At 39.4% G+C, this 63,196-nt stretch overlaps 4 protein-coding genes and 1 long non-coding RNA gene across 5 annotated transcripts; 1 reads left to right on the top strand and 4 right to left on the bottom strand.

The window, feature by feature from the left end:
• Nucleotides 1–9,632: 9,632 nt before the first annotated feature.
• LOC110864427 lies at nucleotides 9,633–17,552 on the top strand. The gene is made up of 4 exons (XM_035974327.1): nucleotides 9,633–9,840; nucleotides 10,321–10,422; nucleotides 16,751–16,870; nucleotides 17,201–17,552. Exons 1-4 carry the CDS (start codon nucleotides 9,697–9,699, stop codon nucleotides 17,402–17,404), a joined length of 570 nt encoding a protein of 189 aa, XP_035830220.1. The 5' UTR covers nucleotides 9,633–9,696; the 3' UTR covers nucleotides 17,405–17,552.
• A 9,717-nt stretch (nucleotides 17,553–27,269) lies between these two features.
• Nucleotides 27,270–32,154, bottom strand: LOC110945166 (probable WRKY transcription factor 24). The gene is made up of 2 exons (XM_022186771.2): nucleotides 31,633–32,154; nucleotides 27,270–27,672 (listed from the first exon to the last, which is right to left on the bottom strand). The coding sequence occupies exons 1-2, from the start codon at nucleotides 32,091–32,093 to the stop codon at nucleotides 27,495–27,497; spliced, it is 639 nt and encodes a 212-aa protein (XP_022042463.1). The 5' UTR covers nucleotides 32,094–32,154; the 3' UTR covers nucleotides 27,270–27,494.
• Nucleotides 32,155–36,023: 3,869 nt separating this feature from the next.
• On the bottom strand, nucleotides 36,024–37,166 carry LOC110944298 (mitochondrial carnitine/acylcarnitine carrier-like protein). Its single transcript, XM_035974732.1, has 2 exons — nucleotides 36,775–37,166; nucleotides 36,024–36,036 (listed from the first exon to the last, which is right to left on the bottom strand). Exons 1-2 carry the CDS (start codon nucleotides 37,164–37,166, stop codon nucleotides 36,024–36,026), a joined length of 405 nt encoding a protein of 134 aa, XP_035830625.1.
• A 574-nt stretch (nucleotides 37,167–37,740) lies between these two features.
• On the bottom strand, nucleotides 37,741–39,006 carry LOC118479668 (mitochondrial carnitine/acylcarnitine carrier-like protein). Its single transcript, XM_035974326.1, has 3 exons — nucleotides 38,903–39,006; nucleotides 38,431–38,822; nucleotides 37,741–37,962 (listed from the first exon to the last, which is right to left on the bottom strand). Exons 2-3 carry the CDS (start codon nucleotides 38,820–38,822, stop codon nucleotides 37,899–37,901), a joined length of 456 nt encoding a protein of 151 aa, XP_035830219.1. The 5' UTR covers nucleotides 38,903–39,006; the 3' UTR covers nucleotides 37,741–37,898.
• Nucleotides 39,007–52,622: 13,616 nt separating this feature from the next.
• LOC110945165 lies at nucleotides 52,623–53,949 on the bottom strand. The gene is made up of 3 exons (XR_002595074.2): nucleotides 53,828–53,949; nucleotides 53,214–53,270; nucleotides 52,623–52,914 (listed from the first exon to the last, which is right to left on the bottom strand). It is a non-coding gene; the product is annotated as an uncharacterized LOC110945165 (long non-coding RNA).
• Between the last annotated feature and the right edge of the window lie 9,247 nt (nucleotides 53,950–63,196).

Below are 63,196 nucleotides of genomic sequence, written 5' to 3'. Positions count from 1 at the left end.
CTAAGCCAACAAGGTATTGTGGGTGTCGTCCGATGGAATATGACATTTCATTAACAAATATTCGAACTCTCGTGAGTACTCTTTAGCCTACCTCTATCTTTGTTTCAAATAATGCAATAGAGAAAAACTTGCCTATCTATAGCACGAGAGAAGAAATTTCTTCTTCATTTTCTCCTCCATCTGTAGCCATGAACTGATATTTTCATTCCCCGTTCGTTCTCGTTGTAAACAAGTGTTAGCCCACCAGATTGAGGCATATTTTCTAAGCTTGAGATCAACGATCTTGACCTTATATTGTCTTCAGTTGTCTCCAAATTCATCAGGATCCAATTTCCCATCATACTCAGATATATCTACATTGATATAATTTGGATACTATCTGGTTCTTTTCTTTCCACCACCAATTCCTAGACGTCCAGGGGGTTCATCATCACCATCACTTCACCAATTCTGAGAAATAATCAACTCTTGTAGTTGTTCTTACAGTGTTTTCATTTGTTGGGCCATATCCCTCTTGTCATTTTTGAGAGCGTCAACAATCAATTTCTTCAATTCAACAGAGGTTTTAGTTTCCATAGCTCTGATACAAGATGTTATGAATCTGGTTCAGATATGTGGGGAAAGTAACAACCAGGATGAAATTAGGGTAGATCTAATAGCTCACATGATCTTGGTTTTAAATACGCGCATAATATGTAATGCGATGCTGAAAACGCATCAAGTGTGGCGATGCATAATGTGTGGAGATTTGATGCGGCCAAATCGCATTATGCGCATTGGCGAAGCCACGCCCCCCCCCCCCCTAATTTTCGTGAAACCGTGGGGGGGGGGAGGCGGCAACGTATATACCTATACGAAAGTACTATTCATAACACTACGCATCGAAAAGTTCGGGGGGTCAGGCGCCCCCCGAACATACCTTATCCTGCGCCCCTGATTATGCGAGCCATGGTATGATGCGCTCTGTTGCATGCAATATGAGCTGGTCGGATTTTTTTGTTGCAGTTAAGGCCATTGCTTCTTTTAAACATCAGGAGTGTTAAGTTGGAGTTTCATGATGATGTATCATTGAAGATATGAAAGGAAAAATAGAGAAAGAAACATATATATGTCTATGAGTGAATAACAAAGTATATAGAAATATCAAATATTTAGGTGAACAAAAGAATAAAAAGATAATAAAATATGTGCTCTATTACTCTCTGGCGGCTGAAATATAGTTTGTCGCAGTGGGTCAAAACTTTACCTTTTCTGTGGCAGTCAAATCGTACAGTCAATAAAAGCACTTTTCTGTTGTTTTTTGTTTTTTCCATCTCATCTAGTCATCCTTTTGCTGATTTTTTTTAAAAGTATTTTTTGTTTCTTTAATTGTTATAAATCTTTTTTTTTGAACGGCCAACAAAAGATATATTATATTACTCAAAGGTTAACAATAGTTAACCCAAAATTACATCCACCAATGTTTCACACCCTCATACAAATTAATTCAAAACTACACCAATCCTCCCAAGTAAGCGACAACGCCTTTGCCCGATGTTTCACCCATACAAAACTCAACACTTTAATCTCTTCCACAATACTCTTCACTGTCGCCCTTTTATTATTGAACACCGCGTCATTACGCATACGCCATATACACCATATTGCCGTCTGAACTACCGAATACACAACCTTTTGCCAACGTCTAGAACCTCGGCAGTACTTGTGGCATTCCAGCACATCTCTCGCACAAAAGAAGAAAGGAGTGGTAATTCTGCACCACCTGAATAATTCTTCCCAAATCTGCTGGATACACCTGCAAGCCGCAAATAGATGATCTCCGGACTCCACAACCTCTTCACAAAATACACAATCCGAGCTGTGAATTTGGAAATTCCTTCTCAAGAGCGCCTCCTTTGTCGGTAGTCGGTTAATGAACAGCCTCCAAGTCAAAAAATTAACTTTTATCGGACACCAATTATTCCAACAATGCAGCAAGCTGATGTCTTCATTTAGGATGGGCCGTAACAGTTTTTTTAGCCCACGAACCGAGAAGCCATCGGAATCCTCCAAAGCCCAACTCCATTTATCTTTTTCGCCTGAGATGCTTACCTTGTCTAGCATTCTTGATAATTCAGCCATCTCCTTTGCTTCCTGCTGTCGATATGGAGCCCGAACCCAGCTAAAAGCCACGAACCTGACCCCCGTTTGTACCTTAACTCGATCCGCCACTAGAGCTCCTTTGTTACTTTCTAGCTGAAATAAGGCTGGGAACATACCACACAACGGGATATCTGTGACCCAGCAATCTATCCAAAACATTGTCCCCAACCCATTCCCCACGGCTGCCCGAAAACAAGAGCCTAGATCAACTCCATAAGCCGAGAACTCCTTAGCAATTCCAGCAATCTGCTTCCATGGACCTGGCAAAGACAGCTTGACCGGTAACGGAGACCACGACCTATTGTGATGATGAATGCTCCATACTACGTTCTTCCAAATACTATTATTTTCCACCTTAAACCGCCACCACCATTTCGCCAATAACGCGTGGTTCGCTTCTTTTAAAGATCCAAGACCAGCCCCCCCTATTTCTTTAGGTGCCATAATATCATTCCAAGCAACCCAAGATGCCCTTTGGTGCTCCGGTGTGTTCCCCCACAGAAAATCTCTTCTTAAACGCTCCAATTTTTTTATCACTAAAACGGGCGCTCTAAATAATGAGAAATAGTAAGTTGGCAGTGCATTTAGAACCGACTTTACAAGCGTTAACCGACCTCCATACGAGAGTGTAGTTGCTTTCCAAATCGACAATCTACTTTTGAATGTTTCAATCACCGGCCTCCAATTCCTAACCAAGTTCATATTTGCTCCAACTTGTAAGCCCAAATACTTAAACGGGAAGGCCCCCATTCTGCATCTAAGAATATTCGCCATATTCGACACCTCCTCTGCACCGACTCCGACCCCGAAAAGGTTACTTTTACCCAGGTTGACCTTTAAGCCGGAGGCCAAATAGAAGCACCTCATAATCCTGTTAATATTCCTTATATTATCTGCTGACCATTCTCCCAGGAAGACCGCATCGTCCGCATATAAGAGATGTGATAATTCTGGCCCCTGTGGATTACACCGAATGCCCTTTATGCAACCTAAAGAGATTGCTTTTTTAATAATCCCTGACAACGCCTCCATTGCCATTACGAACAAAAACGGAGACAAGGGGTCCCCTTGTCTAAGTCCCCTATGGCATACAAACTCCTGAGTTGGGGAACCGTTTACTAAAACCGATGCTTTGGCAGTAGTCACCGTCACCATAACCCAGTCCACCCATTTCCTTGGAAAACCCATCTGATACATAATCGATCTCAGGAAGTCCCAATTTAAGGTGTCATATGCTTTCTCGATGTCAACTTTAAAAATCAAACCCTTCTTTTTCGATCTTTTCAGCCAAGACACTACCTCATTTAGAATGATAGGGCCATCTAAAATACTTCGGTTTGAAAGAAATGCCGTCTGCTCTTCAGAAATAAGCTTATGGATTACAGACTTTAATCTCAAAACCAACACTTTCGAAATTACCTTATTAATACAGCCGATAAGGCTAATAGGCCTGAAATCTGCCAAGCCGCTAGGATCGTTGCACTTAGGAATCAAGGCTAAGAATGAAGAAGTGCACCCATTGTTGATGGACGCATTAAGGTAGAACTCATTGAAGAGATTAACAAAATCTCGTTCAAAGCTGTCCCAGCACCTTTTAATGAAAGCGAAATTAATCCCGTCAGGTCCCGGTGCCCTATCCCCATGACACTCCCATACCGCGTTTTTAATTTCACTTGCCGTGAACGGGACCACCAAACTAACAGCTTCCAGATCAGAAAGTTGTACCAGATTAGGACATATTAACTGTGGCCTGTCCGTCCGTGGCTCCGAAAACCGTTCTCCAAAAAAGGCTGCCACATAATCTTTGATAATAAACGGGTTATCAACCCATTCACCCTGTATACGTAGCCCGCTGATCCTATTATTGGACGTATTCGCGTTTATAATCCCATGAAAATAAGACGAGTTTTCATCACCTTCGACCGCCCACCTAACCCTTGACTTCTGTTTTAAATCCATATTTTTCAATCTATCGGCCTCTACCACGTAGCTTTTACATACCGCTCTAGTTTCCATTTCCTCTTCCGTTAGATCTCGCACTTCGGCCACTAAGTCCAAAGCTTCCAACTTATTCACCTTTTCAGCGTATTGGCCCCGATGTTGCTCCTTTAGATTAACCACCCATTCCTTAGCCTTTTTCTTGATCCATTTCAATTTTACACCCAGTCCCAAGTCGGCAGGTCCTGTAAACCGAAACAACGCACACTGCTGATGCACAAACTCCACAAATCCCGGCAACTCCAGCCAAGAATTGAAAATTCTCGTTGGAATTGGGCCGAAGTCGAAAGGAATAGTAGAAAGGACAACCGGGCAGTGATCCGAGGCAACATTGTTCAAAGCAACCACAGAGGCATCCGGCCACAAATCCCTAAACTCCAAGGAAACCAGAAAACGATCCAATTTACTCATCTTCTGACCATTGTCCGATCTGTACGTGAACTGCCTACCCCCCATGTTGTATTCAAAAAGAACCGCAGACTCAATAAAATGATTGAAAGACTCCGCATTTGCAGCCACGAACTCGGAGTTTTTTCTCTCCGCAGGAGTCCTAACATCATTAAAATCACCCATACAAACCCACATCCCCTGCAACAGATTTTTCCAGCCCCTCAACTCCTCCCACAGACCCCTACGCGCAACCGGATCATTTTGTGCGTGTACATTTGCTATGTTCAGCAATTCACCTGATGCTTTAATTACTCCGGTTACAATTAGGAAATGTCGGTGTTTAACTACACTAACCTTGTCAAAATAAGCAGGATTCCATAGAGATGCAAGCCCCCCTGAAGTTCCTACCGCTTCCACAACCTCTGATTCAAACTTGGACCTGCCCCAAAAGTTACATAGTGCAAATCTGACCCCCGGGCCAATTTTTGTTTCTTGAAGTGCCATAAAGTGGATACCGTGTGTTGTTTTGAGACCCCGAACCCATTCCGATTTCCTGGTGTCCCTACCGCCCCTCAAATTTAATGTCAAATAATTCATTGAGCCAAATTCTGACCGCCTTCACCCTTAATCAACTCACTGACCTGGTAGACAAACCCATCAAGTTGAAAACCCACTTTTTTCCCAACTTCTATTGTAGCCCGAACCTCTGCCGGATTAAAATCACCGCCTTCTGCCTCCGCCTGAATGCTCTCGGCTCCCGTTCCATTTTCCCCAGGTACCGGCTCACTGTTCATTCCTGGATGTGTCGGCCTAATAACTGGCTCCCGACCGCCGCCACCTGCCATCATCTCCTCTGTAACTCCGCCTGCTTCAAAATTATCATTCTGATTAACAGTGGCTAAAGGAGGTTTGGGATCCACCGACATAACCCTGGACCTTTTAATTAATTCACGTAATGGATTACAATTAGATCCAGGCCCACCCTCCTGTTCATCAGGCCCAGTAGACTCCTCACATGTTGGGCTTCGGCACCTTCTGGGCCGTTTCTTAGTCCTAGCCACCGATTCAACCCCAGTGGACCCCATTGAGAAACTTCCTATACTTTTGTTCAGATCAAAAGTCGGCTGGACTTTCCCACACGCATTTTCCAACTGTTTTGGGGACCCAGACATATTAATTGCACTTTTTGTCTTTAGCGGCTGACCAGTTTCCCCATGCAACTCTTCACACTCCACTGGTTCCCCATGCACCCTATCACCTTCCGCCTCCGACTCCCCACCTTCCTTACCCATCGTCCCGGACTCCGGCAGATCAATTTCCGGTGCCGGAATATTATCATCCCCGCCAACTTCCGAGTTCATAATTTCACCCTCCTCTATCTCATCGTCTACGCCAACAACCGATCCTGCTACCTCCACCGGGGATGCCTTATCAACAGATGAGAGATCTTCAATAACACAATCCAAGGTTTTGTTGTCCACTTCCACAACCCAAACCTTGAACTGTTGATCCCCCCATACCACTTCTACTTCCTCGTCAATCCGCTTAGCCACTGTCGTCAGGACCCATGAGAACCCAGTTGCATTATCGACCTGGTGCCATGAAAACTCGGAGCTTGACACAAGGTTACCAAAAAGTTCCCCAACACGATCGAAGAACTTCGAATCACGTAGCTGAAGCGGCATTCCAACCATTTTAAGACAAGCTACCCTCTCAAAGTCGACTTGTTGTCCTTCCCAGAGAACCGCCGATGTCAGGGCTTCTTCCCATATTTCCTTTTTCATTGATACGAACTCTACTGCCGACTTCTTATCTTTGAAAACTATCATAACTTTAAGTCCTCCAATATATCCAACTGAACAGTTGGCAAATCCACTAGCCTTTAACATATAGTTGATACTTCCAAACGCCTTCACATTCCTGACCTCTCCAATGACAGACCTCATAATACAATGGTCTGGGTACAGAGCAGCTCTGTCTTCCACCACTAGCGTTTTTTTAGAGCATGACGCATCCACCCTAGTCCCCGTCACTACCTCCGAGAACAACCCCTTATTCAGCACCGGCTTCGGGATGTATACCCTGGCCGGTTGTACATTATTCACCTTGTGCTGATGCTCAAACGGCCTATAACCACTATAACCACTTGGTTGACCATTATACTTTTGATGTTTTCCAAAACGGGCAACAGACACAGCTAGTTTTGCATCATAAATCTTAATAGTATTCATCCCTTTCAATACTTTTTCCATTTCTCTAACTCCTTCAATCCGAACAAAACCAAAAAAATTACCTCGAGCGTCCCGTTTCTTCGCCACATATGCATCTTTGACAACTCCGTGAGGCATAAAAGCCGTCCACAACAGTGATTGGGTAACTCCTTCTGGTAGATTAGTTACGAAGAACGTTGTGACCGGCCTACCATTTCTAAAGTCATTGAACATGTTGTACGTAGCATCGCCTTTCCACCTACCAGCCATTCCGCAACCCAGACACAACTACTACGAAGTGTTAACGGGATTCGAATCAGTCTAGCTGAACTATACTCAGATAGCCGCGACCGATATCAGACCCGCTAAGCCAACAAGGAGAAGGTCCGGACAGGGGGCACCACCAAAAAACGACAAGACAAAATGGAACACACCGATCCCGGAGGCGAGTGGAATAAACAGAACGAAAGGTTAGAATGAAAGGTCCGCCGGATTGCAGCGACCTCGCACGCTAACCCTAGCGGCTGCCTTCGTCGAGCCTGCCGGCGATAGGTTCAGGGAATTGTTATAAATCTTAATTGGTTATACTTTAAGTTTGTTTGGTATGTTTTTATGTTTAGGGGATACGGAGTGGCATGCGGCAATCAACGGCAAACGTGTTTGCCGAGCGGCAAACACCGCCGCCGGCAAACTTGGGACGCGGCAAAGGAGCAAAATCGGTGATGGATTACCGATTCGAGAAGAGGGAGAAGGAGAGAGAGGGAGGGTATTGTGGGTGGGGTCCATTCCTATCTCAACCAATCACACCTTTTTCCTTTTTTTAAAAAAAAAATAGTTTACCACTTCACCAAGTGTTTAAACCATTGCCAACATTTTTCACCAAAGTTTAAACACTTTTGCCTAATTGACATGGCGCGCTCTCATTGGTCGGTTTTTTGGTTTGCCACTTTAAAGTGTTTAACCACTCCTTATACCCTTAATATGTTTTTATGTTTATGTATACTTTATAAATTATAAATGTCTTTTACGTTTAAGTATCAAGAATATATTTTTTTATATATAATTAATTTTTTAATAACAAACGGATGGCATATGTGATGCCGCGCATCATGCATCTGAATGTTTTTTAACAGATATGTATCTTGTTTCAACCCTAACACTGTATTCTAGAGTTTACTAATGGAAAGAAAGGAAAAGAAACAAAAAGAAAGTAGACATATTTTGTGTTTCAGAGTTTCATTTAAGGAAGAAAAAGAAAGGAAAATAAAACATGTCGTGTTCCCGAGTTTCATTTAAGGAAGGAAATGAAAGGAAAACTAGCCTAAATTTCTTTAGTTTTTCTTTCCTTTCGATTTTGGAGGAAATTGTGAGAAAGACATCTTTTTTTTTTCTTTCTCACTTTTACTTTTTTTTTTCTCTCATTAAGTTAACTAACTCAGGAATAGAGTAAAGTTGAATGACATTCTTTTAACAAACATTGTACTAAATCGAAATGGTTTTTAAATAATTGTAAAAAAGTTAAAGCCAACGAAACTTGACCCACACAAGTATGAACACATTTCTAAAGCTTTCTTTTTACTTTTTTTTTTTAACCTTAAAAAAGCTAGCTAACTCCTTTTTCCTTTCCATGTCATATCTATTAATAAAAAAACCAGACACATCATTGATAAGTGACAACCTGCAAAAGATTCCATTTTTTCATCAGATTGGAACACAAATTGAAAGTTGAGTAGCTTATCAGGTATATGATTAGCAAATTTGGTTACCATTCTATGATTTTTCTCAGTTATAAACTAGGGTTATTGAATTTTAATAATCCCGACTTTTATCAATGGACTATGGGTTGAGATGAATCCTAACTAAGAAAATGTTTAACGATAATCCTAACTAGGGATGGGTTTTTTTTCCCAAATACCCGTACTCGTACCCGTACCGTACCTGTACCCGTACTGATTTTAGTTATTTGGTACATGTATCGGTACCCAGTTTTATTGATTTTGGTATTCGGTACTTTCGGTATTGGTACGGGTACGGGTAAAAACGGGTACTGGTACCGAATTCTATGTATACCTTTAAAAGTTTTTTTGTATTATGTTTTATTTCATATTATGGTATTTATAGTGTACTCGTATTGATTTTACCTATATGGTACCCGTATCGTATTGGTACTCGTACCAATTTTACCTATTTGGTACTCGTACTATATTGTGCTCAAAAAGTAAATAAAAACAAAATGGTACCAAGCGGGTACTGTACCGAAAATACCCGTACCAGTACCCGTACCGTACCTATATATTTGGTACGGTATTTGGTACCTAGTTTTGTTCAAATTCGGTACTGGTATTTTCGGTACTAGTACGGGTATAGGTACGAGTACTGTACCAATCCCATCCCTAATCCTAACTTTGAACATAATTTTCTCTAATGATCCCATACTAACCGAATGTTAACCGAATTAGTTTTTTGATGACGTGATATTCTTATATGGCAAAACTTTCATTTTTGATGACATGATATGTTTATGTGTCAAAAACTTATTTTTTTATAACGTTACATGTTTATGTGAACCAGCTGGGGTAGCCCAGTTGGCCACCGACATCCACCTCTTACCAAGAGGTACCGGGTTCGAACCTTGGGGCGAACAAAGTACTCTCAAAGGGTCGGCTCGGCAAGGGTATTTACTGCCAGGCTCAGGCTTGTCGGGTGGCGGCCTGGGAGGGGTTATCTCCTCCGCGGTCAGGGGTACTGTGCATTATCCTTTTTTTTTTACATGTTTATGTGGCAAAAACTTTAAATTATTTATGACATGACATGATTATCAAATATTTTATATGTTAATATGTATAGTTAAGGGGGTTTGATGTATTTTGCATGGGTTTAAATATGCAATTTTCTCGTTTTCTCCAAACTTTCTCTTTTACCCTAACATAAATCTCACGCGTGTTGTTGAGTTGAAATGGGAATGGTGCCTCATCTTTTGAAGCGATTAGGGTTCCATATGAAATCCACCAACCAAATCAAATATTTGCTATCGAATCATCATCAGAGGCCACCATATTCTTCTTCTTCTTCTTCCAAGATTCGTACATCAGCAGCGGTTGTAAGTTTGCTATTTTTTAATTCCTATTTTATAAGTATAACTTCTTATACACATCTATTTGATCGTCCATGAGTGTGTTAGGGTTTGGTATTTGGTTTCTGATGCATACCCAGTACCGAATGTGTGACCCAGATCCCAACCCAAATCAAAGTCCAAAACTCGACCCTGGAACTAGAGGTGCACAAAATAACCGGTTAACGGTTATTAATCGAAACCGTAACCGGTTAATAACCGATTTAGGAATAACCAGTTAATGGTTATTTTTAACCGTAGGTTAGTAACCGGTTGTAAGTATTTAGTATAGAAACCGGTTATTAACCGGTTTTTTTAACCGATAGACCGGTTAACTGAAAAAAAAAACAAAATATTCAAAAAGAAAAGCAAAATAACCGGTTAATTAGAAGGGTTTTTGTTTTTATGTTAATAATAATTCACTAAACTAAAGTACTAAACTATTTGTTTCAATGAAATATGTTGCAGGACAATCAATCACCAAAGCAACGTGAATATGACAGTTTCTTTGAGGAACTGCGTGCTAAGCAACGTGCAATGGAAGATGCTGCAAACGAAAGACGAGACAGGGTAACTTTTTTATGAGTTGTGACTGGGATTTTTTTTTAAACTAAACCAAACCGGTTGGCAATGGTTTGGTCTTCAAAACTGTTCTGTTTAGACGGGTTGGCACTTTAGTGGTTTGATCCAGGTGGCAAATCGGCATAACACTCCGTTTTTTCAACTTAGCTGCAGCCGACTACTTTGACCCGGTTCGAGTCTGTTTTAACCATAGTTATTAAAGGCGCTAGGCGCACTCAAGGCGCACAGGCCTGGCCTGGGGCCCAGGCGCAAGGCAAAAATAAAAGTGAGGGCCTGAGAAAAAAAGAGCGCACAATGAAAAAAACTTAAATATATTTTATGTATTAGAAAATTTATACTATTCTTTAAATACAATAAACAAAAGCTATTATATAACATTTAATATCATCTATTTAGTACAAAAAGGTGTAAAATATTAGTGTAGAAAAGTAGTTTTCCTTAGATAAAAGTAGAAATCTGGCTCTTGTCAGACTTTAGATAATCCTCCGGAATCTAGGAATCTCGCCAAAATCTGCGCCTAAACCATCACCTAGAGAATTAAAGCGCAATTGCCTTGACTTAAAGCGCAATTGCCTCGCCTAGCTTGGAAATTGGGCCTAGGTGCAAAAGGCGATGGCTTTTAACAACTATGTTTTTAGCGCTAGTACTATCTAGATAACAAGTGTCAAAATGGGCCCAGTCCGGATTGCCATATTGTTTGAATTCCAAAGCATGACTGTTACAACTGTTTTTATTTGTAACAGTATATGCGTGAATTACATGCCCATGTGGAGGCATCATTTGCGAAGCGGATTTCTGACATCGATAAACTGACAACACAAGTGGAAGCGATAGAGCGTGACTTCAACAGGGGATGCGCAATAGTCCTGGTGTCGACAGCGGTAGGGACCATCGCAACTTGTTACTATGTGTGGTCATCACTTACTCAGAAGGAACCCTGATGTTGATAGAGCGACCTTTGGCTTTTGAAGTTTGAACACTTCTCTTTGATCTTCAAAACATGTTAAGAATCTTGCTCTTGTAGTTCCAAGAGTTGTTTTATATTTATGAATACATGTTTCTGAATATATGTCAGACGAGAACGTTTAGTTTCTTCAGACCTCTTTCTAGTTCATCGTATATCTGTGTTTGTTTCCGGTAACGATGGGTTAAATTGGTTGTGGGTTTAAAAGTCATCCTGGTTAGCTACATTTAAAGGAAGCTAGCTTAACTGCTATGAGTTTGAAATTTGCACCAAAGTGTTTGTGGATGAGCCCTAAAACACATAGCAACTAAATTCTCCATGCAGTGACGGACCCAGAAATTATTTGTTGGGGGTGTGGATGAGGTGTTCAACCATATTTTCAAGGGGTGCGGTCGGGTTTTTTGCCTAAAATCTACACTAATTTTTTTTTTTCAAGGGGTGCGGCCGCACACCCTGGCCAAAGGCTAGGTCCGCCCATGTCTCCATGTTATCAATTCATGTTCCAATTCAACTTCTAACAACCCATTGCTCTGTGACCAATCTCAGGTTGCTTGCTGCTCTACCCCCACATACCCACCCTGTGGACCAGGTGCCGCAAATTCGGTGTTGGTTGTTGTAGTACGAAGGCTTAATTATCTAGCGATGCTCCAACCAAGATGAATCAACAAATGAATAAACCTGATTTGTTATAATCAACAACCCTATTAACGATCCTATTAAAAAAATCTATTTAGGCCGGTTTCAGTACCACCTAAAGATCTCAACATGTTCCTACCTTTCCGCGTGTTCATGAAAATCTCGTAGGTGGTTACTAAAGATCTCACCTATATGATGACCCATGTTTGGAAGTGGATTGAAAATAGGGAAATTTACATCACTAGGTAGTGATTGAGATGAGTGGGAAGACGGAGAAGATGATGACGTGGAATTGGAAAGAAAAGAAGCGCCAAAATAACTTAATGATGAAACCTAGCTTGTGCTATAGTAGCATGCCGTGTATGAGAATCTTCGAAACGCTTTGGGCCCGTAGCGAGTGAAAAAAAGCGGGACCCTATAATATAAACTCAATAATCATAAAAACCATAATCAAGCAATAATTATTATAACAATAAACAGGAAAACAAAAACGAGCCCATCACAAACCTTTTATTGATTTTGGTTTAAATTTGTAATGGGTTTTGCTTGTTGCCCTTTTTTTATCTAGTTGTCATGACAATTTGAGTAGTTAGGCATTATTATATATGGGTTAAAAATCTAATTTGGGTTTTATTGTTTAAACACTTAGGCCCTATATTCTATGGATTTAAATATACAAAAGATTTAAATTTACATGTTTAAATTTATATGTATTCATAATCATAATCAAGAAAATTTAACATGTGTAAGTTTTTCATTTACATATGCGTAAGTTTGTTGTATTTACATGTGTAAAAAACTTATCAATAGTGATTTTGAAAGAAGAGATGAATTATTTAAAGAGTAAATTCTTTTTTTAATGTTGTATTTTAATTATAATGAGGTTCGCATTAAAAAATGATTTTGATTGGTTTTCTTCTTATTCTCACGGTTCTCGCAATATTTAGTGTTCTTAACATAACCCTCCCCTATATATATAATGACACGTTTCTTTTAATTCATGTCGTTTGTGACAGTTGAATCTAAGACCTCCCCTTCCAAACCTATATGTTTAAAATCTTTTGTCTTTAACAATCGACCACCACCTCCTTGATCATGTATTTATACATAAACATTTATTTTGTTCTTTTTTCTAAACAATCCAATCCACCTTATAGTTACATCCAAGTCCATTGGGCATCTGTCCATTGATAACTATCACCTTGTGTACTACCATGTTTATTCTCGACACATACTCTCATCGAATCAAATCAAGAAAACTTTCAATACAAGCATGCATCGAACTTTGGAATTCCCTTCTAAGGCTGCGTTCTAAGACTGAGTGGTGTGGTATAAAACCCTTAGAGGCTTTATAAAGCCATGTAAACGCCATCTCACAGAGGGGCTTTATATTTAACATGTTTGCAATGGTATAAAACCCCCTAATTATTACCCATTTTTTTTGTTTTTCTTTTAAAATTAAAACTAATAATATTTCATTAAATAAAAAAATTACATTACTAAAAATAAAAAAAAGCTGACAAAATGCTAAAAGGAACATAAAATCTAAAGTCTGTATTTGTTACGGATTTTTTGCCAACTAGGGGTGCAAACGAGCCGAGCTACTCGAGCTCGGCTCGAAAAAAAGCTCAAACGAGCCGAGCTTAAACGAGCTCGAGCCCGAGCCTAAAAAACAAGTTCGTTTAGTAAACGAGCCCGAGCCTGAGCTTCGCTTATCGAGCTCGAGCCGGCTCACGAGCCTAAACGAGCTTTCTGGTTATATATTTTTTATTAATATATTAAACATATATTTATATAATAATAATTACCATTTATATAATATAAAAATAACTTAATTATATTGTATAATAATTATAATTAATATAAATTAACTAATAAATATTAAACGAGTCGAGCTCGAGCTTGAAAAATTACCTTCGAGCCGAGCTCGAGCTTTAGAAATAAAGCTCGGATCGAGCTTTCATATGTTAAACGAGCTCGAGCCTGGTCGAGATCGGGCTCGCCTCGGCTCGTTTGCACCCCTATTGTCGACGCATTTGCGCTATAATCAACGCGTCTCCTTAAAGGTGATCGATCGATTTAGACAAAATTCTATGTCTTTCTCCATTTGCCTCGATTCTTGTAGCTCGACAATTTTTTTCGGCGTTTCTTTCTTGCATTGTCACGAAACGCCTATGATCGAGGTCTCGTATGTCTTGTAGGTGTCGTTCATCTCTTCGAATCTTGCTTCATTTCGAAACCCGCCGAAGACGACTCCGCCCTTCCCCTTTTTCCCATTTCTTCTATCAGGCGGTCGGACCAACTCCACTTCCTCATCCTTGTCGTCCACATTAATGTTTAAGTCGATGTTTCGAGCATTGGAAATAGGTGTTTCCGGATCAACAGAGGAGGATGTTTTGGACGGTTTTGCTTTACGTGTACTACTAGACGTCATGCTCGGTACGTTAGCCCATTTATATCTTAAAAAATATGGTACAAAAAAAAATATAATACAAACTATTTAGAAAAATACATACTATTTAAAAAAGGTAAATAACGCTTGCCAACTTAAGGATCCTTCGAGATGTCGAGCCACGCCCGTGCTAACGTGTACTCCTCATCTTTCGACCAAGCTTGGTAGGTTCTTTTCGTGCGTGGAGCGGTAGCCACTTTTTTATGGGACCGTCTACCACGTTGAGACACCTCGGCTACGGGCTCCGATTGTGTCTCTGGCACCGTTTCGATGTCGGGATCGGTTTCCTCTTGAGCCCCATGCAAACCGCCCATGAATGTAAAGTCGTGTGGACCGTGAAAGAATTGTGGATGCATGTGTTAATATTTGCGTGTACACCATTATCCTCGGGTCCATATGTTGGAAATTGTAGGACGATTGCGGTTGGGTGGTGTTTGGGCGATATGAAGTTTGGTTCAATCAAAAGTTTTAAGCTCCTAACTAGGGATGGCAATGAAACCCGAACCCGATGGGTAAACCCGAAACCCGACACATTTGGGACAGGTTTGGGGTCGGTTAATCGGGTTTGGGACGGGTTTGGAAATAGTTTTTATTTTTTTCGCGGGTTTGGGGCGGGTTTGGGATTTAGTGATATACCCGTTTACCCGACCCAATTACCCGATAAAATGTACCCGTTTACCCAATTGTATACCCGATATAATTTCTTTTATATTATTAATATGTGTATATATGATACATCCATTTTTTTCACACATATAGGTATTTTATTCCGTATACATTGTAGTTATTTGATATATATTTTTTTAATAACAATACAAAATGTAACCGGTTAGTAGTTACTCGATAGATACCCAATGAGTTTTGAGATGAGTATACCCAACGAGTAATCTTTTTAAATTAACGGGTTTACCCGAAACCCGCGGGTATACCCGATACCCGATGGGTATTTACCCGCTAGAAACCCGACAGGTTTTGGGACGGGTTTGGGACAAGCTTATCTAATCGGGTTTGGGTTTGGGATTACATAAACCCGTCCCAAACCCGACCCATTGCCATCCCTACTCCTAACCTAAAAGCGTCAAGCTCATCCAACCAAACAAGGTTTTTTATTGAGTATGAGTTTTTTCATAAAAGCTTAAAACTAGAAACTCATAAAACCCAGTAAAAACTTCATATTATGTTTAGTTAAGGGGGTTTGATCATTGATGTATTTTGCATGGGTTTAAATATGCAATTTTCTCGTCTTCTCCAAACTTTCTCTTTTACCCTAACATAAATCTCGCTGAAGCAGAGCGTGTTGTTGAGTTGAAATGGGGATGGGGCCTCATCTTGTGAAGCGATTAGGGTTTCATATGAAATCCACCACCCAAATCAAATATTTGCTATCGAATCATCATCAGAGGCCATATTCTTCTTCCAAGATTTTTACATCATCAGGGGTTGTAAGTTTGCTATTTTTTAATTCTTATTTTGTAACTATAGACATCGAATTCATTTATTTATAGGTTTTTTTTAACTTCTTATACACATCTATTTGATCGTCCATGAGTGTGTTAGGGTTTAGTATTTGGTTTCTGATGCATACATGTACCGAATATATGACCCAGATGAGTATATCCCTTCCAGTTCTTTGTTGTTGGCCACCCTAACCTAATCATCTATCAGTAAATAAAAGGTAGGGGTGCAAACGAGCCGAGCCGAGCCCGAGCTCGACCAGGCTCGAGCTCGATTAACTTATGAGAGCTCGGGCTCGAGCTCGGCTCGATTCGAGCTTTATTTTCAAAGCTCGAGCTTGGTTCGTTTGTATTTTATCAAGCTCGAGCTCGGCTCGGGCTCGGCTCGTTTATTATATATTAATTAGTATATTAAATAAAAATAATATAAATAATAGACTTATTAGGCTTGCGAGCTCGATAAGTAAAGCTCGGGCTCGGGCTCGGGCTCGGGCTCGTTTACTAAATAAGCTTATTTTTAGGTTCGAGGTCGGCTTGTAAACAAGTTTAAATAAGCTCGGCTCGACTCGGCTCGTTTACACTAAGGCTCGACGAGCCTAACAAGCTTCACATGTGAGGCTCGAGCTCGGGCTCGATAAACAAACGAGCTTTGTTTTGAGGCTCAAGCTCGGCTCGGGCTCGATAAGGCTCGGCTCGTTTCGAGCTTTTTCTCGAGCCGATCTCGAGTAGCTCGCGATTTGCACCCCTAATAAAAGGGCTTGTTTTTATGTTAATTAACTAAACTATTTGTTTCAATGAAATATGTTGCAGGACAATCCATCATCAAAGCTGCTGAGTGATTTGAAACAACAAGAACATAAAAGATTCTCCGAGGAGCTGCTTGCCTCGCCAAGTGCATTTGAAGCTGCTGCAAGGGAAAGGCATGCCATGGTAACTTTTTCATAAGTTGTGACTCGGATTTTTTTTTTTTAAACGTAAACCAAACCGGTTGGCGATGGTTTTGTGGTCAAAACTGTTCTGTTTACACGGGTTGGCACTTTAGTGGTTTGATCTAGGTGGCAATCCTGCATAACACTCCGTTTTTTCAACCCAACTGTAGCCGACTACTTTGACCCGGTTTGGACGGTTCGAGTCTGTTTTAACGCTAGATAGCAAGCGTCAAAATGGGCCTTGTCCGGATGGCCATGTTGTTCGAATTCCAAAGCATGACTGTTGCAATTGTTTTTATTTTTATATCTATATTATATATATCTGTAACAGCATATGCGTGCATTACATGCCCGACTGGATGCATCAGTTGCGAAGCTGTTGTCTACCATGGATGAACTGCCAAAACATTTTGAAGCTATGAAGCGTGAGTTCATCAAGGATTTCGCAGGAGCCGTGCTGTTGACAGGGGTAGTGACCTTCACATGTTGTTACTGTATGATATCATCAAGAACTAATACTAGGAAGGATCCCTGATGTTGATAGAGCGACCTTTGGCTTTTGAACACTTTAAGAATCTTGCTTTAGTAGTTCCAAGAGTTGTTTGGTTGGTGTTTATGAATAAATGTTTCTGGATATATGTCAGACGAGAAGGTTTAGTTTCTTGAGACCTCTTTCTTGTTCATCGTATATTTGTGTTTCCGGTTTAAATTGGTTGTGTTGTTTAAAAGTCATCCTACGTTTGAAGGAAGCTAGCTTAACTGCTATGAGATTGGAATTTGCACCAAAGTGTTTGTGGATGAGCCCCAAAACACATAGGCCAGTTTCAGTACCACCTAAAGATGTCAACATATTCCTACCTTTCCGCGTGTTCATGAAAATCTCGTAGGTGGTTACTAAAGATCTCACCTATATGATAACCCATGTTTGGAAATGGATAGAAAAGAGGGAAATTTACATCACCAGGTAGTGATTTGAGACGAGCGGGAAGATGGAGAAGATGATGACGTGGAACTGGAAAGAAAAGAAGCGCCAAAGTAACTTAATGATGAAACCTAGCATGTGCTATAGTAGCATGTCGTCTATGAGAATCCTCAAAATGTTTTGGGCCCGGAGCGAGTAAAAAAAGTGAGCCCCTGTAACAAAAATGAGCCAACCACAAACCTTTTATTTATTTTGGTTTAAATTTGTAATGTGGTTTACTTGTTGCCCTTTTTTATCTAGTTGTTTGACAATTTAAGTAGTTAGTCCTTATTATATATGGGTTAAAAAGGATCATGCTAATCACACACGCCAAAATAATTTTCACACCCCTAAGCGCTCCGCTTTGGCCAAAGCGCGGCGCTTAGGGCGACAAAAGGTGATACGAGGTTTCGAATGACTGACTGAGTGACAGACTGACAGACATAAAGTGTGACTAGGTTTCAGTGAGCCCGTGAACCCTAAGCGCCGCGCTATGGCCAAAGCGCGGCGCTTCGATCCCACATTCTGGCTTTAAATCATTGGCCAGACAACGGATTCATCACTCGAATTGTTTTCTGTCGATCTTCTTTGCTCTATTAGTTAAATTTTTTGAAAAAACGATGTCGTGGTTCAGTAACTATCTTTTCGGTGATTATTCTGACGAGTCGGTTGTTCCTGATTCTTACGAGGGGACCGCTATTTCTGACTCGTTTGAGAAACCGGTGTCGTCCAACTTGAGGGAGACAGAGGTTGTCTCTGGCATTCGTTATCGTGATAACACGGTGCAGCTGGATTTGAATACCCCTGTGGAGGACCCTTACGCACAACAAGGTTATTCGAATTTCGGTTACGGTGGCGACTATAGCTTTGTACAGCAGGAGTGTTATCCAAACGACAGTTACGGTTGTCATCAAAGTTATTCAAATTTCGGTTACGGTGGCGAGCAAAGCTTTGTACAGCAGGAGTGTTATCCAACCCAGAGTTACGGTTGTGAACAAAGCTTTGAACATCAAGTCTATTCGAATGTCGGTGACGATGGTGAGCCGGAGGATGTGTCTGTTGACGAGGAAGGTTGTTACCCGGTTACATTTTCGTTTGATACAACGCAGACCTTTTCGTCACGTAAAGAGATGGTGCGTTGGGTACAAGACACGGCAAAAGACAATGGTTACCTCATTGTGACAAAGAGGTCGAATAAAAGAGGAGAGAATTACAAGATTTGGTTTCAATGTACTTTTGGTGGGGAGCATAAGAGTGTAGCTACACAGAGGAAAACGGGTAGCAAGAAAATAGGCTGCCCGTTCGAGATGATCGGGTTTTCGGAATCATCCGGAAGTGTTTGGAGGATCGAGGTGACGAAGGCGAAGCATAACCACACTCCTATTGAAAACTTCGAGGGTCACGCGTATGCGAGAAGGCTTTCTTCGGAGGACAAAAAACTGGTTAAGGAGTTGGCAGAGCAAGATATTCGCAACCAAAGTATTTGGCGAACGCTGATAAAAAACAATCCGGCTAGAAAGCTTATTCCGAAAGATATACACAACGCTGTTCAGAAGATCAACGCCGAAAAAAATGTAGGTAACTCTCCGATGCAAAAACTTGAAAACATTCTTATCGAAAAAAATTACACTTATTACATGCGCACGAATGAGATATCGAACGAAGTTGAAGACGTCTTCTTTGTTCACGAAAAATCATTCACTATGTGGTGTGCCTTCCCGCATGTGCTAATGATTGACGCCACATACAAAACGAACATGTACAACCTGCCATTTGTTCAGGTCGTAGGCATGACGTCGACAAACAAATCGTTTACGGCTGCTTGTGCTGTAATTTCCGCCGAGAAGTCAGAGAACTACCTATGGGTGTTGCAGAGGATCAAGTCTATGCTGGCAGGATGTATGGAACCGCGCGTGATTTTAACAGACAGGGATTTTGCGCTAATGAACGCGTGTGAACAAGTTTTTCCAAAAGCGCATAAGTATCTTTGTCGGTTCCATATTCAACAAAATATTAATAAGAACAGCAAGAGGAAATTCTCTGACAAGGAGTGGAAAGAATTCGTACGTACATTTTGGACATTGTGCGAATCTACGACCGAGGAAATTTACATGTATAACTTGGAAAACTTTGAAGCACAGCTGAAAGAGGCTGACCGTGAACGTGAGTATTTCTTACATAATTATGTTCAAATTTTATATAATAACAAAAACTGACTATTTACGTTTTTTAATTTTAGAGGTTTATGATTATATGAAGAAATCCTGGTTGGATCCGTACCGTGAAAAGTTTGTATCTTGCTGGATTAACCAAACTATCAACTTTCGCCAGACTACGACCAACAGGGTTGAGAGCATGCATGCAACATTAAAAAGTCACTTTCCAAGTCATCGCAACACACTGGATAAACTTGTACTGTATGTTGATCATGTTGTTGCTAAACAATACGCCGAGATTAGAAGTACCTTTGAAACAAGCCTCCGAAAAGTGATGACGCACCACAAGAAGCAGCCCATGCTTGCATATATTCTCAGAAAGGTTTCAATATATGCGATTGAGCTTTTGAGTATCGAACTAAAGCGTAAGGAAGACGGGTTGAGAGCCTACGGTGCAAGCTGTGGTTGCCAACTTTTTACCAGCTGTGGTTTGCCATGTGCCTGTCGTTTGGAAAAGTTGGAAAATAAAGGTAATTATTATTTTTGAACTTTCTCGTTATGATTTTGCCACCTAATTTGTTTTCATCCACAGGTCAGCAAATCCGGATCACACACATAGACGTGTTTTGGAAGAAGCTTGACTTCAAGCCTGCAAGGAATAAAATAGAGGATATTGATGTAGACGCGGAATTTGAAAAATTGAAAAAACAGATCGATCCAACACCCCCTCAAGTGAAAAGGAGCTTCTTTGAAAAGTTTCAGCAAATCCTCAATCTAGGGGACAGTAACAAAAAACCTCCTGCTGTTCTGAAGAAAACTCGTGGTCGACCAACATTGAAAAGGCAGGAAGAAAGAAAGGCTGAAGCTGCTAGACAAAGCTCTTACAATCCGTCAGAAGAAACTTGGGTCGATGCCTCAGACGATCTTCCCCGTCACAGCTCGTACGTATCAGCCGAAGATTCTTGCAGAGGAAAGAATACCAAACCGCTCAACCTACACCCTGATTTCCCGAATATCAAGCTCGGTCCTAAGACGGATATAGCGATCCGCAACTACGCATCTCAGATTCCCAACGTGATCCATCCATACATCGTTAAAATAAAGGACGTGAAACCAGATGGTCATTGTGGATTTAGATCGGTGGCTGTTGGGTTAGGATTGAAACAAAATTCATATTTGAAGATCCGGGAACAGCTTTTAAAGGAGTTACGTATGCACGAATCGCTTTGGAGGCAGGTTTTCGATCCGGAAAATGTAGGACATTATGATGAGCTGGTTAAACGGATCGATTTCAAGGGGGTGGGACGAGCAGGTATCGAAAATTACATGACGATGCCTGAGACGGGGTTTCTTATTGCCCAACGATACGGTGTGATTGTTCACACCTTCGACATTCGTGGGAGCGATACAATTTTCCCTATGCTGGGCGGCCCAAACGAAGCTGATGAACCTCACCTGGTAGTTGCGGTTGTGTTTGTCGACAAGGGTCATTTCATACATGTAGAGCTTGGAGGTTCTTATCCAATGCCTCCCCCAAACCTACTATGGACAGCGAACAGAACAGAGCGCGCAGCAGCCTGGCATACATTATACAGTGATCAGATCAACACGTACGAAATGCTTACGTATCGTGCCCCCGACCTTAATGCAACCCCATATGTTCACGATGTATCTTAAATGTGTTTAATAATAATCACGTTTGTGTTCGTGTATCCTAAATGTGTTTAATAATAACCACGTTTGTGTTTGTTCAATATACGCGTTACATCACGTTAAAAACCGAATGTCACTGACACGACCCAATCGGATTCAATACGCACTTGTACGACCCGAAATGACAACATACATCATAATACTACAATTAATGAAAAATTAAGTCATGTTCATGTACGGTAGGCGGCTGTTACACATAACACTTCTCACAGGAGTACTTGTGATTTCAAACCTAAATGACACGAGATAACGGAATAAGACATCACACGTAACCGATTTGATCCGAAACTTGCCGTATAGTCCATATATATTAAAAAATGATGTATAAAAGAAAAAACGGCAAATTTAGACTATTTATTGACCCGTTTGTTAATTAAATACAATTTTAAAAAATTTAAAAAAACACCAAAACGCCCCGCTATGACCATAACGCAGCGTTTTGGACCCAAAGCGCCGCGCTATGGCCATAGCGGGGCGCTTCGGTCCCTCGTTATACCCTGAAGCGGGGCATCTTCCCCCTCACTTCACCCAAACAACCAAACACACACAAACAGTGCGATTTACACACACTCGAGCAAATTTCGTTGATTTTCAGAGCTTATCTACATTATAAAGGTTAGATCTAAAACCCTTAGTCTTCGTGTATCATTTCATTCGATTATATTGCATGATTGTTGTTGATTTGAGGTTGATCCGCTGCCATGGGGGGTTCTGTTCTTCAGAATGAAGAACCAAAGCGCCGCGCCTAGGCCATAGCGGGGCGCTTTGGTTTATGTTGATTTTTTTTTTAATTTGTTTTATTAAATAATCTGTTTAATTATTATTATTAGTTTATTAATTTTAATTATTATTTGTTGTTTAATTATTAATATTTGTTTAATAATTATTAATATTTGTTTAATTATTAATATTTGTTTAATAATTATTAATATTTGTTTAATTATTAATATTTGTTTAGTTATTATTATTTAATTATTATTTGTTTAATAATTATTATTTGTTTATTTATTATTATTTAATTATTATTTGTTTAATAATTATTATTTGTTTATTTATTATTAGTTTATTAATATTTGTTTAATTATTATTATTTAATTTTTATTTGTTTAATAATTATTATTTGTTTATTTATTATTATTTAAGAGTTAATTACACAGTTAGTCCCTGTGGTTTACTGAAAGTAACAAGGTCAGGTACTAATAGTTTAAAATCACATTCTAAGGTTCTAACTTTTCATTTTGTAACAATCTAGGGTATTAACACTAACTTTTGTTATCTTTTCTGTTAAATTAAAGTGAAATTACTAAACTAACCTTTTACAACTACAGGGGCCATTTATGTAGTTAAATTTATTTTAATTTAGGGACCATTTGTGTAACTATTCTGTACTAATGGTTGTACTAGTGGTTTTTCTAAAATCACGATATACACAGACATACAATCTTAGGTGTACAAATGATAGAGGGAGAAAGTAACAGAGCCAGCGAGTCTCCGGCGATTGGCGGAGCTCCGGTGCGTGGCAGGCATCAACCTGCTAAACCGAGACTAAGGAATCTCATGATGGTGAGAGATTGTTCAACAATCAACAGAGTGGTGGTGGTGATGTTCTCAGCCGTGACGGATTGTTCAGGGGTGAGTAGGAACGTGATTGGGAATGAGTCGGGTTGGTAGAATGAGTTCGACGAATGGTGGGGTGACTTAGTGGGTTCTAGGTTGTGGAATTTCTAGAAGCATGTGGAGGCGGAACAAGTGGCGGGAGGGTGGCCGACTTGGTTTAGTGTGGTTTGATTTGTTCTAAAAAAGTGATTTTTTAACTACCTCAAATTGGGGATCTAGATTCTAAAGGCTGTAGAATTATGTACGAATTCAATTAAAGGTATAAAACAAAATCTCCTTTGTTTTTCTTTTTCAGTTACATATGATTCTTTACTTTCTGAATTTCAATATATGTGTTGATTTTATTAATAATATTAATTTGAAGAATATTGGAAGAAATTTTATTTTTTGGGGTTCACTTTACAACATGTGCCGTTGAAGATCCCTTTTTGCCAGACCAACAACATCGTGTGAGAAGTTAGAAAAGCTTCAATTTTTTATTTCACACACTCACACTTTTTTTCCAGAACACAGCAAAATCGTTTGATGGGTATGATAGATAATTAAATGAAGTGGTTGAATATTTTGTTTAAATTTGAATTGATTAACTATTATTTGGGATTTGATGAAAACAGGTAGGAAGCATGGCTGGTCAATTTGTCAAGCTAAGATAAGATCCTTTTAAGGAGAAAAATGGTGTGAGATTACCAAGTTGTAGAGTGGATAATGTAAACGATGATGAGTTTAATTTGAAATCAAGAACACCTGACCCATAAAGAATTTATTTTATTCATTTATGGCCCCTATAGTTATAGTTGTAAAAGGGATTAAAATAAAGTTAACTACATAAATAGTCCCTGTAGTTGTAAAAGGTTATTTTAGTAATTTCATTTTAATTTAACAGAAAAGTTAACAAAAGTTAGTGTTAATACCTTAGATTGTTACAAAATGAAAAGTTAGAACTTTAGAATGTGATTTTAAACTATTAGTACCTGACCTTGTTACTTTCAATAAACCACAGGGACTAACTGTGTAATTAACTCATTATTTAATTATTATTTGTTTAATAATTATTATTTGTTTATTTATTATTATTTAATTATTATTTGTTTAATAATTATTATTTGTTTAATAATTATTATTTGTTAATAATTATTATTTGTTTAATAATTATTATTTGTTTATTTATTATTATTTAATTATTATTTGTTTAATTATTAATATTTGTTTAATTGATCAACGTGCAGGGATGGATTTATCCGATGAGGAGATTGAGCATATTGATGAGGGAGTGGAGGGGGGCGAGGAGGAGCCGGAGTGTCCGTATCTTCAGTTTCCGGTGGGGTCACGGGCGAGAGGGAGATGCGCTAGGTTGCGCACTATACCGATTGGGGAGCACGTAGGTATAGACTGGGAGCTGCTAGCTACCGTGGGGGAGATCGAGCGGGCGCGAGAGATAGTTGGGCTAGATACTCCTTGGTCGCGCCTATTTCAGTTGGCGATGGAGGACTCGTACCCGGAGCTTACGTACGAGTTTTGCTCTACGTTTACATACGCGCCGCATCCGGCGGATTACGTGGAGGACCCTTTATTTCCGGTACACGAGGTTACATTCCGTCTGGCCGGTCAGCAGTTTGAGATGAGTGTGCGGGAGTTTGCTGTCCACACAGGTTTGTACACTGAGCCTGAGCTTGATACTGATTTGTATACGCAGGCTGTTACGATGATGGACAGGCAGACGCTTATTAGTTTCTGGAGGGCCATTTCCAGGGTTCCCTTTGGGAAATCCTGGCAAAAGGCCACCACCATTGTAGATCCCTTGTACCGATACCTGCACCAGGTGATTGCGTCGACTATCGTGCCGCGGGGTTCCAGCAAGGAGAAGGTCAACCTTAGTGACCTTTTCTTTCTTTACTGCCTACTACGCCGCCAGCCCTGCGATCTAGCAGCCAGCCTGGCAGAGTACTTTGCTACTGCATACCACCGGCAGCTCCGCGGGTTTCTTCACACTGGCTCGTTTATCACTGCCATTGCACGATCGCTAGGGATCGTGCCCGAGCTAGATCCGCTGCTGTCCGATCCGGTCCCGTCATCTAGGTTGGGCCGCGCGTCAGTATCCGCTATGCAGATCACCCGTACCTTTGATGTCGGTCTGCGGTTCAGGGGTGCTGACGGACTGATTTTTCAGCCAGTGGAGTTGCCGGAGGTCATCCCGGTTGTTATCGAGGCGAGGCCTGGGATCTTAGCCCCTCCTGATGTTCAGCAGGCCGCTCGGCGGGCTCAGCGACGGGCTCTGGGCATCGATGAGCCTGAGGATCAGCCTGAGGGTCAGGCTCAGGCTCAGGCTCAGGCTCAGGCTCAGGCTCAGGCTCAGCCTCAGCCTCAGCCTCAGGCTCAGGATGATCCGGCGCAGGAGGACCGGGTCGAGGAGGTCCACGTACCACCAGTTGAGCCAGCTCCTGAGCCTCCACAGTACCCGCAGCACGTTTACGCTGACCTACCTCCGGTAGCGCGTGAGGTGGCTCGGGACTTCGACCGGCGCCTCAGACATCAGGGCGCACTCATTGAGTGGATGGTCGAGACGCTCGTTGAGCTACGAGAGCTCGCTGCGTTGCCTCCACGTCCCCTCCCACCGTCCCCACCGCACGAGGATTAGTACATTTAGTTTGTTTGTTTAGTGTTTTGTTATGTATTATTATTGACTCAGTTGTACCTTTTTGTTGTGTATTGTATGTACAAACTGATATATATATATATATTGCAGTTAATCTTCTATTTACATCACGTTGGTTCTGGATTGTTTACGTTTAATGCTTTCTGTATATTTTATTTAACGTGTTCGCTTTATTTAACGCTCGTTCAACTTATTATATACACCTTCTGTAAAAATAACGACGTAACGACGTAATTATAAAACAACGTTAATTTAATAAAATAACGACATTTTAATTCAAAAAAGGCAACATTCAATCATTCAAAAACAAATTCCCATTCATAACGGCAAATATCACATAAAAATTTTTTACTTCAAAAATATCTACCATACTAATTCAACCAAAAATCCCTACAAAACTAACCAAAATCAACCCAAATAATCCCCACCCCAAGCCGTTTGTCTTTTTGCAAACCCAAAGCGCCCCGCTATGGCCAAAGCGGGGCGCTTTGGCTTTGGTCAACAGACAAGGACTGACAGTCAGTCCTTGTCTGTTGACCAAAGCCAAAGCGCCCCGCTTTGGCCATAGCGGGGCGCTTTGGGTGTGCAAAAAGACAAAGGGCGTGTGCGAATAGACCTAGCCGTTAAAAATCCAATTTGGGTTTTATTGTTTATGGGTTTAAATATACAAAAGATTATATGTATAATATATATTTCTTTTAAATTTGGGCCCTCGAGAAGACCTGGCCATGGGCCATCGTCCACCTAACCTTCCCCAAAGACGGTCGTGTATAGGACTAACAAATGTGGTAAGCGTCACCTCACATGAGGCTTTATATTCAACATACTTGCAATGGTATAAACTATAAAGCCCCCGAATTATTACCCAATTAGTATTATTTAATTAAATTTCGATTTGTTTTTTGTATTAAATAATCTTTCTGCCCGTTAACGCTCACCAAGTGGTTAACGAATCTACCCGTAGCGCTCCCCATAGCACTCAGGAAATGAGAGAGTTGCTCCATGGGACGCCAACGACGATGAGGTGCAAGGGAGAGGCAATGACGGGTCAAAGGGTACGATCTAACGTGTATAGTTAAACAACAATTGCCATGCCCAACAGGCCAAAATCTAATTCCATTGGGATTATTACACTAATTGTTTTTCGAAAACATTGAGTAAACAATAGGCTTATATACATTTAACTTTTTTTTGGATGTGAAATTGAGTTTGCATCTAACATTTCGTCCTCTAATAAAAAAAAGAACTATAATCAATCTTTGTTTCTATTTGTCCTTGTATTATGTCTGCCCGTTAATCGTTATACAAAACAAGTAAGATTTTTGTTCTATTCCATTAATACAAAGATAAGAGTTACACATTATACATACAATTTTCCATTAACTAAATTTCTCTCTCGATTCGCACTTCCATTTTTTGTTGTTTGATACACAATCAGAAAGCGAATAAAGGAGAAACAAAGAAGTCGTAGTTGAAGATGGAAATGTACAAACTAAAACGACGTAATTAGCGGGTGTTTAACGACTTAGAATCTGGAGAGAAACTGGAGTTGCTTGAGGAGTGGAGCCAAAGTCTCCATGAGCTTCTCACAAGGATGGTTGTGTACGCCTTCATAAGTTGTCACTACGATGGAGTCGTCTTTTGCCAGCCTTTGAATTTGCTTCTTTACATTGCATGTATGATGAGTGCACCTATAGTAACTCCTGCATTTTACATCCACACCCACAAACAAAAAAATTAATATCAAGAGGAAATTAACACATAATGTACATATCTTAAATTAGCATAACATATGTTGTTTATTTCACTTGTAAGCATTCATAGAATAAATGTAAATGAATTGGAGAATTGTTTGAGATTTTTTAACTAAACCATTATAAGTTCTTTTAATTGTTGTACATTTTGTTTAACTTTGTGAGGTTTTTCATATTTTTTTATAACAGTTGTAAGTGTGGAAATTATTTTTAACGTAGAAGAAAATCATAAATTGAAGTAAATCATACGACACATATTTCATAATGATCATAACAGAAAAAAAATCATAACCCTTCAACAATTTTATGAAAGTATTAAAACAAAATCACACATTGTAGTTGTGGATGATAATGTAATTTTTATAAAATTTGAATATACGTTATTTTGTACCATTCATAGGTTAAAATTTACCATTAAAGATTACGTTAATTTGGATTGAACTATATAATTTTTTAGAGGGTCATGCATAGTAATATTATGACCCGAGATTTATGAATTTAGTTTATAAAAACACATTGTTTTGCCATTGAAAAAGAGACAGTGAAGCAACTTTTTGCCGTTATCTTTATGTCGATGCAATTTCCATATGGAGAGTTGATCATTTTCTAGAGTAAGCTTTTTTATTATTACTATTATTTTTCTCCTTTTTTTGTTTTAATTATTTAAATAGAAATTGATTCAATATATTCATTAGATGGGTGAGAGAACCGTATAATTCATTTATATCTTTTGCTTTAATTATGATACAAATAAGATAATTATGTAACCGTTTATGACCCTACTTTATTTTCAACCCAATTATATTAATGAAACACTACATACGACTATACGAGCGTTAAACGGTTCCCAAATAATCCTATTTAAATTGAATATATATCGAACCCACCCCTATTTAAATATATACAAAACTGTGGATTTGCTTTTAACCCGTGTTTTTTCTCCAAAAGGTGGTAGTGGAAAAAATATTTACCAAAACGAGTTATTATCTGACTCATCAAAATGTTCATCTACTTTATGTGGTTGAATACTATTATATAAAAGGGAATATGTCACAGAATAAAATTAAATTAAATGTAAGAATTAAAATACACTTAAAAATAAATTGAATTTGCCAAACTAACCCAATTGATTTAGTGAATAATTTAACAAATAACTCCCACTTTAAAATATTTAATTTCAAGAAAGTTTCACTAGATTCTAGACCGGTTAAAAGTTACCAAAAAAATACCAAAGACAGAAGAAAGAACTACGAGGATAGTAGTCCTTTCAATAGTTGTTAGAAAAGAAAGGTTAGGTCAACTTATTTACTCATTATTGCTCACCAAAGAGAGACAGAGGTCAAAATGGGGCACATTTTATATTGAATTAGAATGTCAAGAATTCAAACACATGTACTCTTTCCACATGGAAAAAAGTTCATTTCGGATGTAAGATAAATCATAAATTACCTTAAGTTTTAATTAATTAATAAACCCATATTCATAAATTACTTTGATATTGTATCATCAATAATAAAAAATATATAAAGTTCGACCTAGAAGGCTAGTTGGATGATTACTCGAGTTTTTAATAAGATAAAAAAAAATTATAAGACTGTGGTTAACAACTTTACTATTTTTTTTTGTTGGATTTTTTGGTATTGTCTTGGTCATATGATATGGGTGACATGGGTGCAAAAATTTTTTTATAACAATCTACATACATCAAGCTATTTTTAATTACTAGCTAGAATGAGTTTAAATATAAATGATCAATGATAAAATACATATACTAATCAACGAATCATCGTTAAATTTTCTCAAGAAGCACACATGTAGGAGGGATGATCATGATTAACTGAGGAAAAGGAACACTATGGGTGTAATGCATGCGGCACTGTGGCGGCACAGCAACACCGCCGCATTGGTTTCGGGTATGAGGATCAGGTAGTGCAATTTGGCAGACCTAGCCAACTCGGGTACCATGGGCAGAACCGAAGCATGCGTTTGCGTGTATGGAGTTGGGATTGAACAACAGGTTTTTCGGATTTACCATAAATTATGTGGGTTAAAAAATGGAATCCAATATAGTTTTTTGATACTCAAAAGTACATTTTTTTTTTAATTTAATCACAAACATATTGAAAAGAAATAATAAAACAAAAATCCAATATAGCTTTTTTATATAGATGGTACATTAATTTAAAAATGAAAAACAAAAAAATTGGGTACTTCCTCCATGGGTAATTTTTTTTTAACTTTTATGTAATTTTATTTATTATGTGTGGTAATAAAATCGATTAATATTTATGTTTTATATGTATGATTTTGGGTTGCCCTTATCAGTTTGGGTACATTGGATTGGATTTAGCAAGGGGCGGTAGCACGGCTGCCCCTCAACCCCGTCTCCGTAGTGTAAAAATACTACTTAACTCTATTTTCATAGTGTAAAAATAGCTCTCAACTCCGTTTCCGTTATATAAAGAATACCCTGATCCTAAAACAAAAAAAAATTAGGATAACCCTAACTTTGTGGGCTAATTCCGCCACTAGGATTTAGTTAAAAATGAGGTGGTTGTTTCTCAACTAAAATCATGCCCCTAATATCCTTATTAATTGTCACCGTTATCTATCTTGAATTCATGATCCAAATGTCAAATATTTCGTTGCTCTATATATATTTTTTGAACGATACGTTGCTCTACATATTTGTATAAGTAAAATATATTGTACAAACAAACTTGTATATCATGAAATGCATGAAGAAAGAATACCTACAATTATTAATAGAACGGACCCTTTCATTTTTGCTCGCATGTATTCATGCATGTTTATATGATAATTTTGAGTTCATATATAGTTCAATAAACAAATCTAAAAATTCACTCATTTGAACTTGGGTATCGAGTTCTTTTTGACATAATAATCGAATGAAGTTATATCTACTTTTTTTTAATTGTTTGATAGAGCTTTCACCAGTTTTTAACATAAGTGAGGTTTCAAATTATACTTTCATTTGGATATAGAACGAACACATGTATTCATGCATGTTTATTTGATAGTTTTAAGTTCATACACGGTTCAACCAACAAATCTAAAAATTCACTCATTTGAATGTGGGTATCGAGTTTTTTATTTTGAGAAAATAACATCGAAGTTATATATATAGTGAAACTGTAAAACAAATATTCTTTAACGTAGGATACGTACGATATGAAATTACGCATGCTATAAAACACAAAAGCCTAATCATGCATGAACAAAACCATAATCACACATGTTGAAAAATCATAACTATGCATGATTATGGTTTTCAGTTTTATACCATGCGTAATTTCATATCGTACCATCACACGATAAGATATGTATATGTTATTTTTGAGTGAATTCAAGGATTGTCCTTTATTTTTATACCCATTTTCAGACGTTGTCCTTTATGTTCAAAATTGACGAGTTTTGTCCTTTATGTTTTCATATCATACACGTTTTGTCCTATAGGCCTAACACAGTTAGTTTTTTCAGTTAAATTTGGTCATATGCTTTACACATGAAGACATTTTTGTCAATTCAAAGATAAGTTCAACGGCGGATTTGCAGCTCAAAGCTTCTGCAACCTTTGAATTGACAAAAATGTCCTCATGTGCAAAGCACATGACCAAATTTAACTGAAAAAACTAACTGAGTTAGGCCTAAAGGACAAAACGTGTATGATATGAAAACATAAAGGACAAAACTCGTCAATTTTGAACATAAAGGACAACGCCTGAAAATGGGTATAAAGATAAAGGGCAAATTCACTCTTATTTTTTGCTAGATTTTCACGAGGATATTTCAACACAAGTGAGTTTTCAAATTATACTTTGGTATAAGTTGAAATAGATAGAGAGATGTATCATGTATATATGTATGTATGCATGAAAGAAGTAGTACCTGGGATGTTTACTATTTTTGACAGATTTTTGGCCATACTTTCTCCATTTGTAACCATCATCAAGAATATCTTCACTACTTCTTGTATGAAATGCAACCCTAGATGGAGTCACCTTCTTACCCCTCCCACTTTTCATGGATTTCTTTTCATCTCCTTCATTCAACCTTCTTCCCCCTTGATCCACATTCATGAAACCCGAAAGAAGGCTAACCCAGTCCACATTACTGCTCTCCAAACTAACATTATTAATATCATCCACATGATCATTACTCATGGTTACAGGTAACTGAGGTAAAACCGCAGAAGACGAAGATGACGGGTACTGAAACATTGGATTATTATTAATCAAAGGGTTAGGAGTAGTACTACTCATGTAATCCAACATAAATGGATTCATGTTGTTCATGTTAATCAGGTTGTCATTCATATGAGCTTGTGAAGAATGTTCATCTCCTTCCATGCTAGAGAGAGAGAGAGAGAGAGAGAGAGAGAGAGAGAGAGAATGAAGATGAGAAGGTGAATGCAGATGAAAGAGGTTGGTCTGTCCCACACACTTGCTATATATATAATAGATTATATGTGTGTGAACATAGAGATAGAGATAGAGAAAGAGAATGACTTGTATAAGTTGTAGAAAACCAACTAAATGCTACCTAATTTTGTTGAACTATATATGTTGTTAAAAGATGTAGATAAGCTACGAAACACCTTTAATTTCCATGTGTAATGCTCTCGTCAATTCATGCGTACATTTATTTACATGCAAGGTGAATATATATTTTAACATATCTCTCTCACACACACAGGAGAGAGGAGATGTTGTTTAACAACCAGTCAAGGTTATTTTGAGTGAAGTGTACATATCAATCGTTGTTGTGGGTAGTTTAGAAAATTGATATTCACTCAGCTTGTTGTTTATGTATAAGTTATATATTATTCATTATACTAAAAAGTATATAATATTTTAAAGTGTGTGTACACATCTTTTTAGAATACAAAGTGTCATAAATATCCTTTAGTAATTATTAACCGACTAATATGGAATCTAGGAATTTTAATATAAATTAAGCATTTTTTTTACACACATTAATACGTTTCATAAACAACTCTATTTTAACCCTTACTAGAGGAAAGGCCCGTGCGATGCACGGCATGACCAACAGTTAGTGTCCTTCGTTTTGTTGTGTGTTCGAGGAAAATGTTTATGTATGGATAAAAGATAATTAGCCAAAAGACAATGTAAGAGAAGCCATACAAAACGTGATAAGAGCTTGTACCATAAGCCGGCCACACAAAATGTAAGGCGTGCATAGCACAGGAAACTTTGTTTGCGGAATTTGTTTAAGAACAAACATGTATGCCAAGTCTAAAAACATATATTACAGGGAAAAAACTTAAAGGAGTTCACAAAGCTGCCGGTTTTATTCAATAATTCACGAAATCTTCTGCCGCTAATGCATGGCCATGTAGTCCACGTTCCCCTCAGTAGTTACCCACAGAATCATCCGAATCAGAACCTTCATAAGTAGGGCTGTGAAAGAAAGAAAGGAAATGTTAGGCAGAACTTTAACTTGGATGACGTATATGTTAGCAGTTCATATTCCATTATTTTGTAATTAAAACTTGATGGGGTCGTATGCGTTCTCAAATCGAAAAAGCGATGGGGTTGTATGCGTTCTCAAATTGAAAAAGCACATAACAAAACCAATGGTGTAATTGTACTTGTTTATAGTTAGTGATAAAGAAATAAACATATGATGTTTGTATCATATAATATTCACTTTTGAACATTTACTTAAACACGACACAAATGGATATGTAGTTATGTGGTTCATGGAATTTGGTAAGTCAAAAGTATATATAGAAACTTACATGTACTTTCTGATTGTTTCTTTGAGCTTTACCGGTGTCGGTATTGTCATCACCCCTTTACCCTTCCTAGTCATGGGAGTAGGAGTGGATGTATGTGGATGTATCAACTTGGATGGTTCGGGTGGTGCCCACAAGTGAGTGTAAGCAGTTTGGGAGCGTTGAGATGCTACCGTCAGAGTTCTGTATCATGACTGGAGTGGTGTAGATATGCAAGAGACCCGATTCCGCATTGAGTATAGACTCAGCAGTGGTGTTTGTTAGAATTTGCGCAGTGTCATCGAAGCACATGATGACCGCATTTGCCGTGGAATCGAGCACCTCAAGTTCAAGATGGAACCTGTTGAAAGTTTTTTTTTTTCAGATGTGAAAGTGTATAAAGGCGATTGCCAACGCACATAACTATAGAATATGAAAACCAAACCTTGCTTGTGGAAACATAACTGGGTTTTCACAACCAGCACACCACAGCTCCCCGTGTTCACGCGATGTACCTTTCATGCATTTTCCTCCGCCACACATAAGTCTGAACCACTCTTCGCTATTACGTACGCCTTTAATGGCCACACGACAATTGAACTCAGCATTCTGCATGGATTAGAAGGAAAACATTTAATGTATGGATAATAATAATGCCGGGGGAAACAATCGAAATTATAGAAAGTTTTGATACCGTATGTTTCTTATTTTCTCGACCATGGTGTAATATTTCTTCAAGAGTCGCCAAACCTTCTGAACAGTTAGCAACAGCAGTGGTTTTCTTCATGTTGGCAGGTGTCTTCCGATATTCAGCCACAGGTTGCATAATGAAAGGGAGGATGCTTGACTGTGGCTGTGTAATTATAGAGACATGATAAGTAGCCTTTTGGGATGACTTATGGCAGTTTTCATTTTAATGAAAGTTTAAATGCAAAAAATGTTATAGGATCTGAATATGTAACATCTAATTGCATTAATGATAACAAATAATATTAACAATAATAAATGATGGTAACATATATTTTGATGTTATGGAATCTGAATATGAGAAGTCTATATATATATATAAATCTATATTATTAAATAAAATGGATGATTCAATTGGTTAAAATATATTTGAAAATCGTTTGGTACATCCTGGGAAAATGGGGAAAAAACCAATTTTAGCAAAATAAACAAAAACCATTTCATATTTTTTTTTAAAATGTATGATAATATGAACAATGAAGGCTGAATAAGTACCAGGTACGCTCCGTCTTAGATGAGTCAACCAATAGAAGATGTGACACCCTTCCTTCCATCTGAGGTAAAATAAATTATAAAATGTAACTTCAAACTTTATTATTTTTTGCTTACAACATGAAATTGGAGCATCAAACGTATTAAACTAATCAACTAAATACAATGGCAATAGTGAAAAGTATTAGATGCCTACTGCCACTCCACATTACTTTTTTTTACAAATAAGTACACCAGTGACCATCATATCATATTAACAGTGTAACTTTCCTCCTAACATACTTGGATTGTAATGAATGCACATTATTGACAGGATATGATGTTGGCTAATAAGAATACTTGAATTAGAAAATCCGAATTCGGCATGTTCAGTATAACAGATCCGAATTGGTTTTTATAAACACATGTAAATTATTTATGCTTGTCTCCCTAACTGTTTAATATTTAATACTAATCAACAATTACCAATGTGGAATAGTCTAAAGTATTGCAAGTTATAGATATTCGTATTTAAATAAGATGTACCAATATCAGTTTAAACTAAGTTCTCAATTCAGCAATCTAACACAACAGACCGATGAAAGTTTTAAGATATCATGAAAAATAACAAAAGAAATTCTAAAACATATAATGAGACCGTTGTCAAATTAAGGAGCATCTAATATGGATTTCTATTACATCGAAGCCCTGCCATTTCCTCTAAAAACATTAAGCTTATCAATCACATCTAAACTAACAGTTTCCAAAAGCAAATTTAACGTTTAACTATGTTATCAAAATTCACGATGTTGGATTCATTCGAAAAATAATTTGTATTATGTATACCTCTTAAAAAAGACCTTCTGATGATGCGAGAGCAACTTCGATGAACTGTGCAGGTTCAAGATGTCGATCTTTACAAAGAAAATAAACAACAACGTCCTTTCGGCTCTTCTGCTGCCACTCCGACTCCATCTCCTGCGTTGGATCTGGACATCGCTGCTGATTTTCACACAGACATTTCATGGAGCACCTTGTATGCAAAATTTGAAAGAAAATGAAACAATGCAAAGTGACACTCAATTTGGCCCCATAAGCATAAGTTTATAAAACAAAAATCACTAAATACGGTATTAACAACTTTATAAAACTTTAAATTTTATAAACTACATTATCTATATATATTATATAAAAGATTATACAAAAACATGAGGTCTCACCTTACAAAGTATAAACCGGTAGCTTCCATCCACAAACTAATACAAAATGGGTATCCTCAGATTCAATAAAAGAACCATCGGATCTTCCACAGATCAAGATTCAATCAATCGAAACTCCTACAACAAAAAGTTAATATTTTTAGTGTAAATTAACATCAAATATCAACAACCCATGATTGATATAATCATATATGTACCAATTAAGATATAAAGATTGAGAGTTTTAGATCTGATTGGGGAAAGATCTGTTGTTATTGTTATATAGGATGTGGGAGATTGAAGAAGATGGCTGTTTAGCTACCCTCTTCTTCACGGGTAAGAAAATGTGGAGACCATGAGAGAAGATGAATGAATGAAGGGGTGACTGCAAGGTTTTAAATTACTCACCTCACGCGATTTTAAACTTTTTTTTTTATAATCTTCAATGTTTTGTGAAAATTAGAATGTTTGTTAGGGACACGGAAATGTATCCCTTGAAAAGTATTCTGGTGATTATTAGGGACATTGAAAGTTGAAAGGTAGTGTGGTGATTTGGGTGGGGTTGAGAGAGAGATAGGGACCACAGAAATATGGCACTTGGTGGCCAGCCAACCAAGATTAGAAAAGTAGCGTATGAAAAGTCAACATTTCAAGAATTTCCAATGGGTCAAGAATTTCCAATGGGTCAGTTAATAACACTTTCAATCGTAGACGATCCGAAAGGTAAAAACATGACTGAAATTTACCGAAATATGTTTGACTTACGAAAGAGTCAATATTGAAATCAACTCTGAAGCTGATAATTAGTATGTTCGACTTACGAAAGAGTCAATATTTGACTTAAAAGAAACTAATTATTGAAAAAAATGGACTGACCTGCACTTGACTAACTCAGTTGGGGTGGCCAAAATGGCAACAGCAACTCCAGCACCGGCTCCAGCAAACACCTGCTGGTTCACGGTTAAGGGTGCACCGGGCTCAGACCTCAAAAGTGCTTCCATTTGCCCTCTAACTGTAAACAGAACAGCATTTAGAGCTGCCACAGTGGCAAGAGGGGCACCCATGCCTTTGTATAGACCCCGTGGACCTTCTGCTGCTATTGTTTGTTTAACGGCATCTATTGCACCAGAATATCTAGGGAGCTGACCCAGTGGAGGGACGGGTTGACTTTGAAGTTTGACCTTGATGGTATCAAAAGGGTGTCCAACTATCAACTGTGCCGCCCCTCCTATTGTTCCGGCGGTTAAGTCGTTTGCTACATCCGCCATCTGCGAGTTCGTATGAACAAAAAGAAAATGAAAAACACGATATGTTTGAAAAGTTCGATTTTTTTTCACTTAAACTCACTGGTTGTCTGAAAAACTATGAAACTTCAATCAAAAGTCATCAAAACATGTCCTTTCGGCTCTTATACTGCCACCCGGCTCCATCTCCTACGCTGGTTTTAAAATTGACTTAAAAGAAACTAATTATTGAAAAAAATGGACTGACCTGCACTTGACTAACTCAGTTGGGGTGGCCAAAATGGCAACAGCAACTCCAGCACCGGCTCCAGCAACCACCTGCTGGTTCACGGTTTAAGGGTGCACCGGGCTCAGACCTCAAAAGTGCTTCCATTTGCCCTCTAACTGTAAACAGAAAAGTAGCGTACGAAAAGTCAACATTTCAAGAATTTCCAATGGGTCAAGGAGGGTGGGTGGCAAGTTTATGTTTTTTTTTCTCCTTATTTTGAATAACGCGAAACCTCCAAGTAGTTAATCGTACACAAAAATAATTTTTTTCAACAATTACATACCGATGATGTCGACGATAGTACGAATCTGCAAGGTATCCATCGTCATCTTTGGAACCGGAGCCAAGGAGATTCTTGGAGGAAGCGGTTCTCTCTCCAAGTAGCCAAGAAGATATTGGAATGCCAAAGGCATGCTCAAGTTTGTTGCTGATGTAGATCATACCAAAGAAGAGGATGCCATTGCAGAATTCTTGTGTTGGTTCACCAGCTAACTGATTCTCGTGAAATGGATCCGAGTTAGCATGTTAACACCAAGCTTTATGGGGGTCCACCTGCAGAATTGTAATCTATCAGATATGTGCTGATAAAATATGTGTGGGTCAAGTAACAGGTCAAAACAGGGTTGAACAATATGCTGATTGTCGTTCAGTTTCAGCCAATCAAAATCTCTAAAATGGATGAAAACATGTCCAAGATCAACCAAAAAACAGTTTGTATAACTTTTAAGTTATCCGAAACAACCTGTAATCACAACTAAATCAACCCAAATTCAGACCTTTGATTCGTTCAAACAACAAACCTGGATTCACTTTGATTCGTTAATCAGATTCAGTTAATAACACTTTCAATCATAGACGATCCGAAAGGTAAAAACATGACTGAAATTTACCGAAATATGTTTGACTTACGAAAGAGTCAATATTGAAATCAACTCTGAAGCTGATAATTAGTATGTTCGACTAACGAAAGAGTCAATATTTGACTTAAAAGAAACTAATTATTGAAAAAAATGGACTGACCTGCACTTGACTAACTCAGTTGGGGTGGCCAAAATGGCAACAACAACTCCAGCACCGGCTCCAACAACCACCTGCTGGTTCACGTTTAAGGGTGCACCGGGCTCAGACCTCAAAAGTGCTTCCATTTGCCCTCTAACTGTAAACAGAACAGCATTTAGAGCTGCCACAGTGGCAAGAGGGGCACCCATGCCTTTGTATAGACCCCGTGGACCTTCTGCTGCTATTGTTTGTTTAACGGTATCTATTGCACCAGAATATCTAGGGAGCTGACCCGGTGGAGGGACGGGTTGACTTTGAAGTTTGACCTTGATGGTATCAAAAGGGTGTCCAACTATCAACTGTGCCGCCCCTCCTATTGTTCCGGCGGTTAAGTCCTTTGCTACATCCGCCATCTGCGAGTTCGTATGAACAAAAAGAAAATGAAAAACACGATATGTTTGAAAAGTTCGATTTTTTTTTCACTTAAACTCACTGGTTGTCTGAAAAACTATGAAACTTCAATCAAAAGTCATCAAAACATGTCCTTTCGGCTCTTATACTGCCACCCGGCTCCATCTCCTACGCTGGCTCTGGCCGTCGCTGCTGATTTTCACACAGACATTTCATCGAGCACCTTGTATGCAAAATTTGAAAGACAATCAAACAATGCAAAGTGACACTCAATTTGGCCTCATGAGCATAAGTTTATAAAACAAATCAGTAAATAAAACATCTCTGAAGCGCATAACGAACCTGTATATAAATCTGAAAGGAGCTTCAATCGCAACAAAAGCTTCGCTACAACACATCGTTCGTCAACCAGTCTCTTTCATCATCTAACTTGTTTTGATTGTTGTTGCTAATTAACTCCCATAACAACCATAGGGACACTGAAAGGTATCCCTTGAATTTAAAAGAAATAAATGTAACGTTTTACAAATACGAAGTTAAATCAACCTTACCGTTTACTCATTTTTGTTTCAATGGCATCAGCATCCACTGCAATTCCAAAGTACGCCAAGACAGGGTGCAATGATACGTGCGGGAAGGTGACGATTCCATACCCTTTTGGAATTGGTGCGGATTGTTCTCTCAATCAATGGTACATCGTTGATTGCAACAACTCCACACCATATATGTTTGCATTCAGCCACCTAGAAGTCTTGGGGGTAGACTTGGAAGATCAGATAATCACTGTTAGTACGCCAAAAATCTCTGATTGCCAAACTCCTTGGAATAGCAATCTGACAATGAGTATCGATCTGGGTAAGAGCCCCTTCTTGATTGATTATTAGGGACATTGAAAGCTAGTGTGGTGATTTGGGTGGGGTTGAGAGAGAGATAGGGACCAGAGAAATCTGAAAAGTCAATCCTTATTTTGAATAAACATTTTATATAATCATAACTAATCACCATCAATTATCATCAATTAATAATCCTTAAACACCAATCATTATTAAATTAGTGGAGAGAGATAGAAGAACCCAATTTAAAACAGCCATTAATTTTGGTTTTAAAATTGAACTTATAACTAAACTTTAGAATATATATAGATGTCAAACTTTCAAATATGAAGTTCCCAAATACCTTTTAACGACAAAACATTACAACATTTCGCAACGTACAATCTTTAATAAATAAAGGTAAATTGAATTTTAATAATTTTAACTTTGATATATTGGTCCGTAATCTCAATTAAAGAAATATTTTGTAATAGTCTCAACTTTTAACCTATTTTTCCTCAGCGATTTTATAGTAACTAAAAGTTAACCCAATAAGTTTTTCCTGACGTAGACTGCTTATGTGGCAAATAATTCAAAGTCTTGCTAACATGGACTTCTTATGTGCAAAATAAGTTAAAATTACAAAGCTAATTTGATGACGTGGATTACTTATTTTACAGTCCACGTATACAAAAACTTGGTTAATTTTTAGTTATCATGTTGGAGTTGTCACAAAAATATTCCTTAATTGAGGCTATCACAAAACAATTTCTCAGTTGAACTGTTGCCTACTGATATTTAAAAATTTGGATTATTAACATTCAATTTTTTTATGTAAGTATTGATTAAATGTAAAATAAGCATGATGGTTTGCTATTACTAAATATACTATTATTTTTGTTCATAAACTTTTACGATGACATATTAAACTTTGAAAAAAATTATGGAAAATGATTACACATGAACAAATTATTTAAAAACCTCCATTAATATATTTACTAATTGTAAGTATATTTATATTAAAAATCATGTTTTATCCTGATATTATACTGATTTTTTGCAATTTTTTACATTTTTCTACAATTAAAATTTTGTTTGAGAAAAATAAGAATTTCGAAATGTTAATTACTTCGTATACCTACTTGAAAGTATAGTTTTATCTCTCTATGAATTTTGATAACATGTTTCTGTAAGATTTGAAATGAAAAGTTATGATTAAAGGTATATATAATTGTGTAAATAAAAAAATTATTGGCTATATATGAAATTCTTCCAAAATCGAAACAATTATTTGGAACTAATTTTGGTTTCAGGTGAACCTCATTAATCAAACTCATTAAATTTGTTAGACTTGTCGAGTTGAAATTTTGGTTTCATTTATATTTATATGTAACATTTGAGAATAAAAAAAATAGAGTGAATTTCAAGGATTGTCCTTTATCTTTATACTCATTTTCAGGCGTTGTTCTTTATGTTCAAAATTGACGAGTTTTGTCCTTTATGTTTTCATATCATACACGTTTTGTCCTTTAGGCCTAACCCAGTTAGTTTTTTCAGTTAAATTTGGTCATGTGCTTTGCACATGAGTGCATTTTTGTCAATTCAAAGGTTACAGATGTCACACCCCCAAAATCCACCTGCGGAGTACTACCGCTTGGAGGAGTGACTGACCAGGATCCAGCCACCAATCATATTGAACAAGCATATAAGTAGTTATAAAGTCTAACCAATACAATTGGTGTTCAATCAAAACATAGTTTAAGTTGCAAGCGGAAGCATAAGTCTTAAAATTAAAACATAAGTTCAATTGTTTTCAAGTTTAACATGGCACGCAACTATCCATGTCCCACAACAACTCTCCTTCGTGCAAGCTCCAGCTAAGTACCTATGGTCCTGCAAAACATGTAGTAACGAGTCAACAACAAGTTGAGTGAGTTCACAGTTGGGTGTTCGTTTTAGTTTGTTTCGAAAACAGTTTCCTTAATCTGGCATCCTGCCGTGGGGGTTACCCCATAGTTGAAAACGTGACTTGTTTATTCCCGGTTACTCTGGCATTCCAGCCGTGGGGGCTACCCCGTGTTAGTTATCTGGAATTTCGGCCGTGGGGGCTACCCCATGTATACACTAGACTCGTTACCATATCGACTGCTGACTGTAGTCATGTTTATGTGCCCTGAAACTGTCAATGTCTATCATCATTGACGTGCCCCAGATCCATTAGTTCACGCTCGTCCTCTGCGGCACGGTGTGAGGTTTGTCAGACCTAAATAGCGCTATCTAACTAATGACCCGCTCGCCATTGGCCCGACGATTAAGTCGATATAAAAGGAGGGACTTCGTGATAGAGTTTTTGGTCTAGTACGAGTTATCTGTCCGTGAGGACGAGGAATTACATTCCTGAACCATTGCTGTCCTACCTAAGGAGGACGAGGAATCTACGTTCCTTAACCCCATTCCCAACCCAGGGAATCCCATGCTTTGTAGAGAGTGTGAACTCACCTTGGTTTGCTCGGCAGATACACAGAAAAGTCAATCAAGTTGTAAGTGGTCAACTACGTCCTAACATAGATACCATTCATGTCAGATTCAGACCAAGTAGTGCACGTATGTTCTACATGCATTGGACACAAGTAATGATCATGGCATACAAGTCTAGCATGGCAGTTCAACAACAGTTCGCAACAAGTTCCATCGTACATTCATGTAATAACCAAAGTCTAAGTGTGACCCAAACAGTTGGTCTCGTAATAGCATGCAAGCCCAAAACACGCATTCAACAGTAACACAAGAAGCCCATAAGTCCGGCCCAAATACTCAAACCCGTAGCAGTGTGGAAGTCCAAATAGTGTGTACATGCATATGGTCTCGAGTCGAGACTGTGCGGTCTCTAGTCGAGACTGTGCGGTCTCGAGTGTAGCTTACAAGATCTCGAGTCGCAAACGAGGTGGTTTCGGGTCATGCATGTATTGGTCTCGAGTCGCAACCGGACTCGCAAGCATGGTCTCGGGTCATGATGTTTGTGTGATGATCATGTGTGGTCTCGAGTCGAGACTAGGGGTTCTCGACTCGCAACCTGTGTCGCAACCTATGTTCTCGAGTTATCATGTTCATGGTCTCGAGTCGGAACCAGGGGTCTCGACCCCCCAGCAACTGCTGATTCTGCACAGTTGTACTATCCAATGGAAATTTGATTTCATGCAACAATTGTGTACTATCCATTTAAACATGTTTTCTTGTCTAACAATTTACTAAAATGGATCAAACAATCAGATTTCAAATATTCATAACACATTCATAGCACATTCATGTTGTTCTTCATATATTCAAGTCATGTTCATGTTGATCATCAAACTTGTTCATCATATTTTTAGGGTTTTTAGCCTTAATCATAGTCATAACATGAACAACAATCAAAACACTTAAACATACTCATCTAATGGTTTCAATCATCACATAACACCGATTACATGACCTTATCTAGTATATATGCAAGCCGGTTTCATGAACATCAACAATAAGTGGTTTAAATCACATTTAGATACAAGATATCATTAACCCATCATGCAATATATCCGAATTCAAGACATGTTAACCGATTATCATCACCATACACATTAAGAACATCATCATGCTATTTCATCAAGGCAAGTAGCATCATTAGTCACATAAACACCTAGTGAGCATCTAGAAACACTAACCGATTGTGAAAGGCACCGAGATGGTAAAGAAGATGAATAAAATGGAGTGTCCGAGTGTTGGTAATGAGCTTGACCGAGTCCTTGTTGATGCCGATTGAATCCGAGAAGAAGGAGAGGAAATGTGAAGTTTGATCTCTAGGGTTTTAGTGAGAGAATGTAGGAGAGTGTGTGTGAGAGTGAGTGTTTTGTCCAAAGAAATGGCAAAGATGGCTAGGAGTGCAATATATATACTAGCTCTTAAGTTGTTTACCCTAGTGGGTTTTCGAGTGGGGTGGAGAGGAGCATGGCCCGATCCGGCCCAACTGTTACTGTTCACTCGAGACCGCATGGTCTCGAGTCGTGTCCTTGGTTCTCGGCTCACTTATACATATATATACATACTATACATACAAGCACAACACATAATCACATAATTTCACTTAGGTCATTCATTGAATCAACAAGTTAACTAATCACATAACGTTCCAAGCAAGTTACATCAAGATACAATGAAGGGTTCTAAGTTTCGAGTTGTCACGTCATCCCCAAGTTGAAAGAAATTTCGTTCGAAATTTGGTAAGCACTCACTGAGGAAGCTAGTTAAGTTGTATGGTTTTCCCGGTTTTCCTGGGGTGTCACATCCTCCCCCCGTTGATCTGGAATTTCGTCCCGAAATTCCGTAGCTTCAGCCTCAGTAGTGGTCGTACTGTTTACGAACAGTTGGGGATACTTTTGTTTCATCTGATCTTTGCGCTCCCAGGTGAACTCTGGGCCGCGACGTGAGTTCCAACGAACTCGAACGAGAGGTATTCTAGTGCTCTTGAGGACCTTAACATCCTGGTCCGTGATTTCAACTGGTTCCTCGACGAATCGTAACTGCTCGTCGATAGTGAGTTCCTTCAGAGGAACTACGTGGGTCTCATCTGACAGACACTTCTTCAGATTCGACACGTGAAAAACGTTGTGAACTGCACTGAGTTCTGCTGGTAAGTTCAGTCTGTAGGCCACCTTGCCTATTTTCTCGATGATTTCAAATGGTCTGACGTATCGTGGGTTAAGTTTGCCTCGTTTACCAAAACGAACCACACCCTTCCAGGGTGAAACTTTGAGTAGTACCCGCTCCCCAACCTGGAGCTCAAGTGGTTTCCTGCCCTTATCGGCATAGGCTTTCTGACGGTCACGAGCGGCCGCCATGCATTGTCGTATTTGAGCAATCCGTTCAGTAGTGTCCACCACATGTTCCGGACCAGTGATTTGACTATCCCCCACCTCTGCCCAACAAAGAGGTGACCGGCATTTACGCCCGTACAATGCCTCAAACGGAGCAGCTTTAATGCTGGTGTGGTAGTTGTTATTGTACGAGAACTCCACAAGTGGCAGATGCTTTTCCCAGCTGTTGCCAAAGTCGATTACACATGCACGAAGCATGTCTTCTAAGGTCTGGATAGTGCGCTCGGACTGCCCGTCCGTCTGAGGGTGATACGCTGTGCTCATATCTAAACGTGAGCCAAAGGACTTGTGCATTGCTTGCCACAGCTCTGAAGTAAAACGTGCATCTCGATCGGAGATAATAGAGGTGGGCACCCCGTGCCTCGAAACAACTTCCTTGAGGTATATTTCCGCTAGAGTGGAGAATTTATCCGTTTCCTTAATCGCCAAGAAGTGTGCGGATTTTGTGAGTCGATCCACGATCACCCAAATAGTATCGTTTCCGCACTGAGATCTAGGTAGGCCAGTAACGAAATCCATGGAAATTTGCTCCCATTTCCATTGTGGTATCTCTGGTTGCTGGAGTAGGCCTGAGGGTTTCTGATATTCTGTCTTGACTCGCGCACAAGTCAAACACTTGCTGACGTAAGTTGCTATGTGGGCCTTCATGCTAGGCCACCAATACGTAGTTTTAATATCGTGGTACATCTTATCCGAACCAGGGTGTACCGAGTAGCGGGACTTGTGTGCCTCATCCATCACAAGTTCTCGTAGGTTGCCATAGAGTGGAACCCAAATGCGTCCTGTTACGTAGTAAGCACCGTCTTCCTTCTGTTCTAAGCGTTGTCTTGACCCGCGTAGGGCTTCAGCCCTGACGTTTTCTGGTTTCAGTGCTTCCATCTGAGCATCTCGTATTTGAGAAGGGAGACTAGAATGGATCGTGAGTTGTAAAGCTCTCATGCGCTTAGGCGCAGTGTCCTTTCGACTGAGGGCGTCAGCCACAACATTGGCCTTGCCCGGGTGATACCTGATGGAGCACTCGTAGTCATTCAGTAGCTCGACCCACCGTCGTTGTCGCATATTCAGTTCTTTCTGTTTGAATATGTGCTCTAGGCTCATGTGGTCGGTGTAGATGGCGCACTTGGTACCGTACAGGTAATGTCGCCATAACTTAAGTGCGAAAATTACAGCTCCCAGCTCTAAATTGTGTGTAGTGTAGTTCTTCTCGTGAACTTTGAGTTGGCGTGAGGCGTAGGCTATGACTTTATCTCGTTGCATCAATACGCAACCAAGACCTTGAATTGATGCATCGCAGTAAACCACAAAATCGTCTGTGCCCTCTGGCAGTGAAAGGATAGGTGCACTACAAAGTCTATCCTTTAGGTGCTGAAAGGCTAACTCCTGTGCATTTCCCCATCGATAAACAACGCCTTTCTGCGTTAGCGAGGTGAGAGGCTGTGTGATCTTAGAAAAATCCTTAATGAACCTCCTGTAGTAACCTGCCAATCCCAAAAATTGGCGGATTTCCTTTGGTGTACGAGGTGCAGGCCAGTTCTTAATAGAGTCTACCCTGGATGGATCAACGTGAATCCCATCCTTGTTTACCACGTGGCCTAGGAAATGGACCTCACGAAGCCAGAAGTCGCATTTCGAGAACTTTGCGTAAAGCTGTTCGGTTCGAAGAAGTTCCAGAATAAGTCGTAGATGCTGCTCGTGTTCCTCCTGACTCTTAGAATAGATCAGGATGTCGTCGATGAAGACTATAACGAACTTGTCCAGATAAGGCTTGCACACTCGGTTCATCAAGTCCATGAAAACTGCGGGTGCGTTTGTCAGCCCAAACGACATGACCAAAAACTCATAGTGCCCATAACGAGTTCTAAAGGCTGTCTTAGAGACATCCTCTTCTCGAACTCTCAGCTGGTGATATCCCGATCTCAAATCGATCTTTGAATAGTAGCTCGACCCCTGCAACTGGTCGAACAAGTCGTCAATACGTGGTAGAGGATAACGGTTCTTCACAGTCACCTTGTTGAGTTCACGATAGTCGATACACATTCTGAAGGTACCGTCCTTCTTCTTCACAAATAGTACTGGAGCTCCCCAGGGCGATGAGCTTGGACGAATAAAACCCTTATCCAAGAGTTCTTGCAGTTGCGTAGAGAGTTCCTCCAACTCTGATGGAGCTAAACGATAAGGTGCACGAGCTATAGGCGCAGCTCCAGGAGCTAGTTCAATCTGAAACTCGACTTGGCGATGGGGTGGAAGACCAGGTAATTCCTCAGGGAATACCTTAGGATAGTCACGTACAACTGGAAAATCTTCTATCTTCTTTTCTTTCTCCGAGGTGTCAGTAACGAGAGCCAAAACGGCAGTGTGGCCCTTTCGCAAGCACTTCTGGGCCTTAAGGAGAGAGATGATGTTCTCAACAGCACTTCTCTTGTCACCACGAATTATGAGAGGTTCATCACCGGAACCAGGAATACGAACAATCTTCTCGTTGCAAAGGATCTCTGCTCGGTGTTGGGATAACCAATCCATCCCAATGACAACGTCGAAACTACCCAAGACGATAGGAATAAGGTCAATAGAGAAGGTCTGGTTAGCGAGAATAAGTTTGCAACCTTTGACTACGTGTGAGGCCTCCAAACTCTTACCATTAGCTAGCTCTACAGTGTGCTTGTTGCTCAAGGGTGTTGGGACACGCTTAAGCATCTGACTAACTTCTAGTGACACATAGCTAGTATCGGCACCCGAATCAAATAAAACTGTAACATAAAAGTCGTCGAGAAGGAACTTACCCGTCACCACGTTGGGGTCGTTCCTTGCTTCACCTTGGCCAATCACGAACACCCGCCCCCTGGCACCATTGTTGTTGTTGTGGTTCCCATTGTTACCATTCCCCTGGTTGTTGTTGTTGTTGTTCTGGTTCTGGTTCAGTTGGGGACAATCTTTCTTGAAGTGGCCTTCAGCTCCACACTGAAAGCACCCCTTGTTGTTACCCTGTTGCTGCCGCTGATTCTGTTGAGCTTGCTGACGATTCTGATTGGCGGGGTATAAGCTCCTGCAATCCTTTGCAGCGTGACCAGGCTTGTTGCACCGATGACAGTTGCCCCTGGTGCATGTCCCACTGTGGTGCAGGTTGCAGCGATTGCATTTGGGGTGATTTCCCTTGTACCCACCATGACTTTGACCACCAGACGATTGCTGACTGGGGCTCTTGTAGTCATCAGTCTTTCTCTGCTGAGACTGAGATTGCACAGAAGTTGAACCCTTGCTTGAAGTTCCATCCCATTTCCGTTTGTTGTCACTAGAGGTACCAGAAGTAGTTGCAGCACCTATGCGCTTTGGTAACTTGTTCTACTCCACCGCCTGATCAGTAAGACGGTGAGCCAACTGAACAACCTGCTGGATAGTGGCCAGGTTTGCTGAAGTCACATGACTTTGGATTTCTGGCACCAACCCCTTGAGATAGAGTTCAATTCGCTTAAATGGAGGGTCCACCATAGTAGGACACAATAAGGCAAGCTCATGCGATCTCTTAGTATACGCCTCAATTTCTGACCCCGTCATCTTGAGGTTGTAGAACTCGTCTTCCAGTTTATGAATATCATCACGACTGCAGTATTCCTCCCTGATCATTTCCTTGAAAGTTTTCCATGGGGTGGCGTTGGCAGCAACCAACCCCAGCATTTGAACTTAAGCGTTCCACCATGTGAGGGCTAAACCCTCGAGAGTACCGGTAGCATACTTCACCCTGCGCGCCTCAGGGCATTCACACATTTCGAAGACTGACTCGAGCTTCTCAAACCAGTGGAGGAGACCTACTGCTCCTTCAGTGCCGCTAAAAGTAGTGGGTCGGCAGTCCATAAAGGTCTTAAAGGTGCACACCGGTGGCTGAGCATGTTGACCTCCTGCGTATGCAGCTGCAAGTGCTGCGGCAACTCGTTCGTTAATCAGAGTCGTCAACTGGGCTTGTGTCATGTTAACGCGTCCAGACATGATCTTCATATCAAGAATAACACGAGTGAGAGAGGTTCGCGAAAGTACGATGATAGGATAGAGTAAGCACGCACGTGTTCAAGCAACAGTAGTTATACTAACCAAGCATACCATGAGCAATGTACTATGTAACTATCAAGTAGGCAATACACGTAGATCATATCACCTAGAATGTCGAGCCTTGCATGTGGAGTGAAGCGGCGTTGTGGACCGTTGAGCACTGTACAGGTTATAGTCTGGTTTTAACAAAAACGTTTCTCCTTTATTAAAACCAAGTTCACTCTAACCAATGGCTCTGATACCAATTTGTCACACCCCCAAAATCCACCTGCGGAGTACTACCGCTTGGAGGAGTGACTGACCAGGATCCAACCACCAATCATATTGAACAAGCATATAAGTAGTTATAAAGTCTAACCAATACAATTGGTGTTCAATCAAAACATAGTTTAAGTTGCAAGAGGAAGCATAAGTCTTAAAATTAAAACATAAGTTCAATTGTTTTCAAGTTTAACATGGCACGCAGCTATCCATGTCCCACAACGACTCTCCTCCGTGCAAGCTCCAGCTAAGTACCTATGGTCCTGCAAAGCATGTAGTAACGAGTCAACAACAAGTTGAGTGAGTTCACAGTTGGGTGTTCGTTTTAGTTTGTTTCGAAAACAGTTTCCTTAATCTGGCATCCTGCCGTGGGGGTTACCCCATAGTTGAAAACGTGACTTGTTTATTCCCGGTTACTCTGGCATTCCAGCCGTGGGGGTTACCCCGTGTTAGTTATCTGGCATTTCGGCCGTGGGGGCTACCCCATGTATACACTAGACTCGTTACCATATCGACTGCTGACTGTAGTCATGTTTATGTGCCCTGAAACTGTCAATGTCTATCATCATTGACGTGCCCCAGATCCATTAGTTCACGCCCGTCCTCTGCGGCACGGTGTGAGGTTTGTCAGACCTAAATAGCGCTATCTAACTAATGACCCGCTCGCCATTGGCCCGGCGATTAAGTCGATATAAAAGGAGGGACTTCGTGATAGAGTTTTTGGTCTAGTACGAGTTATCTGTCCGTGAGGACGGGGAATTACATTCCTGAACCATTGCTGTCCTACCTAAGGAGGACGAGGAATCTACGTTCCTTAACCCCATTCCCAACCCAGGGAATCCCATGCTTTGTAGAGAGTGTGAACTCACCTTGGTTTGCTCGGCAGATACACAGAAAAGTCAATCAAGTTGTAAGTGGTCAACTACGTCCTAACATAGATACCATTCATGTCAGATTCAGACCAAGTAGTGCACGTATGTTCTACATGCATTGGACACAAGTAATGATCATGGCATACAAGTCTAGCATGGCAGTTCAACAACAGTTCGCAACAAGTTCCATCGTACATTCATGTAATAACCAAAGTCTAAGTGTGACCCAAACAGTTGGTCTCGTAATAGCATGCAAGCCCAAAACACGCATTCAACAGTAACACAAGAAGCCCATAAGTCCGGCCCAAATACTCAAACCCGTAGCAGTGTGGAAGTCCAAATAGTGTGTACATGCATATGGTCTCGAGTCGAGACTGTGCGGTCTCTAGTCGAGACTGTGCGGTCTCGAGTGTAGCTTACAAGATCTCGAGTCGCAACCGAGGTGGTTTCGGGTCATGCATGTATTGGTCTCGAGTCGCAACCGGACTCGCAAGCATGGTCTCGGGTCATGATGTTTGTGTGATGATCATGTGTGGTCTCGAGTCGAGACTAGGGGTTCTCGACTCGCAACCTGTGTCGCAACCTATGTTCTCGAGTTATCATGTTCATGGTCTCGAGTCGGAACCAGGGGTCTCGACCCCCCAGCAACTGCTGATTCTGCACAGTTGTACTATCCAATGGAAATTTGATTTCATGCAACAATTGTGTACTATCCATTTAAACATGTTTTCTTGTCTAACAATTTACTAAAATGGATCAAACAATCAGATTTCAAATATTCATAACACATTCATAGCACATTCATGTTGTTCTTCATATATTCAAGTCATGTTCATGTTGATCATCAAACTTGTTCATCATATTTTTAGGGTTTTTAGCCTTAATCATAGTCATAACATGAACAACAATCAAAACACTTAAACATACTCATCTAATGGTTTCAATCATCACATAACACCGATTACATGACCTTATCTAGTATATATGCAAGCCGGTTTCATGAACATCAACAATAAGTGGTTTAAATCACATTTAGATACAAGATATCATTAACCCATCATGCAATATATCCGAATTCAAGACATGTTAACCGATTATCATCACCATACACATTAAGAACATCATCATGCTATTTCATCAAGGCAAGTAGCATCATTAGTCACATAAACACCTAGTGAGCATCTAGAAACACTAACCGATTGTGAAAGGCACCGAGATGGTAAAGAAGATGAATAAAATGGAGTGTCCGAGTGTTGGTGATGAGCTTGACCGAGTCCTTGTTGATGCCGATTGAATCCGAGAAGAAGGAGAGGAAATGTGAAGTTTGATCTCTAGGGTTTTAGTGAGAGAATGTAGGAGAGTGTGTGTGAGAGTGAGTGTGTTGTCCAAAGAAATGGCAAAGATGGCTAGGAGTGCAATATATATACTAGCTCTTAAGTTGTTTACCCTAGTGGGTTTTCGAGTGGGGTGGAGAGGAGCATGGCCCGATCCGGCCCAACTGTTACTGTTCACTCGAGACCGCATGGTCTCGAGTCGTGTCCTTGGTTCTCGGCTCACTTATACATATATATACATACTATACATACAAGCACAACACATAATCACATAATTTCACTTAGGTCATTCATTGAATCAACAAGTTAACTAATCACATAACGTTCCAAGCAAGTTACATCAAGATACAATGAAGGGTTCTAAGTTTCGAGTTGTCACAACAGAAGCTTTGAGCTATAAATCTGCCGTTGAACTTACCTTTGAATTGACAAAAATGCCCTCATGTGCAAAGTATACGACCAAATTTAACTGAAAACTAACTGGGTTAGGCCTAAAGGACAAAACGTGTATGATATGAAAACATAAAGGACAAAATTCGTCAATTTTGAACATAAAGGGCAGCGCCTGAAAATGGGTATAAAGATAAAGGAAAATCCTTGAAATTCACTCAAAAAAATATAATAAAAATAGCGCAAAGTATGAAATTTTAAAATTGAAAGAAAATTAATGGTAGAACAGGAGTATTTTCATATTATTAACTAGTAATAAGACCCGCGCGCGTTGCGGCGCGGGTAGTTCGCAAATATCGAATGGATTAGTCCAAGCGTTATGTGATGTGTTAACCATATGAAAACGCACGTTTTGACGTATCCAACTGAACTCAATGTATCCTATAGTTGCATTGCGATTGGATCAAAACGTAACGTAAATCGAATTTATATCGTGCAATCTAACGTATTATACGCGACCCAACTAACTCGAATTTATATCGTCAAGCCAAAAACCCTCGAGGGGGTAAAAGTGGCATTTACAAAGTTCATAAAAAGTTAAGTGGTTAAAAATTGCATTTCCTAAACTTAAGGTCTAAGGAAGGGTAAAGATAAAATTTGATAAAGTTTTGGGGCAAGAAGGAAACTATAACAAAGTTGGGGCTGAAAAAGAAACTACCACAAAGTTGGGGTGTCAAAAGCAAACTATTTGTAAAATGGAGTAGTAGTTTAGGGACTAAATTTGTCATTTTATGAAACTTTGGGTACCAAAGTCAATGGGCTAAAATTGCAACATCGTGAAAGTATAGAGGAGTCAAAGTAGCATTTACAAATTTCATAAAAAGTTAAATGGTTAAAAATTTCAATTCCTAAACTTAAGGGCTAAGAAAGTTTAAAGATAAAATTCGATAAAGTTTTAGGGTAAGAAGGAAACTACAACAAAGTTGGACCTGAAAAAAAAACTAACACAAAGTTGGGGTGTCAAACGCAAACTATTTGTAAAATGGAGCTGAAACGCCCAAATTTTTCACTTTTGATATTTAACATAAACTTCCACTTGTGGAGCCCCAAATTCCTCATTCGACCAATTGACATACAATTTCTTTTACAATTTTACCAAAATTTTGACATGACCCGTTCATAATAAGTACCTTTCTCCCTGTTTTTAACAATACCATTACTATTAATACTACGACACTTTCCAACATAATCAAAGCTAAGACCGTATATGGTTCGCCATGAACATTTTGCACAAACTACACAAAAGTTTAGTATCCCAACTTTTTTTACTAACAAACTTGACACTTACAAAATAACATTTACTAGACAAAATGGCAAGTTAACCCATCAAACAAACAACTTGAACCGGAAGCGCATAAGGTCGACGTTTCATGTGTGTGTTCGGTTCGGGTGCGCCGCAATCAAGCAAGGGATTTACCTAGCATTCATAACAAAAACATTATTAGTTCATAACACTTATTACTTCAAAATTCCTTTAATTACCTATCATTGTTCAACCCATTAGCATGTCTTGTTACCTTTTTAGCATACATACCTCCATTCGAAAACATCCAATGTATCGCTTTCCGAATCATTCACAATGAATCGTTAAGGACCATACTTTTCAATACACTTACATTATTCGACCCGTTATGAACCTTTACAACAAATCCATAGAACCAAATACTACTTTTCATAAAACTACTTTTAAAGTAAATAAAGCTCATATGAACTTACCGCGATCTTGAGATGCTTGTGATTTCGAGTGACTTGCTCCTTCTTCTTTCTTCGAGCCTATATGTCATAACTTTACACTTTAGCTTTCATAAACATCACTTTCACAATCCTTATTGTACCTTATGATATCTACTAATCACACACGTCATTATCATAAGGAGTTACATTGGCTTATCAAGTATTCATGTAAAAACCATAACTAAACCCATTTAGGCATTTCATCGAACACATTGCGTGCGTACTATCTACAAAGCATAAAGTACAACTACCTTAAACACATTTTTCCCATATTCACCCAAAGATTAATATACTCTTTCACAATCAATATCATATCCATATTACACATGATTTATATCAAATTACTCATTTGAACACATTTTATACATCTATTTAACATCAACATCATTCAATTCATTCCATAAAGTTCACTTAACTCTATTTTCCTACAATTACAAGTGGGTTTTACCCCAAGCTATCAATACATTCAAAATTGCACATATTACAACCTCCATAAGTTCATATCAAGTAGCATTCATGTTAAATCGCACATCTAATCGCGGATTACACAAAACCCGCTTCATCAAACATTACTTAAAACATAAAATTTGACTTACTTGATGTTAGAAACACTTAAGGGACCAACATTCTTGGTTCATGCATTCATTTAGTCCTCAAATCCCCTTTCAATTTGATTGATTTGTGTTGTTTAGGGTTTGTTCTTCCCTTGCCCCCTTCTAGTCGCACATACACGCACACATATGTCTGATGTGTGTGGTTTGTGTTGTGAGTTTTAATTAAATTATCTTTCCAATTGCCCAACTTTGGTCCCTCAAATATTGAGCATTATACTTGATAGTTAAACTTTTATTTTCATACATTCTTAGTTAACCTATTCATAAATTTATATTTTGGGGTATAATGATAAAAATTTATATTTACCATTCTTTGTCGTTAAATCCTCACTATTAGTTTATTATATTAAGACATACGAAAACTGGGGTGTTACAAGTCCACCCCCCTTATAAAAGGTTTCGTCCCCGAAACCTGACTACGTACCAAATAATTCCGGGTAGTGCTTTTGCATGTCATCCTCTGCTTCCCAGGTGAGATCCGATCCCTTCCGATGTTGCCATTGAACCAACACTTGTCGAACAGATTTGTTTCGGAGGTGCTTCACTTTAAAATCCTTGATTGCTACGGGCTTTTCAACATAGTTTAACTTCTTATCCACTTCAATGTCATCCATAGGCACGTATGCCGTCTCATCCGCAAGGCATTTTCGCAACTGAGACACGTGAAAGGTGTTATGAATCCCATCCAGTGCGGGTGGTAATTCTAACCGATATGCCACCGCCCCAACCCGGGCGAGTATTTTGAAAGGCCCAATGTATCGAGGGCCTAGCTTCCCGCGTTTACGAAAACGGATTATTCCTTTCCATGGAGAGACCTTTAATAACACATGATCTCCCACTTGAAATTCTATTGGTCGCTTTCGTCGATCCGCATAAGACTTTTGTCTATCTTGTGCTGCTTTTAATCTTGACCTAACCATATCAATCTTTTCATTCGTCTTGGTCACTACTTCTTTTGGCGCGATCTCTCGTTGACCCACCTCCCCCCAAGAAACCGGGGTTCTACATTTCCTTCCATAAAGCATTTCGTAGGGGGCCATTTTTATGCTGTTATGATAGCTATTATTATATGAGAATTCTACCAAAGGTAGTTGATCATCCCAGCTTCCTCCGAATTCCATAACACACGCCCTTAACATATCAACTAATGTTTGAATAGTTCGTTCTGTCTGACCATCGGTTTGTGGATGGTAGGCGGTGCTGATGTGTAATTGGGTTCCCAATTCATCGTTAAACTTCCTCCAATAACGAGATGTGAACCGGGTGTCCCGATCGGATACTATAGACACCGGAACCCCATGTCGGGATATTATCTCGTTCATGTAGACTTCCACCATCTTTTCTGAATTATAATTTTCCCGAATAGGTAGGAAATGTGCACTTTTGGTCAGTCGGTCAACGACCACCCATATTGCATCGTGCCCTTTTCTTGTCTTGGGAAGCTTAGTCACCAAATCCATCGTTATATGTTCCCACTTCCACACCGGGATCTCCAAGGGTTGTAACTTTCCATACGGCTTTTGGTGTTCGGCCTTTACTTGGGAACACGTCAAACACTTAGCAACATACTTGACAATGTCTCTTTTCATCCCCGGCCACCAATAATTCATCCTCAAGTCTTGATACATCTTTGTAGCCCCCGGATGAACGGAGTATCGAGACTTGTGAGCCTCATTCAACAATAATTCTTTCACCTCGCAATACCGGGGTATCCAAATTCGGTTGTACCTCGTTTTCATACCATTTGCATTGTCTTCCAATTCATGAATAAATCCTTTTGTTCTTTCTTTGTTTGGGTCAACAGCATTTAAAGATTTCGTTTGAGCTTCTCGAATTTCATCAAGTAGTTTAGGAGTAACTACCATCTTCATGGACATTACCCGAATCGGGAGCGGGTACTCCTTTCGGCTAAGTGCGTCCGCTACTACATTAGCTTTCCCGGGATGATAATGGATGTCACAATCGTAATCCTTAATGAGTTCCAACCATCTTCGTTGCCTCATATTGAGATCTTTCTGTTCGAAAAAATATTTGAGGCTTTTATGATCCGAGAAGATAGTACATTTCACCCCATAAAGGTAGTGCCTCCATATTTTCAAAGCAAACACGACTGCCGCCAATTCTAGATCATGAGTTGGGTAATTGTTTTCATGTTGTTTGAGTTGCCTTGAGGCATAAGCAATGACCTTACCCTTTTGCATTAATACGCAACCTAATCCTTGGCGGGAGGCGTCAGTAAATACTACTAATTCATCCGTTCCATCCGGTAGTGTCAACACCGGAGAATTTGAGAGCTTTTCTTTTAAAGTCTGAAACGCTTTTTCTTGTTCTTCACCCCAGATAAACTTTTCATTCTTCTTTGTTAACTTTGTCATAGGAGAGGCTATCTTGGAGAAGTCTTGGATAAATCTCCTGTAGTACCCAGCCAAGCCTAGAAAACTTTTTATTTCGCTTGGATTCTTCGGGGGTACCCAATTCATTACCGCATCTACCTTGGTCGGATCCACATGAACACCGTCCGCATCGATTACATGACCCAAAAATTGTACCTCTATAAGCCAAAAGGCACACTTTGAGAACTTTGCATATAACTTTTCCTTGCGAAGCGTTTCTAATACATCACGTAAATGGGAAGCATGCTCTGCTTCACTGCGGGAGTATATTAAAATATCGTCGATGAAAACGATTACATACTTATCAAGCATATGTCGGCACACCCGATTCATTAAATCCATAAACGCAGCTGGTGCGTTCGTCGGCCCAAAGGACATTACTAAAAACTCGTAATGTCCGTACCGTGTTCGAAACGCGGTTTTCGGTACATCTTCTTCTCGCACACGCAGTTGGTGATATCCTGACCGCAAATCAATTTTTGAAAACCAACTCGCCCCTTGTAGCTGGTCAAAAAGGTCGTCAATTCTGGGCAACGGGTATCGATTCTTCACCGTTAACTTGTTCAACTCTCGATAGTCGATGCACATTCGCATCGAGCCATCTTTCTTCTTCACGAACAATACGGGTGCTCCCCATGGCGAAACACTTGGTTTAATAAAACCCTTATCGAGCAACTCCTGAAGTTGCGTCATCAATTCTTTCATTTCGGTTGGGGCCAACCGATAAGGAGCTTTAGCTACCGGTTTTGCACCCGGGTTAAGCTCTATTTTAAATTCTACTTCTCGTTCAGGTGGGAGCCCTGGTAGGTCTTCCGGAAATACATCCGGATATTCATTCACCACGTTCACATCTTCAAGCTTTGGGACACCTCGACTAGTGTCAATCACATAAGATAGATAAGCTCTACCCCCGTTCCTCACATGTTTGACAGCTTTGATTATAGAGCACAATTTCGGCTTGATAACCCTTTCCCCTTGAACACTTATCCGTTTCCCCCCTGAGGTTACTGTATGAATGACTTTCTTTTCACATTGAATTTCAGCATGGTTTTGGGCTAGCCAATCCATTCCTACAACTACTTTAAATTCTCCCATGTACATTGGAACAAGGTCTATACTAAATTCCTCATCCTCGATTATTATCGTACAGTTTTTGCAAATATCATGCAACAAATAGCTTTTACTATCAGCAACTTCAACCTCTAAGGGTATTGACATCTTTTCAAGCTTAAACGATGGGTGAGCTATCAATTCATTAGAAATGAATGACCTACTAGCCCCGGAATCAAATAAAACATTCATAGGCATAGAATTGACCAAGAATATACCTGAAACCACGTCCGGGCTAGCTTTAGCTTCATCCGAGGTTAACTGAAACATCCTTCCGCGAGCCTTGGGGGGCTCATCCTTCTTTCCATCTCTCTTTGCCCCTTGTTGGAGTTTCAGACATTCCGCTTTAATGTGCCCCGTTTCATTACAATTGTAACACGCCTTTGAGTTTTCGGGGCACCTATAAAACGGATGTCCTTCTCGTCCACATTTGTAGCATCCCTTCTTTCCCGACAAACATTCACCCGAATGATGCTTCCCACACGTCTTACAAGTCGGGATTTCACCACTTGCTTTCCCTTTCTTGCTTTGGTCTTGATATCTTGCCTTTTTCGATGGGCTTGCGTTGGTAGGCTTCTCCGCTACCCTTTTCTCTCCCCGTTCAACCTGCCTTTTTATCTCAATTTCTCTGTCTCTTGCCCATTCAATTAGTTCATTTAACGTCGCACACTTGGAGGGGTTTACAAATTCCCGATATTCAGCCTTTAACATAGCATGGTAACGTACAATCCTTTGCCTCTCAGTCCCCGCTATCTCCTCACAGAACTTCACCCTCTCAAGGAACTTGTTTGTTATCTCATCAATCGTTTCATCCTTTTGTCTGAGACGTAAGAAGTCTTGCTGAATCTTATCGATTGCGGATTGTGGACTATAATATTTCAGAAATGACTCCTTGAATTCTTGCCATGTTAACGATTGTACCTTATCATCCCCCAATTCCTTCGAGTATGCGTCCCACCAATCTTTTGCTCGAAGTTGTAGAAGGCCCGTGGCAAACATTACTTGATCCTCCGCTTCACATCTACTTCGTGTAAACACTGCCTCGATACTGGAAATCCACCTTTGACAAGCTATCGGATCAACTTCCCCTTTGTATGGTAAGGGGTTGCATGCCATGAACTCCTTGTACGTGCATCGCCGAAAGCTTTTCTTCACTTGCAATTCGCTAATCATTTCTTTCAATTCTTCTACCTTGGAAGTTACCGAGGTATTAATTATTTCTAATACTTGCCCTTCGACTTCTTGAGCTAGTCGGGGAATACTAGCCTCAATTGCTTTCATTACTTCTTCCACAACCATAGCTTTTATTTCATTTCTGCGTGCTTCATCGTCCTCATTCGCATTCACCCTATCGGCCATCTACATAAAACATTCGTTACATTCATTAGATTTCATTTCATTTCTTCCACCATCATGTCTTAACATCATTTTATCATAACACGTTCCATTCATCATTCATACTTCTTGCCTTATCGTCATTGTATCGTATCATTCTTTATCTTAGACATTCATTCATCCTTTCTATCATATGATCATGCTAGTGCTACGTAGCTCTCATTCTTTCTAATATGTGAAAGAAATTACTCATGACTAAACCATGCTTAAACTTTCTTTGGAAACTCAACGTTTCCGACAACCAACTCCCTAGTATTCTTTATCCCTTACATCTTGATATACTTTTCTTACCCATTAGGATCGAATTATATCATTCTGAGTACCTTCCGTATGAATAAAACAATAAACAGAACAATATATTTTGAAATGGGCTGAAAATGAGCTCCACCGTAAGTTACGGTGGTACCGTAACTTACGGTGGCCCTTTTTCCTTTACGGTACTGAGCTACTGTTTTACGGTAGCCATCCTTTCTCCCAGGTGCTACCGTAAATTACGGTACCACCGTAACTTACGGTAGTGCCCAGCGTACTTTTATTGATTTTTCATGTTTTTCTACTCCCTTTTGACCCGCATTAACCCCCAAACTGAATCTGATTCATCCTATATCTTCCACTACATCACATAATCATTTCATAACGTCTCACATCAATTTATATTGAAATGCAAAATTATTTCATCACGTAATCATTTAGAACACTTACTTGCTTTGCGCCACGGATCGAACACACACTTCTCCCGAGCTTTTGGTTTGAGTTCAAGCACTTGATGCTTAAATCCCTCAAACCTAGGCTCTGATACCAACTTGAAACGCCCAAATTTTTCACTTTTGATATTTAACATAAACTTCCACTTGTGGAGCCCCAAATTCCTCATTCGACCAATCGACATACAATTTCTTTTACAATTTTACCAAAATTTTGACATGACCCGTTCATAATAAGTACCTTTCTCCCTGTTTTTAACAATACCATTACTATTAATACTACGACTGATGTGCGTGAAGTGTGTTATATTTTTAGATATATATTTAAGCCCTTTTTACACTTTTAGCCAAGTTTTAAATTTATAAAACACGATATTTACTAACACTAAACACACATATGGGCAAGTGCACCCATCGTGGACGTAGTATAGTGTTGGTAAGATACCGAGGTCGTCCAAGGACACAAGAGCTTTTAATACCGGTTTATCCTCAACGTCTAATCAAATCAAAAAGTTAGAAAAATGTTTTAAACTAAGAAAAATAAAAACTAACTAAATGCTGAAAAATAAAATAAAATAAAAACAGATAGACAAGATGAATCACTTGGATCCGACACGTGTATTAGTATAACCTTTGATTATTTTCGCACTTTTGCACTTGTTTAAGAGATTATCTTAGTTATTGTAGTAGGCCCCTTTTTCGGAGGTGACGTTACCTTCAACCCAGTAGTTTGAGTCAGCAAGGATACAATCCTAAAGGGTCGGATTATTGAAAGATAATGAATTAAGTTATTAATGCAAATTATGGTAGGCCCCGTTTTCGGCGGTGACGTTACCCTCGGCTAAGTAGTCTGAGTCAGCAGGGATACAGTCCTAAATAGCCGGGTTATAGTATTAATAGTAGTTAGCTTATGAGGGGGTCAAAGAGTTTGGATCCCCGCCATCCAATACCTATGGGCATTGAAGGAGATCCTACTAAATTTGACCCAGGTCCCAAGCAGGACCTCTAAACGCTGAACAAGGGCAAGACCTTTACCAAACCGTTCCCTTAACCCCCGACCAGGTAGCCAACATACCTCCATATAGACCGTGGAGATATGAATGGTGAAAATCTTTTATTTTATATAGACAGTAAAATAATGCCAAGACACCACGGACAAACGATAAGGAAAGATCACCTTCAACATAAGTAACTAGTTATTAAAGTCATTAATACAAAACCAAATAAAAAGTGCAAAAGATTAAAAATAAAAAGTATTATACTAAACACTTGTCTTCACCAAGTGATGTAAGAGACTTAGGCAAACATGGCCTTGATTGTCAAGAACTCTTACGATCAATCTTGGATCCCGAGACGACTCACACACTCTATGATGGACAATGGATGATGGTGGTGGATGATGGTGTTATGGTGGTGGTGGGTGGTGGATGAAGTGTGAGAGAGGTGGTGTGCCAAGGGATGAGAGAGAATGAAGCCAAGCTCCTCTATTTATAGGCTGAACAGAACGCTGGACACGGCCCCGTGTTCGCTGAACACGGCCCCGTGCCCGTCTGACATTCTCTCTCTTCATTAATTGTAATTGCGAATTACAATTAATGCGCCTGCTGTACTTTCAACACGCCCCCGTGTCCGCTGGGCACGGCCCCGTGGTGAGCAATGGAAGCTTCTACTGGTTTGTCTTTTCTGCTGCTTCCTGGGCACGCCCCCGTGTTCACTGGACACGGGGCGTGTTCAGGCTCTGTTCTCTTCTCTTTGTCTTGGGAGGTGCCGTTGAGGGTCCGGGCAGTTTACTTCTGTTCCTTTTCTTGTATTTATGGTAGAATTAGTGGTCTTTTTGCTTCTTTTGTGATTTTGAGCTCATTTCATCCTGAAAATACAAAAGGAAGACAAAAACACTCTTTTTCCAACATTAGTACTTAAAAAGGGTTAGTTTTATGCCTTAAATGATGTGTTTTATATGTTGCATTTTACACACATCAAATACCCCCACACTTGAACTTTTGCTTGTCCTCAAGCAAAACTCTTTTAATGTGGCTTACACTCCCAAATGGAATAGGTAGAAGAGAAGTTTTTTTTTTTTTTTTTTTTTTTTTTTAACTTGTCCTAGTGTGTCGGGAATCCAAGGTTTGTATAGGTTCTATTTTTACCTTATTTACAATCTTATTCGTCATGGTTTATTTTGAACTTTTTCATAAGATAAACTACTTAATTTGGCATAGCATGCCTTATTAAAATTCCATTTATATACAAGTTCACATACCTCACGGGAGATCACTCAATCACTCGGCCGAAGGTGTATATTTAAGTGAATCGCTCGAGAGCTGCACGGATTTACATTTTCCATATGCTTGCCAAGCGATCAATCCTCCTCCTTTTTAACTTTTACCTTTGTAAATATCAAGAGGTCTTTTGGGGTGAAGGCTTGGGTTTAAAGGTGGGTGGTTGGTTAGTGGTTAGTAAAAAGGGCGAAAATCGTAACAAGTGTCGGTTTTCGTAAAATACCTTATTTTTGGTGACATTTATTTTTGAAGTATTTCTCCAAACAAGCTTTTTGTAGCTTATGTTTGTTTTTGACTTCATCATAATTTTTTTTTTTTTTTTTTGATCACGTAAAGGTATGTTTATGAAAAACCGAGTTTGTCACTAAAATAAAGGTGAAAAAATGAAAAAGGTTTTTGGTGGGTAGAAAATTGTTTTGGGGGTAATGAAATGAAAGGTTTAGGCTCAAAGGGGTTTTCTAGAGGGATTTTGGGTAGGTGAAAAAAATGAAAAATAATGGTTTTGAAAGAAAAATAGTTAGTCCTAATGCCTCTATCATTTACTTACTTGGGTTTAAGTTGGTAAGGACCGGGAATGTATCGTCGTGGCAAGTTCTAGATTTGTAAAGACCGAGCGGCTATTCACACAAGAAACGAAAAATGAGCATTTAATCTAAATATGTGTATTTTTATGCTCAATAAAGGCTCAAAACTCACTTTTTGTGGGAATGGGTTTTTAATGTGACCAAGCATATATAATCGAATTTTAGCTAGACTTGTTATACCGTTTCATAATTTTCTTATGTTAGTTCTTTTTATCACGACGCTATCGGTTGTAAGTTTGTAAAAATATAACCCTTTTATAACTTGTTATTCCCAACTTAAACTAAGACAAGTAAATAAATAAAAAAAATGAAAAAGTTTTTGAAAAAAATTTGGGGTGTTTAGCGGTTCCAATAGAGTTTTGTGTAAGGCTTGTTTTAGGATTTTGCAAAATTCCAAGGTTTTAGCATCCCCCCACACTTAAATTACACATTGTCCTCAATGTGTCCAAAAATAGAGTTTTTGGTTGATTAGAATATGTAAAAGTGTGTTTAAAAACAAAGATTTGTGTTACTGGCACTCTGGACACGGCCCCGTGTTGACCGGGCACGGCCCCGTGGTCAAGTGCCAGTAACAAAAATTATAGAATTGAAACAGAAGCCTGGACACGGGGGCGTGTTCGCTGAACACGGCCCGTGTCCAGTTACCTGAACTGGGTGATTTCCTGCAGGGGGCTCAGCACGGGGCCGTGTTGGTTGGGCACGGCCCGTGTGGAGCCTTCTGTTATGGAGATTTTTGTCGGTTTGTTCTGTTCTTCTGCATGGTTCCATTTTTTCTCGTTCCCTTTTTCATCCATTACCACCATGAGTCCATAAATCATAAAAACCATCATAACATTGCTAATAGAGAGATAATACATAAAGATAAAAGTTACATAGATAGTAAGCT

This window comes from Helianthus annuus, chromosome 6 (genome assembly GCF_002127325.2).
Source record: "Helianthus annuus cultivar XRQ/B chromosome 6, HanXRQr2.0-SUNRISE, whole genome shotgun sequence".
Classification (NCBI taxonomy): domain Eukaryota; kingdom Viridiplantae; phylum Streptophyta; class Magnoliopsida; order Asterales; family Asteraceae; genus Helianthus; species Helianthus annuus.
This window is presented reverse-complemented; position numbering and strand designations above follow the sequence as displayed.

What these genes read in the sequence shown, in the direction of transcription:
- LOC110864427 (XM_035974327.1), top strand. Translation starts at nt 9,697, where the DNA reads ATGGGAATGGTGCCTCATCTTTTGAAGCGATTAGGGTTCCATATGAAA. An exon ending in TTCGTACATCAGCAGCGGTT is followed by an intron (nt 9,841 to 10,320) that starts GTAAGTTTGCTA and finishes AATATGTTGCAG; the next exon opens with GACAATCAATCACCAAAGCA. An exon ending in CAAGGGAAAGGCATGCCATG is followed by an intron (nt 16,871 to 17,200) that starts GTAACTTTTTCA and finishes TATCTGTAACAG; the next exon opens with CATATGCGTGCATTACATGC.
- LOC110945166 (XM_022186771.2), bottom strand. Translation starts at nt 32,093, where the DNA reads ATGGAAGGAGATGAACATTCTTCACAAGCTCATATGAATGACAACCTG. An exon ending in AAAAATAGTAAACATCCCAG is followed by an intron (nt 27,673 to 31,632) that starts GTACTACTTCTT and finishes TGTAAAATGCAG; the next exon opens with GAGTTACTATAGGTGCACTC.
- LOC110944298 (XM_035974732.1), bottom strand. Translation starts at nt 37,166, where the DNA reads ATGGCGGATGTAGCAAACGACTTAACCGCCGGAACAATAGGAGGGGCG.
- LOC118479668 (XM_035974326.1), bottom strand. Translation starts at nt 38,822, where the DNA reads ATGGCGGATGTAGCAAAGGACTTAACCGCCGGAACAATAGGAGGGGCG. An exon ending in ACTGAGTTAGTCAAGTGCAG is followed by an intron (nt 37,963 to 38,430) that starts GTCAGTCCATTT and finishes ACAATTCTGCAG; the next exon opens with GTGGACCCCCATAAAGCTTG.